Here is a 72089-nt window from a genome sequence, read left to right as displayed (position 1 = left end):
TACTTTTGTTAAACTTCTAGGTTCATGCTTGTAACTCTAGGTCATATGCTATCATAGGATTCTGAGAAGGGATCTGAGGGCACATACGACTTTTGCTTAGTGCACGTTTTTCATAAACACAAATAAAATCTTTAAAACATTAGAACATAAAGGCATTGATGGGATACTTTTGAGCCTATATACAATCCCATAACTATCTATGGAGATTGTCTAGGAAAATTGTATCAGTAGAAATTTAAGCTTGACTATTTCTATTACCTCAAAAATAAGGTAGAGATGGCATAAATATAGTAACGCAAGAATTTGTATAAGTTTCTTAAAGAACGTCTATATAGCACAATCTGAGATATTAAAAAAGGGAAATATTTCTTAAATGTCTTGTAGCCTATCAAAAAAAGTACAGACATTTTCGTACCATTCCGTAAGACTCTACTAGACACGGCTTCATAGACACCCTAGGACACTTGAAATCTGGGCTCTGATACCAAGTTTGTCATGACCCGAGGCTATACCCTAGTCGTAACACGGTTCTTAGAAGCACAAGTGATCCCAATCTAACCTATGTACTGGCATGACACTTGAGAAACTAATTTAAAATATATATACAAGCTAAATTTGCTGAGCAAAAGCATAATCATGAGAAAATCTAAATGAATGTAATACTGATAAAGTTTACAACTTGATAAAACTGAAGAAAGAACTTGAATTAGATATCATGACTCTGACTGACTATGAATGAAACCTCTACTGTATTGATTGTATGTGGCTGGGACATGCCTCAAACTACCAAAAACCAATACATAAGAAAAATAACAATACAGTACATGAACTATAACTAACTGAAGTTCTCAAAATAAGAGAACTCATCATATGCTAGCTGAATGTTGAGAACTTTCTGACCTTGGTGTAGGGACTATATTTGGTACCTACATCATGAAGGAATATAGCCACAAATTCATATATATGGTCGGTACTTTGGAATGTACTGAGTATATGGGGACATACACTAAAATCATGAAAATATTTAAAACATGCTTTAAAACTGAGGATATAAGTTATTTGTTGAAACATACTTTAAAACATAGCTATAAGTGAAAACTGTAAATCATGGTGAGATTTATAAATCATGAGCCAAAAATAATTTAATAAGCTGGAGAGCGGTAGAAACAAAAATATTATATGTAAATCTCATGTAAAGCTGGACATGTTTTACGACTGAACTGGGGATTATGTATGAATACTGAGCATGAAAACATGAACACGTAAAATAAATGTAAGACCGAGCAAAAACATGAACTAAAATGATCTAAATATCTCAATAACTGATATCTGAATAACTGAATAACTAATGTTTGTATACTTGGTCATGCACGCTTTAACTAATATAGACTGAGTATTGAATAAAACTATGGGAGATATCATGGAGTCCAATGTCTTACCCATGTTGAGGAGGGTTGTTCTATCCTTGCCATCAGAGTAGAACCTGAATTGAACTGAAGTGATCACTAAATTGAGCCTATATTAGGCAAGGGAGAACACTCTCTGGCAAGGCACCTAAACCTACAGTGGCATTTAGTTTCTAAGAAGTAGGATACGTTGAACCTGCACTTCCCTCTCGGTGTTAAATTCTACTCCCATCTTAAAGAAACTAAAATCCTAAGTGATGCATGACTGAAAACGTATTTGCTCACATAAGGTATTTTAAAACTGATAGTGCATGCCTAATCTGAAGAAATAATGAACATATAAAAGTGATAATTTAACATAAAAGAATACTAGGTATAATAATAAAATCATGAGTTGACTGACTTATTACTTTAAAAGTCTGAAACACAAGTAGACATGTAGGTATCGGGTGTTTCAAAACCCACCACCACTGAATGATTACAAAATTCAATAATAATACTTCAAACAGTGACATAAAGTCATAATTCAAAGACACAAAGCATGAAACATTTTAATAGCCTGATAAACTACATGAATTTGAACATGGGAATGAGTTAACTTGGGAAAATCTCACGTTTGTATAGTTTAAAGCATAATTTAAGAATTTTACATGATATTGACTAAACATTACATGGGGTTTTGAAACATCAAGCATAAAGGATCATGATTCACATGGGATAAAACTATTAGCATGGCTTGAAAGTAAAACTAATAGGAAAACGTGGATGAATTTCATGATTTACATTGAACTGGATCATAAATTAAAGTATAATTCATAATTTAACCAAAAAGAGGGTTTTTTGGTCTCAATGGGTAAAAGGAACCCATTGATTAATACTCCACGTACCTGAATGTGGAAGCCTCGAATAAATTTTTTGGGATTGAACTTAAACTTGAAAAACCCTAATTTGTTTTTGGGAAGAAAAGAATCGAATCTTTTAGTTTTGTGATGAGTGATTTCTAAGTTATGATAGGTTAGGTAATATTTACACTTGATAACCTTTGTTTGGAGGATGAAACGATGTAGTTCTTGGGTTAAAAGAATGGCAAAAAAACAAAATACCCCTTAGGAATCATCTAGAAAATGTTTAGAAGTCTTCCCGATGAGTTTGGCCACACTTGTAAGGTCTGGCTATGATTCATGGCTTAAGTCATCATCCTTTCTCGTAAGTGGTATACCTACACCCCCGCACGCACACTTACTCTATATATATACATCAAACTTTCTAGAACCCATATTTTGACCACTACTACCATGATGATGACTCTTCCTTGTTACTCCTAGGGTCTGATTATGAGTCGTCATCAGGAGTCGTAATCACTGGCAAGTTTGATAGTGCTTTAGTAATTTGTCAATAACTTTTCACCCAATATTAGATTAATGAGAAATTAGTATAGTTGAAAAAAATATTCAATTATCTATCCGTTGGTAGGTCTTGAGCTTAGAAATTCTTAGTATACCAAAATTTATGCTCATTTGAATATGAACATAGTTATATTCTTTATAAGAATTTAATCGCAAATGGATGTTTCGACTTGTCTAAAAGCTAGGATCTATTTGGGGTCTTAATTTATGTCTAAGTCATTTGTAAAACCACAAAAGAGGCTTGATTCTTGTTTCCTTTAGTGGTCAACTACGGGTCTTCATAACGACTCGTAATGTCTGGATACGAGTCGTTTGCTGGACTCATAACCACTTGGTTAAATTTTTGAATTACATACTATTATAACTAAGAATCCTTCTATATGACTCATAGACACAGATTATGGGTTTTAATGAGGAGTCGTATTTACTTGGATATAGTTGAGGGATCATCTGGAGTGACTACGACTCACTCGTGATGACTCGTCATGAGTGGTTACAACTCATTACCTTGAGTCGAAGTCATGACAGTGAATCGGGCCATTAAGAGAAATATTACGTAATTTATTTCCACATCATTTAATTAAGACTAGACTTGAAGCATTACGCTGTAACATCCTGAGAGTATACCCCTCGGTCCTTATGGTCCCGAGAGACCATAAGCTAACCCATGAGCTGGTACCTGCTGTAAGATCTAAACAAAACTAATAAACAACATGTGCAGAATTTCAGTTGAAATACCATAAGGTTTTAACAACTAAATCATTATAGAATCATGGTTTAAAATTTCTAGAAACATACTGACAATACTGATAAAACAATTGATAATCATAACTGAAAACTGACCAACTGTCTATACTAGTCTGAAAGCCTCTAAACTGTCTGACTGTGGAGTTGATAGGACATGCCCCCAACTAACTCCAACTGACTAAATAATAGAACTATTGACATAACTAAATATAAGATAACTCATCCTAGAAGGATAAGGACTTACCATGGATGCTGATGCTGATGCTGATGCGCTGAAATATCTAAGTGTGGTCAAAAACCTGAGCGTCCGAACTAATGATATGATACATCATAGCACAAGAAACAAGTATGTGGTCAGTATTTTGAATGTATTGGTATGCTAGATGAGATTAGGCTAATATACATGGGCTCATGAGTATGAATAATATCTAACTAAATGAATAGCATAGGATAACTGGATATGCATGATATGTAAGCATTTATTCAAATCTCATTCTTGTAGGCATTTCATCAAACACTTGCAATTCATGATTTAATCATATCATGGGAATAGTTTTAAAACTTGTAGTAATAACATGATTTCAATACTAACATCAGTAACTAAGGCTTAAATCAGCGAATAATTCCATTCAAATGTGTGGGATTCAATAACAATAACAATTATGTGTAAAACATAGTATAAATCAAAATTCATAGGAATTCAGGGTTAAATAATAAAAACATGTAAAAATCGTCGCTTTGAATTTGAAATTGGGTTCTTGGACTCCAAGGGTGGAAAGGGCCCATGATGAACATTTAACCTACCTTAACGGTGGAGAAATTACAGAAAGATTAAACGTTTAAGCTTGATTGTACAACCCTAATTATTTTTCTCCTCTTGTGTTTTAGATTATAAAATGGTGATGTTATTAGGGTTAAAATGTGTTTAGGGTCTATAAATCTCGTGTAGTTATGTTTTAGGATGTTTAAGAGGTGTCAAATGACTTAGTTGCCCTTGCAATAACTCAAAAATAAAATGTCTACGTCGTTGTGCAATGGGGTTTTCGTCGCACAAGCTATGGCAAACCTTAAGGTTTGTTTTGCACACCCTATGGCAAATACTTTCCAGTGAACGTTTGTGATTGTTAGGCAATGCACACCCCTTTGCAAAGCCATAACATTTTGGTCGGGTGTCAGATTAAGGGAAAATTAGTATCTTTGGAAAGCTAATTAAATTATCTACAATTTGGTGGGTTATAATCTTCTAAATTTCACATATACATAAAGTTATACTCATTCAAAGATGACCCTTGTGAAATCAAACACTAAAAATTGGACGAATCAAGGGCTCTTAGCTCATTTTGCTCTAAGTGACACTTATGAATATCTTTCCCACCTCATAATCTTACTTCACACTAGGTTAATGATTATGAAATATGGATCCAAGTATGAATCACGGGACTAAAGTTTACACTCGTAGGAATAAAGGTCTGATTTCTAGCTTAGCAGTGTATGGGGTATTACAATATCTCCCCCTTTGGATTATTCATCCTCGAATAAGGTTGGTTATGCTGAGAATACTGAAGAATCTGAGATCATATACTGAACATGCATGAATGGGAATATGAGAACATACTGGGTCTAAAACATGATACATGAACTGAATATCATGAACTAAACTGATTTTTCTTGGATACATGCCATGACATGAGAATAGTTATAAGGCTGAGATTTGAACAAGAGTGCCAACTTATGAGTACCCATTAATTCAAGATGGATCTTGTTACATGAATAAAAGATGGAAGGTTTAGGACATGAAAGCTCAAGGGATTATAGTGCATCTATCCCTTGAGATATTGTATCACCCAAAAGATACTAACGTGACTAAAATTCTAAAAAAAGACTGAGATAATGCACGAGACACTTATGAACTGTATCATGACCGAATATCTAAAATCAAAAACTGATACCTGATGTATGAACTGAGTTGAATTCGTACTTTACATGGATGGGAACAGATTACCACTTGAAATAGCTACGATCAACTGGAGCATTTTTTCAATGCTCTTTCCAAGAAGTTCTAATAATGTTAGAGAGCAGGAAATCTTGGACATGGTCTAAATAGGACATATGCATAAGGATTCCCAGCATGGCTATAGTTCGGTGACATGGAATATACACCTACGAAACATAAGCTAGGCTAGAATTGCTAAGCCTCAGATAATGCAGATGCTACCTTCAAGATTAGACATACTCCTCGAATACTCCCTCAACTATATATTTCTCTTTACTACCACACTTCACTTGAGGCTACTGAAAATATTCTTATGAGCAGTAATAGCTCTACCGACTAAAATCTGAGCTGAACTGAATTTTCTGACTATGTTCAAGCCTACCCAAATCTACAAAATATACAACTGACACTGTAATACTTGTCTAAGTCATGAATTTAATGCACCCTGCCTTTTCACAACTTCTAACTTCATGAATAATTCTTGTTACCACTTCAAAACTACATTCAATCTCTTACTAGGAATTCACTAACGGCCAATGCATTTATCAACATACATACAAACATGACCTTCAAGTTTATTTTCTTAACATATATGCCTTTCTAAACAAACACTCACAAAGGTATCTTCTTCATATTCTCTAATGCCTCTACCAATAAATTTTAGGTGCTATCCCCAAGAAAACACACATGAAACACACTTGCATTGCCTTAATAATTCTTCAAATCTTTCCTTAATATGAACATTTACTCTCTCACATCTAAACAAATTACTCATCATCATTATTATTCTATAAGGGGGTCACTGACAGGTTAGAACATGGGGACCTGAGACATGAGGGGAGACTATGCATAACCTTGACAATTAATTGGGGCCTGATGAATAGAGTACGAATGACATGAATTCCTCAAAGAGGTCTAAACTAAGGACATACATGAAACAAATCTGAATTTTGTTGATCATTAAGAGTATAGCATGAGTAATGGGAACTGAGCATACTATAAAACATGAGTACATGAGGCATAAGTTGCATGACCTGAGTTTGGAGATTCTAAATTCATGGAACAAGGTTCTCACTACTGAGAAAACTAGAACTCCTTATACTAGGGACTAGAAGCGTACATAATTCTTTATGATGTGCATGAACATGAACTATGATTATGGAACTGACATGTAAGGCATGAGTAAATATCGTGATGACTGAGAAACCTTGCATTGAGATAAGAATGGGTTGGGCGTCATCCTCTCCTACTACTTTTCTACACATACTGACATCACTACTAAGATCTGAGAGCCTGACTTAGTTACTTGTTATATCATCTCCCCCTTAGCTTAAAGCCATTATTCTAGGTCTGGAAACTACTCAATTAACATCTCTAAACTGAACTACCACCACTTTACTCTAGAATCTGGGATATAATAATATGCATAAATGATAAGCTCACCTTGAAAGACTACACCTAATAATGTAAAACCCACTGCTAGTACTTCCTTCTGAGATATAACTCTTGGCTTTTTATAGCCCCCAGCAATCATCATATAATAACTTACTAACTTAGAATTCTTAACTCTCCATTCTATTAGCTCAATCCTCAAAAATTTTAACTTAGATTCTAACACTTAACATGGATATCCCAAAACCTTCAATGAACCATACTTTCTTCATCATAGCCTACAATTATCACTTCTCTAGACTTATATTTTCCCTACACCATGGGAATTACCATTACACCAACAACATATGCTTTAAAATCAACAAACTTAAATTCTTGCATACACTGTTTCAAGCCTACTGATTCGCCTTACATACAACTAGTCCCATGAAATATATGTTCTACTTAAATTTAGATAACACTATCCTAACTCTACTACTATTGCTAAACTCCTGGTTTGATTCTTTTAATTCTAAATTATATGGCATCATAGGATTTTGAGGAGGAATTTGAAAACACATATGACTCTTAAGCACTGAGTTACTACCCCTTTATTCACTGACTGGTTCATTGAGAAACTGAAACTGAAATTGAATGACACTATTTTTTAAATCAACTGAAGTGGTTCTCTGGAATATTGAAATCGGTTAGTTTCTATATACTTATCTGGATAGGATGGATTTTACTCACTGAGGTAGGTACTAAAAAGGATCTTCTAAGGTTTCGGGACTGATACTGAACTTATCAGCTAAATAAGGGTTATGAAGAGGAAGTGATGTTTCAAGGTCTATTAAAACACACCTAAGAATATGAAAGGCATGTGATGTACCCATAACCGCATCAGGGGAACTTTTTTTTTCATGTCAGGACTAGAGTGCATAAAGTCTGCTCTGATGTTGACCACTGGTGGCACTGGAAGTAGTGCCCTACCGATTCGGGAGATCGGTTGGAACTTGGGAACGACTGTGCTGACTGTGCTGACCCACCTGGGGGCATTCCCTAACTCTGTGGCCTTGCTCACCACATCCCAAACAAAACCCACTACCATCCCTACATACACCCTGATGATTCCTACCACACCTCTCAAAACGAGGGTTAGTACGACCACTCTTTAACCTTGACTTAAAACTACCTATTCTGGCCCTCTTATTCTTTGTTCTTTTTTCCTTACGCTTCTCATCCTCACTTTTAGTAGCATGAACCATAAACCTAGATACGATAATAGCCAGCTGATTATTTTGAGCAAATACTGAATAAGCTAAGGTGGTGAAAACAATTGCATGTTCAGCATGAGAAACATGCTCGTCCAGGGATTCTTCCTGAATAGCTGGAGGTGCAAGCTAATTCCCATTTCTTCTTCCATTAGTCTTTTTGGGATGCATGTTCTATAAATGGGAAGAAGATTAAATTAGAAAGAGAGTTTAAATCAACCTCAGGCTCTTTCGCATGACATGAACACTGAAAGAAGGGATACTTTTCCTACAACATTTTGTAGCCTCTTGTCCATAAGTGTGGCGCGCTTCACACCTATACACAAAACTCTACTCAACATGACTTTCAGACTTACTAGGACACTTTAAAACCTTAGACTCTAATACCAAGTTTGTAATACCCCTATAGTACATCCTAGGCGACACACGGTGCTTACGATCCCAAGATACCACAAGCTAACCCATGAGCTAGTACCTACTGTGAGATCTAAATAAAACTGATAAACAACATGTGCAGAATTTCAATTGAAATGCCAAAAGGTTTTGACAACTAAATTAATATAGAATCATGGTTTAAAATATCTAGAAACATACTGGTAATACTGATAAAATAACTGATAATCACAACTAAAAACTGACCAACTATTTGTACTAGTCTGAAAGCCTCTAAACTGTCTGACAGTGGAGTTGATGGGAAACGCCCCCAACTAACTCCGACTGACTAAATAAAAAAACTACTGACATAATTGAATATAAGATAACTCATCCTCGAAGGATGAGTACTCACCACAAATATTGATGCTGATACACTAGAATGTCTAACTGCGATCAGGAACCTGAGCATCCAAACCTATGATATGATACATCATAGTGCAAGAAATAAGTATATGATTAGTACATTGAATTTACTAGTATGCTAGATGAGGTTAGGGTAATATACATGGGCTCATGTGTATGAATAACAACTGACTCAATGAATAGCATGAGATAACTAGATATGCATACGTGAATGCTGTAAAATCTGAGAATGCATGACCAAGCATATAACATGATTATGAAATAGTCTGTAAACTAAAATACTAAAATCTGATAACTTCATAACTAACAAATATACGCTACGATCAATGCAAACATAAACTAAATGATACTGGATACTGAACTGAGACTGTGGGAGGTATCATCTAACCGACATGCCCTGCTCTGAACTAATTGGGTTTCAACCTATAACCCTAGTTGAAAGAGTGTTAGTACTATGTCATGGGTAATAACAATGGCTATATGGATCTAATAAAGTATTGTCCCAAAGGACTAAGGGTGTCAAGACTAAACTGACGGGTGACCCCTGAGAGATAGTCAAGCCTAACTGACGGGTAACTCCTCATATCCTAAGCTGGATACATAGTTCTAGAATACCAGGATTGCTACTAACAACTCTACCCAACAGATGAAAGATCCACCATCCCTGCATTTACTCTATGCTAAATCCTACTCCCAACTGAAAGACATTAAACACTGGACTAAACTATGTTTAACTATTTAAAATACTAACTGAAATAATAGGACTTGTAACTATTCTGTTATTATCCTATAGATACTAAAAAATAGGTAAGCTGACAGATTTTGGGTATTCAAACCCTTAGGACTCGATAGAAATAATAGTAAAATAGTGTTAAAACTTTGAGGGCATGATATGTAAGCATTTATTCAAGTCTCATTCTTGTAGGCATTTCATCAAACACCTGTAATTCATGGTTTAAGCTAAGAATGGGAATAGTTTTAAAACTTGTAGTAATAGCATGATTTCAATACTAGCATCACCAACTAAGTCTTAAATCAGCAAACAACACCATTCAAACGTGTGGGATTCAATAACAATAATAATTATGTGTAAAACATTATATAAATCAAAATTCATAGGAATACATGGTTAAATAATAATAACATGTAAAAATAATTTCTTTGAATTTGAAATTGGGTTCTTGGACTCCATGGATAGAAAGGACCCATGGATGAACATTTAGCATACCTTAATGATGGAGAAATTGCGGAAAGATTAAACCTTTGAGCTTGATTGTGCAAACCCTAGTTGTTTTTATCCTTTTGTATTTTAGATGATAAACTGATGATGTTATTAGAGTTAAAAAGTGTTTAGGATTTATAAATCTTGTATAGTCATGTTTAGGGACATTTAAAAGGTTTTAAATGACTTAGTTGCCCTCACAATAACTCAAAAACAAAATATCTAGGTCGTTGTACCATGGGGTTTGCGTCACACAAGCTATGGAAAACCTTATGGTTTGCATCGCACACCCTATGGTAAATCCTTTCCAGTGAATATTTGTGATTGTTAGGCGACGTACACCCCTTTGCAAAGCCATAACTTTTTGCTCGGGTGTCGGATTAAGGAAAAATTGGTATCATTGGAAATTAATTTAATTATATACAATTTGGTGGGTTTTAATCTGCCAGATTCCATATATACATAAAGTTATACTCATTTAAAGATGACCCTTGTGAAATCGAACACCAAAAATTAGTTGAATCAAGGGCTCTTAGCTCAATTTGCTCTAAGTGACACTTATGAATATCTTTACCACCTCATAATCTTTATTCACACTAGGTTAATGATCATGAAACATGGATCCAAGTATGAATCATGAGACTAGAGTTTACACTCATAGGAACAAAGGTCTGATTTCTAGCTTAGCAGCTTACAGGGTATTACATAAGCTAACTTCGTGGCCTATCTTTTAAGTATTTAGAGCTTGAAAAATTGGGATATTACAGTTTCATTGGAGTAATAGTCTCTTTTGTCCTAAGTATTGTAGTGATGACAAAAGTGTTGTTAGAGCGGTGAAAATGCTGAATTCTAATTTCAAAATTAGAAATTCCATTTTTCATTCCCACTTTTCAAAAAGACATTCAAGGGATTAACAAGGGTGGTTCTTCATCACTTTTGGGATTTTTTATTTTTGAGGTAAGAACCTTTTGCACTTTAAACTTGAAATCACTCTGCTATATTTTTAGTATTATAAGAATCATTGATTTGGTTGAATTGGAAATTAGCCCTAAGTTATGAACTGGTGAGAAATCAATTTTTATAGATCCTAGAACGTTAGAAAGCACTTTTTATGTTAACATTCATTATTGTAATCATAATATATGAGGAATTCAAATAGTTTAAGGGGTAGAAAACCCAAAGACGATAAACTAAGTTAATTTCATGAATTTGAGTTCCTAACTCTTAGAAAAGGTGAATTGTGGTGTTAAAGCTTGCATAATTTTTGTGCATAGATCAAGAGAAGGTAGTTGTTGAAAGAAAGGAAAATTCTGTGGGTATATTGTGTTTTTGAGCAAGTAATTAAGATAATTTATGGTTTAATAGTAGTAAATACTTACTTTATTTTGTGCTTATATATGAGTTGGATGTTTGTGATTAACTTTCAGGCATTACTTATGATTCTTGGCAGTATCATGTATTGAAGAGTGGATTTTGAGATGATATTAAGATGTTATATGGATCGAGTGTCACGCCAGTACTAATAAATGGACTGAGTTTGTCCCCTACCGGTCATATCTAAGAGTCCCTGCCGACTCCAGTATGTGTGTACATCTTGTATGCATGGAATCATCATTTCATTTGTACTTATATTTGTGATGGTTATTGTTTAAGAAAACTGCCTAAGTTTAATTGATGTACTTGCATACCTATCTGTTGTAATGAAATGTTATGGCTCTACTTACTTGTCAACTAATTGTAAGTTGTATTTTGATTATTGTTACTCGCATTTCACTTTCTTACTTATATGTTGTTGAGTTGAGCCAATCGATGATGCCTACTAATATTTAGTTTTTGTATTGATAATATTGTACTCTTCTTTTTGTTGAGTGTGAAGTGTGTTCCAGTGTTTACGTTTCAACCTCGACTTTAGTCAGTGACTTTAGCATTTATTCAAGAGTGATCATCATGTCCGAGCAGCCATTGGATCATCTCTACTTTTTTAATGTTTGTTGTTTCAGGATAGTGTTACTTCTTTATTTAGTATTCTGGATAATATTTTAAACTTTTCTCTGGACACTATTTAAATGCTCTTGTACGGTGACTTTTGAATCATATGGTTCTAATAGTAGAGATACTTTTGCACTCTCTTTTATTTTATAGATATCAAATAAGTTAGAAATTACGTGGTATTGATTTATATTATGTTTCGTGAGTTAAATAGTAAGTTATTTGAGAAATATGACTTGTGAAAGTCTGAGATAGTTTGTTACATGTTGGGTTAGATTTTCTCCCACTATAGAGTTATGGTAGGTGTCAATCATAATCGATTGAGCCCTAACATAAGGTGACTGAATTGTTTAGACTTATTTATAAGTTTTTATAATATATTCCCTCTATAATAATCAAAAAACTCTATGTAGTAAAGATTCAAATTAAAAAGGAAATTAAAAGAAAGTTAGGTAGTAAGAAGAAGAATTTTTGTATCAGAATAATATGGGAGTTGGAGAAGTTAAATGTGCTCATCCTTATCAAGTAGTGATGGCAGTAGAATACGTATGAAGATTTAAGGATTGTAGTATTTGGTCAGTGTTGAATGCTTATTTAAAATAAGAAGATTGTAAAAAATTATATGCATCCTTGTGTGTTTTGAAAAATAAAAAGTCAACATAAATTGATTGTATGTGTCTGCTCATTTATCATATGTTTCTTGGTCCTCGAGAACTAATGTCCATTGAGTATGTTACATTGGAAATGGATTTAAGGCTCCAGTAGATTTTATACGTGCAAGTTCAAAGAATTATCTATTTATTTAGTTGCAATACATGCTAATAAATGATATACTTATTGAATGTTGAATGCAAATGCATAAATTGATAACTTCTAACATGATTGATAAAGGGACCTTGTTGATATACAAGTGGGTTTAATTGAACTCATTATGTTTATATGATTCAATCATGGTCGGACGATGATGCCTACTATTACGTGCGTTTGTATTGATACTACTCTTGTTATACCTTTTTGGGAGTATATCTTGATTACAGGATCAATTGATGTTTCTTGCATGATGCGATTAGAAATCTCTAATAGCTTCTGTCCTTTTATTTTTATTGTGAAATTTATGTCTTGTGTTATTATTTCTTTATTCTAGAAGGTCATTTACCTATCTAGACTATATACACAAGAAAATATTTTTATTCATTGCATTCTTGAAATAGATTGTAGTATTTATCATATTTCAAAAATCTTTAATGATATTGCTAATGACTTCTGCATGTTTTTATAAAATGGTAGTAAGGGTTCTTTGATTAGTTAGATTAGAGTAGGTGCCCGCATGGTCTGGATAGTTGGTTCATGACAGTATGACCATCTAAAGACCACGATATTACCAAGGGTTTTTTGTGAGTAGATACATTTATGGTTTTAAGATTTTATAACTGTATGAATATAATTTTGTTGTATTCAAGATAACTTTCAATTAAAACTATGTGAGAAAATTACAAATAATGAGGATATGATGGAAAAGAAAATGATTATCTTTCACGCCTCAAATGTTATATTGTAGCATCAATACTATGAAAAGGGCTTTGAAAAATATTATGAATTAATCTTATGTCTACTGGTGGCTGAGAAACATAATTCCCTTTCTATGAAAAATCATTAATTTCGTCCATCTAGAACTACTCCATTATCGAAAGTAAATAAGGAAGAAGCATATGGTCAGTCTGAAAGACAACAAAATTAGGGTCATAAGTATGGGTGGGCATAACAATGGCAGGAAATGACATAATAGTTGTCATTATATGGTAACAATAAAAGGGGGAACCAAATGGGTTATCAAAGCAATTATTCATGAGCCAATTGTCATTGTCATAGCATGAAAGACCATTGAAATAATGAATGTCAGACGCTTAAGTATTCTAAGCTTTATCAAAATTCTTTCAAAAGCAAGAAAAATGAAGGTGTTGTCTCTTCTAATGCCCAAATTGATGCAAATTTTAAAAATGATGATGAAAAAAGTTCTTCAAAAAAATATGATGATAACATCGAAAAAATTTTGGATTTGAAGGATGATGATTTGAATGGCCTTGATAATATTAGTTATTTAGAAGGAGACTTCTTTGGATATCAAAATTGAATCTTGATCAATTTATTCGAGAAATCAATTATGTTGTTTTATTTATGTGTTTTATAGTTATCAGGTTTTTCCTTATGTTATTTTTACTTTTCAATATTAAAGTATTTAATTTTATTGTAAGGTTGTTAGATTTTCATTTCTGGTGATGCATTTTTCTTTTATCAATATAAAAGTTCACTTTATATAACTAGTGTTTCCAAGATATTAAAGGCAAAGATCTTACTGTTGCTTGGTTATACAAAAGTCACACTCCCATTCAGATATTTGGGGGTTCCCCTCTCTACTAGGCAGCTAAACATTAGACAGTGTTTGCTCCTGATAGAAAAATAACTACAAAAATTACTTATTGGTATGCAAGAATGTTATCATATACTAGAAGAATACAACCCATTTAGGATGTACTCTTTAGGATGGATGCATATTAGGCACAAATCTTTGTGCTTCCTAAGAAGATTATGAAGATGATTGAAGTTGTATGCAGGTCTTTTCTATGGACAGGTCTCTAAAAAGCCTTAATATCTTGGGAGAGTGTATGTTACCCAAGAGCTATTGGTGGATTCAATGTTATTAACTTAAATTTGTGGAACAAGGTAGCAATCATGAAATAACTATGGGCTATCTCTCTTAAGAGGGATACGTTATGAATTAAGTGGGTATATTACAACTACATCAAACAACAAGACTATTAGATATGGAACTACCTAAAACTATAGCTTAGGTAGTTAGAAAAATCTTGGGATGTAGGGACAATGTATTGCAAGTAAGTTCACTCCAAGGCTCAACAACTCACAAGTTGGCTATATATCAGAAAGGAGAGATATACCATATCAAAAAGATGTATTGGTTACTTTTACCTCAACTACCTAGAGCCTCATGGAAATGTATTGTATTGCAGTCATCAATGTATCTAAACATTATTTCAACTAGCCGTCCAATAGAGACTGGCAACTGTGGAGAGACTACAAAAAATTGGCATTCAAGTGCCTATAAAATGTGTCTTCTGTAAGGATGAATTGGAAAGCTTCTCACATTTTTATTTTGACTGTACCAACACCAAGAGGCTATGGAGTAGATTATTAAGTTGGTTAGGATATATCAGACCTGTAGGACATTAGACTATAGAAGTGTAATGGGTGAACCAACTAGCAAAACAAAAACTGATGAAGCATCAATCACATATTGTATCTTTTCTATGACAGTCCATTGCATTTGGAGTGAAAGGAATTCTATAATATTTTAAGAAAGTAGATGCATACTATAGAGAAATTGCCATATGTATGCACATATGTGAAAGAGGGTTGATCAAGTGAAAACCAAGACTACAAAGGCTAAATTGTTTTCCTTAGTAAAGTCTTAGTAGTAGGATTGTGATTAGAGCTAAAATTGTTTGATCTATGTTAGTGAATAGCTCTTTTGTTTACAGTAAGAGAGGCAAGGGTCAACCTATGCCTGATTTTGTAAAGACTTACTTTTTTAATTAATAAATCAGATTTAATTGAAAAAATATACATATTAATAAAAAAATTCAATCTTCAATTGAATTCAAGAAAAATAATGGAGATATGTGTCTTCTTGATAGTGCTACAATTCACAATATATTAAGATAAAGGAAATATATCTTTAATTTGATTATAAAAATGACATATGTTAATCCAATATCTGATAGTACAAAATTAATTAAAGGCTCTGAAAGAGTGACCTTATACTATCTAGGGGAATAATATTAGTCATTGATAATTCATTGTATTGTAGCAAGTCTCAAAGAAACTTATTAAACTTCAAGGAAACAAGCTTTAAGATTGTTTGCCATAATATATATTGAAACTGTTAATGAGGAAAAGGTTAAATGCCTTATGTTATTACAACAAAAATGGGAAAAAGTTTCTACATGAAAAAGTATTCATACTTTCTTCTAGATTGTACCATACAAGTATTAGTATGATTGAATCATATGCCATATTAAACAAAATATTTATACATTCTAATAATTTTATTATTTATCAGTTAGGTCATTCCAATTTTAATATGATGCACAGAATTATTAAAAATTTATATGTGCATATTTTGAAGAATCAAAATATTCTTCAATCAAAGAAATTCTTTTGTGTTGCTTGTTCTCAAGGAAAGTTGGTTGTTAAACTATCACCAACTAAAATTGGGTTGAATCCCTGCTTTTCTGAAATATATATATAAAGGTGATAGATATAGGTGAACCCACCCTCCATTTGGACCTTTCAAATATTATATGATCTTGATAGATGTATCTACAAGATAGTCATATGTGTGCTTACTATCAACTCACAATATGACTTTTGAGAGATTGTTGGCTTCAATAATAAGGTTAAAAGTGTAATTTTTGAAATTTATAATAAAGTCAATTCATCTTGATAATGCTAGTGCATTTACCTCTCAGGCTTTTAATGACTATTATATGTTCACTAGGATAACATTTGAGCATCTGATTTCTCTTGTTCATACTCAAAATGATCCAGGAGAAACATTGATTAAACGTCTCTAAGTGATAGCTAGACAATTGTTAATGAAGATAAAATTTCATATTTCAATATAGGGGCATGTTAGTTTGCATGCAGCAGTACTTGTGCGCACAAGACCTACCATTTATTATGAATTCTATCTATTGTAATTGACTTTTGATTGGAGTTAAACACTTATCATTTAGAATTTTTTGGTGTACGATATATATACTTTAATTGCTCCACTACAACGCACAAATATTAATCCCTCAAAAAAAATTAAAAATATATATCGGGTATTAGTCTTCATTTATTATAAAATATTTAAAATCTATGACTGAAGACATGATTATTACAAGTTTTTTTATTGTCATTTTGATGAATCATTATATTCAATATTAGGGGAAGAACATAAGCAGTTAAAAATGAGATACATTGAAATACATTATCACTATTTTATTTAGATCCTCGAACAAATCAATGTGAGCTAGAGGTTCAAAAGATGATTTATTTGTAAGATATTGCAAATCAACTACCAAATGTATTTACTAATATTTCAGGGGTTTGTAAATCTTCTGTTCCAGATGCAAAAGCTTTAGTTTGCATTGATATCCCAATAGAATAAATTGTTAATGCAAATTACTCTAGGCCATATTTGAAACATGGTAGGCCAATTGATTTCAAGGATAAAAATCCTTAAAAAGAAATAAATGATCATGATATGGTGCCAATTGTTCAAAAAGAATCCCGAGATATAACAAATGATAAAACCACTGAGGAGGTTCAAACACCTAAAAATAATAAGAATGAAGAAATCTCAAGAAGTTACATCTCGATGAGAAAGAGATGGAACCAAAATAATAATATGGTTGACAATACTTTTGCTTACAATATTAATTGAAAGAACAAAATACGAAGAGGACTTTGAACCAAACTATATCAATGAATGTAGACAAAGAAGTTATTAATTGAAATGGAAGGATGCAATTCAAGAGGTTGACTTTACTTGAAAAACGTAATGGTTTCGTACCAATGGTTCGAATACCTATCAATTCAATGGGATACAAATAGATTTTTATGCAAAAAAAGATGAAAAAATGAAGTTGTAAGATGTAAAGCATGACTTGTGGAACAAATACTTTTGCAAAGGTCTGACATTGATTATATGGAGATATATTTTCATATTGTATATGCATCACCTTTAGGTATATAAAAAATATGGTATTTCATGAAAAGCTTAAAATGTGCCTAATGAATGTTGTCATAGCCTATTTGTATGACTTGTTGGACAATGATATTTTTATAAAAATTTCATAAGCATATAATAGTTCGCAAGAAACTTATTTAGTAAAGCTTCAAAATTCCTTATACAGATTGAAACAATCTCGACAGATGTGGTACAATCGTCTTAGTGAATATTTGCTACAGAAAGGGTACAAAAATGATACTATTTATTTTTATTTTCTTATAAGAAGGCGAAATTTGAATTTTCTAAAATAGTTATGTAGGTTGATGATTTGAACATCATTGATACTCATAAAATCTTTCAAAAGTTGTTGAGTATTTGAAGAAAGAATTTGAAATCAAAGATCTTGAAAAATTAAATTTTATCCTAGCCTATAGATTGAGCGTTTGGCGAATATAATATTTATACATCAATCAACATACACAGATTTTAAATCAATTTTAAATGGATAAATCACATTTATTGAGTATCCTAATTGTTGTAAAAATTATTTGATATAAATAAAGATTCATTTCGACCACAATAAAATGATGAAGAGATTCTTGGTATTGAAATTGCATATCTTAGTATAATTGATGCCCTAATGAATATTGTAAATAATACTCGACCAAATATTTATTTTGCAGTAAGTTTATTGGCAAGATTCAGCTATTCCCCAACAAGAAGACATTGAAATGGTGTCAAACATATATTTAGATATCTTGAGGAATCATTGACTTAAAATTATCTATCGAAAATGAGTGGTTAAGTAAATGTAAGATATTTGTCTGATCCACATAATGTTTGATCTAAGACGGGCTATTTTGTTTACTTATGAAGGTACAACTATATCTTGGCATTCGGTGAAGCAAACATTAGCTTCAACTTCTTCAAATTTTGCAAAAATAAATTTTAGAGTAAATCATCTAGTACCCCCCCAAACTATGACCAAATTTACGTCGACACACTCAAACTTCACAGGGGTCCTATTACCATCCTTAACTTAAGCTTAGTGTATTTTTGTCACCTTTTTTAGATGTTGCGGCACCTTTTTAGCTGACTGGCACCTTTGATATAGGCTTCATTTTTATGTAATAAAGGTATCATGTTAGCACAAAAAGGGTGATAAAAATATGTTAAAATTGAGTTCAGGGGGTAATAGGTTCCATGTAAAGTTGGTGTGTGTCGTAGAAACTTTGGTCATAGTTTGAGGGTATACTGGATGCTTATCTCTAAATTTTATTCATAAAGCAAGTCGGAGTGGGTTTATTTAAGAGCAATAACTCAAAATATTCAAGAAATCTGTTGTTTTTTCTGAAGAAGAGGAAGGATATTTCAACTACACTTTAAAAAGAAAATGTTGCATGTATAGCTTAGTTGAAGAGAGAGTACATTAAAGGAGACAAAATCAAACACATTTCACTAAAAAAAAGTTCCACTCATGATCTTGAAAAAAAAAGGTAAAATAAATGTTCAACAAATTTATTTGGTCGATAATTTAATTGATTTGTTCACTAAAACATTATCAACCTCAACCTTTGAGAAGCTGATATTCAAAATTGGAATGTGTTGTCTCTACTATGTGAAATAATATTTGCATAAGGGAGGAGGTTGGATAAAATATATGTTGCACTGCTTTTTCCTTAGCCTAGGTTTTATCCCAATGAGTTTTTTCGGCAAAGCTTTTAACGAGGCAGCAAATAATGCATAGTACAAGATATGTGTTCTCTTTTTTCTTCATTGAAATTTTTTTTCATGAAATTTTTTTAGTAAATTTTTAACGAGGCACATTATCTATGAATATAAATTCAAGAGGAGTGTTGTAATTAATTTCTTAATTGTTGATGTCCATAACTTCAAGTGAGACCCCTCCATTAAGTGTAGTAATTCTCACACCTCCACTATGTCCTCATTGATCTTCCACTCGTCCATATTCTTTCTCATCTTCTCATATATAAATGTCATGTTTATAATACTTGTTGAAGTTCCTCAATTTAATAATATAAATAGAGGTCTTGAGAGTTAAGTTGAATATACTTGAAAGAAAGAAGAAAACTATCTTATATTGCTCTCTTATTCTCTATTGGTCCTTTTGTCTCATTCTTTATATTGTTATTCTTGTTATTAGTTTTCAAATAGCTACAATTGTTTCATGCAGGGTTTCACATTGATTCTTTTAAGCCACCTGGTACTTTTTTCTAAAAATAAAAATAATCTGTTAAACTAATTTCTTTCGTATCATTTTATGCGAAGTGTTATTAGAAGTCGTCTAATTTTTTCTTTGGACTATAATTTTTTTATATTATTTTTGAAATATTTTGAATCATTATTAAGTTGACTTTGACTGTAGTACTTTCTTGTTATTTTTAAGTATGTAAGTTTTATTTAAGAATTATTTAAAAAATTCTAATCAAATTTAAGTGTTTTTACCTTCATACTACAATTTCTTTCACATAAATTGAGATATAATGGAGCTTACTGTTACTCCTGTGAAAGGAGACAGTTATTTCTGGAAATGTATCGATTTCATGATATGAATTAAGAACCTTTCAAATTCAAAATGGGAAAAAACATAAATATGTCATTAAACTATTAGAAATGTCTCATTTATATTATTCATTAAAAGTTTGGCTTGTTTATGCTGTTGTTTTAATAGTTTGGCTTATTTGTGCTACTGTCATTATAAAAAAGGTTCATTCGTGACATTATTTTTTAACAATGACTTTGCAAAACCATTTTTGTCACGCAATCTCTTAATTAGAGGTCCACACTATTGATCCAAATAAATTAATATATTTAAAATCAAAATTAAAAATTGAACCTGTTAAAATAAAATCTGATGACATTGTTAAAGTAAATATTGGACTTATTAAAATTAAAATATCAGACCCATTAATTAAATTTAGTGATATGGACCTCTAATAAGAGGTCACATAGTAGAATGGTTTTGCGAAACCATCATTAAAAAATAATAGAACGCATTAACCTTTTCTTCTATAGCAATGACATAAATGTTTCAAATTTTTAGCGGATGATATTGATAAGTCATTTCGAATAATTTGATTGTATATTTGAGTCTTTTCCCATTCAAAAATATTAGTAACTACTCAATTCATTCCAATCACGTGGAAAATTTGAAATTTTTAAAGTCAACATTTTTAAAAATGAAATATCTTTATTTATTTTTTAAATTACTAATTATTATAATTTATAATATTTTTTACATAGTCTTTAAATATTTAAATTATATCTCAAAGGCTTAAAAGTTTTAATCTTTGATTCACCTCAAAATAAGTTTGTGAAATTAACTGTAGCACATAAATTGAATATAGAGTAGAATTCATAAAGCTTCCAAGTGGAAAATAAAGCGAACAATTTATTTGTCAGAATAACACGTGAAAGCAACATGACTTCCATGAAAATGAAACAAAGCAAATACAACAAAAATAGAATAAATGCGCAAACAGTTACACAACGAGATGCTTTGATAAAGAAATAGACATTGGACCTAACTCAACCTCGGGGAGGATTGCCCAAAATCATATGAGGAGATCAAGGACCCACCAATGTGGGACTCCAAATTATCCAAGACTATATAAGGAGACCAAATGACCCACACCAATGTGGGACTCCAACACCCCCACATGCCCAGGGCTGGACATCTGGAGCATGGACAATATAAGAAGGGGGTCCAACATCAGAAACAATGAACTGGGTTGGCCTGGCCCTGGTAACATGATAAAGAAATGGATCTTGGACCTAACTCAACCTCAAAAGCTAACTCATAAAGGGAGGATTTCCCAAAGCCATATAAGGAGATCAAGGACCCTTTAACCTACCGATGTGGGACTCTAACATGCTTCTCTCTTATTTAAAGATTTTGATTTCAAGTTTTAAATTTCAAAAAATTCTTGGTAAGAAGCACTTCTCCTGAATGGATACTATGGGATGTGAATCCAAATTTTTGGGTTCCAAAACGAGCACCAAACACTAGATTAAAATCAAAAAAACACTCCACAATAAGGTCAATGTCCTGATTCTCTCCTCTAGAAAGAAGTAAAATCAGTACCATAAATCATTCAATGTAATCTGAATCATTTGCATAATCAAGAACAGAATACAATTCAGAAATTCAAGATTGCTATACTAGAAGATCAAATCAGATAATTTAATTAGACAAAAACTTAATTGAGATTTAATCATGTCAATTAAAAGAAATGAATTCGACTGAACTTTCAACCTTCACTGTGTGTCCTTGGAATCAGTTTCAGGATGGAATATGGTGAGTATGAATTTCTGCTTCTTGCTTTTGATTTCTTTTGCAGATTGGACTGCTGCTTTGCTTGTATTATCCAGTCTCATTTCTTGGAAAGTTATGTATATCAGCCAACTCAAGTGGCACAGCCTTGCGTTTATCACACGAGATAAGAACTAGGTGGCTAAGTATTGGGAAGTTAAGGCTTGATGCCTCCCAAGATTTTAATTCTGACCTTTCAATCCACAACACCTAAAGCATGCTAAAACCTCCTATATCGGCTCCCAAGACTCACCTATGAATGTATTTTATTTCAACTTTAGGACTTTTAGGGATTCTAACTGTGCCAATCTATTCGCATCGCTCCAAGAAAACCTTATGTTTGCCAGAGTTAACTTCTTCACTGTGCGTACGAGTTTGAAAAATATTGTAGGAAGGTGAACCGTTTTGTTCATATAAAGAACATCGCTTAATAGTTTCAAATGTTCCAGGCACTACTGCTCTTCAAGATTGCTGATTCCACCCCTGGATTCAAGAAAAGCCATCATTTGCCCTTAAATGCTCAATTTTCTTAGATTACACGTCTTGGCAAGCACATCTTCCTTGTAACTTTCTGGTGAAACCATAGAAATAGTTTGTAGACAAGAAGTTCTTCCTGTTGTGGTTGTAGGTGATGGAAATTTTGTAGGTATATTAGTGTGCAGATGCCTCAGCTGTAACATGTTCCATATATCTGCTTTTACGTCAATTGTGGGCTCTGAGGTACTTGTATTAAGTATTAGAGTTTGTAAATTTCAAAATTTACCAAAGGTCGGAGGAACGGTCTTGAAGTCACCTGATATGGCGATATATCTCTAATGATATAACTGGTGAAAATCCCTGGAGAAAAGGAATTTAATGGGTTCAACGTCCAAAACCCTTATAAGTGGAAATACTTTATGGATGAGTTTAATGTCATTAGGAGATAATTCAATTTGTTTTTGTTCTGAGGAAAAACAATAAAATGACCTAACATGTTCTACAAAAGGTTTATCGAGAAGAAACTTATTCATGATAGAGTTTTTAATACACAATCGATGATAAGTATCCTTGTCTTGAATGGAAAGAACAGCTTGATCAAATGTTAGATGCATTTTCTAAAAAAGCCATTTGTTATTAGCCTCTGTTCTACAGAACTCATGCAGCATGTCATGAAGCTGGCATTTTTTATTTGACCATCAGACTTATTTCGCATCAATATCACTAAATTTTTGTTGACAAGATCATTCAAATAAAACTTAGCGATCTCTTCAAGAGTGTATGTCTGTTAAGGCTTTATTAACCCTTCCGCTATCCATAAATGAATTAATTTCCAAGAAAGGATATCAAAGCCTCAGGGAAAGACACCAGAATATAAAAAGCATATCTGCACTTCTTGAGGCAAACAATCATAACTCATCTCTACAAATTTCGAGCTGCTCTCTTGGTTTTTCTTAATAAGATGTTGTGCCATATCTTTCTGAACTCTTTGCCAATCATTTTTATAGGGATAACCTCTTAATGCTCCTGCAATTACCAATATTACAAGTGGTACTCCATCACAGCTTCCTGTAATTTTTTCTCCAAGTCCTACCAATTCATCAGGACAACTTTCCTTGCCAAAAACTCTTTTTACTAACAATTTAAAAATTTCATTTGGAGTTAAAAATTTTAGATCATGAGGATCTGGATTGGCATAAGTAGCTAGATTTCTTTCTCGTGTGGTCATCATGATTCGATGCACCTTTTGGTTTTATGGGAAAACTTTCTTAACATGATCAATGATTGTTGCTTCCCACACATCATCCAAAACAATGAGACACCTGCCACCTTTACTTATATAGCCATTTATAACCTTAGCTAATGCGTCCACATCTTCATTGAGATAATCTTCTATGCGCTTTGTGAAGAATTTGATAATCCTAAGAATAATATCCTTTCTTTTGTATTCCTGACCAATGTAAATCCAAAGGATGCTGAAAAATTCATATGTAAGATTAGGATCATTGTAGATTTTCCTTGCCAATGTAGTTTTTCCAAGTCCGGGCATACCCACTATTGGGACAGTGTCCAGTGATTCTGACGGTCCTTCAACAAGTTGCTTGATCAGTGTAATAGCTTCCTCATAAAACCCGACAAATTAATCATCCTCCAAAGAAGGTTCCTTTTAACATAATAATCAAATGAATCACATTAGAAAATAGATGAATAATAACCAAAACTCTAAGACATTTTCTCATATCTTAGTTCTATTTTGCTGCTAATACTTTTTTTAATTTGAGCTCTAAGTACAAATGGCAATTTAGGTATTAAATAAAATTGTAACACCCCAAGACTACCCCTAGACGTCACACAGTGCTTAGGACCATAAGTGATCCCAAGCTTACTCTTATACTGGTATAACTCGTAAGCAACTAAATAAGATACATTAATCTAAAAGAAATAAGCGAAAAAGATGTTTTTGCTGAATATGTTCAAAACCAAAACTATCAAAAAGGATTACAACTCCGGTCATACAAAACAAAAACTGAAATTTAATACATCAACTATACTGACTATCTGTGAAGCCTCTACTAATACTAACTATAGGTAGCCGGGACATGACCCCCAACTATCCTTAATCAATAAGACTGGATAAATGAAATTTTACTAGAAATAGAGTTGACTCGAGTCCTTGAATCAAAAGAACTCATCACCTACTAACTGAAAACTGCAAACTGTCTGATTATGATATGCTTGCTACAACTTGTACTTACATTATGAGACAATGTAGCACATAGACATATATGTGGATCAGTACTTCTGGAATAACCTGAGTATGTGGTTGTGAATGCATAATAATAACAATAACTGAATGTACACATAGACTTTAAAATAATGCATGCTAAGTGTAGATGACTCACCTTGAGCTTGAATAAAAAAAAGCTGTAAAATCATAAACATGAGTAATGAAGCATAAGGATAACCTTTGTGAGCCATAACACTTATTTCTAAAAGTTTTACTTTTTACTTTTTCTTTTGGGAGGTTCTTCTAACCGACATAAACTATGTAAGCTATCATGGAGTTCTAAAAAACATAACACTTATTTTTTAAGTAGATAAATAAAATAAAAAATAAAAAAAAATAGAAAAATGAAATGTAATCGCAAAGATGAGCTGTTCAAAATGAAAACAAAAGGGTAGGGTTGACAGAGTAGGGAGTTTTTCACATGTATTTTATATTTTCTTATTTGTAATTTTGTTCCCTACTATTATAAGATGTATTTCTACTATATTAGAAGTTTGGTACAAAAATAGTTTCAACATGTCTGCTATTAGTCAAAAAAAGTTAAATTTGGACATTATAGTCATTTTACATTCTGGTAAAATTATAAAAATATATGAGTCCTTTAGCTTTACGCCTCTCAATTCTCATGTTTTCCTCCAGGTATTTTAGTGTCATTAAGTTATATTATGATTGAGTTGGTGACTGTTAGAGTATGAGCCCTACTACTTTTAATATTAAACTCTACTGATTACCTATCTGTGGAACAAGTAAGTAAACGTGGTTCACAAAAGTAAAAACTGAACACGGTGTTTTTACATGGAAAACACCCAGCTCAAGAAAGGTATAAAAAAACACGACCTGTACCTCTACAGGATTTAACCCCAACTTCACTATAACTCTTGAGCCTCAACAATCCATAAAAATACAAGACTTCTTATAAATTAGGAATTAAAACTTCTAACTCCTATAACTAAAAAAACACAAATCTTCCCAAGATAAGTGTTCCCAAGTCTTCGAGTTCCCTAACTTAAAGACACAAATCCTAACTTAGTTTATAGATCACTGTGACTAGAACAATGACTCAATACAACTCAAAGAACCTTTCTACTACAAACAGTCTAAGACTTGCTAAGTAAGGAACCAGGTTCTTCTTCAAGTAAGTGAACTGCTTTGCTGATTGTTCATTATCTTATCAGTGCATGAGTGACTGCTTTGAACGACATCACTGCTATTTAAGAAAACACTTCCTGGAGTCCTTTAGTTGATGTATACTTTTATCTTCACTAGGAGTCTTAGGTAGTTTCTCTCCTCCTTTGCTACCGTCTTTTTTTCTCCTTTGACTAGGACTCTTCTTTTTATCTCTGCAAGACTTCTTGTTCAACTCAAATTATGAAAAATTTGTTGTTTCACTCCACTTCTGATGTGATAGACTTCTTGTCCAACTCAACTTCTGATGTGATAAGTGTTATCCACTTCTATTTGTATGTAGAGTCATCTTATCAATAACTTGTCTGCAGCTTAGCTTAGTTCACTTGGATGGACCAGCTTTCACGACATGTTTCATTCACATATCTATCATCAAAACTCCATATGCCCTAAAAACTTCCCCCTTTTTGATGATGACAAATATAGCAACACAACACCACAAAAACTTGACATACTCACTAAGGAAGTTAAGTAAAAGAATTAGAATGAAATGCAGGTTAGTCAATTGGGTTATAAGCACTGTATAATCTGTTCTTCCCCCTTTTGACATCATCGAAAAGCTGGACCAATAAGTGAAAAAAGTTAAATAATTCATGGCCACTGGGGCTATCACTAAAACAATGTAGACTTTAGAGCAAAGAAAAAACAAGCAATGCATTAATAATACAGAAGTGAACCACATAAAGCAAAAAAAAACCATTTCATTGATATCTCAGAATACAATGATCACAGCCCATTAAAAGCAACAAAAGAGAAATAGCTTGGACCAAAAGCAAGAAGGAAAAATGCCTAAGACACTAAGAGGCGCTTAAGTAGATGAGGAAGAAGGAATAAGGGAGGTCAGCTTCCTAATGATATCAGCATTGTTAGCTCTTTTCTTTTCCAAGATGGCTGTGAGGGAGGCAAGTTGAGCTTGAAGGGCTTGTTTTTCCTCCTCATGAGCAGCCTGGGTAGCTTCCAATGTAATTTATGCCACTTTCACCTCACTCTGCTTGGCAGCAAGAGCATTCCATATCCTTTTCATAGGGTTATCAGGACTCCTAATAGCAGCAAGTAATATAGCATGGTTCACAAAGCCAATAACATCCTTTGTGGTCTGCAGTAACCATACTTTGACAGGAGCATGAAAGTCCTCAAAAACATGGGCAAGCTAGAATTCATAGGGCAAATCAAGGCCATTTACATCTTAGATTAAGACCCTTTACATGTGCTTGATGATGAGTATAGAAAGATCAATTGGAGTTTGAGGGTCTAGCAATTCCATCAGGGTAAGATCAAGAAAATTGGCTACTATTCTCCTTTTTTGTCTAGGAAGGATCATCTTGTGAACTACATCAAAATAGAACTGGTGGAGAGGAGATATCTCATTCTTAAGGATCCTTCAATAAGTTAAAAGAAGAGGATTTCTAGAGAATTTTTTAGAAATATCAAGAGCTGAAGGGAGGTTATCAAGAGGAGGCCAAGCACCTTTCACATAATGACCCCAACCCCTAGTAGGAACATGTAAAATTTGACTCAGATCAATAGGGCAAAGATTAATGGTTTTACCATGAATAGTGATGGAGAACAACTCTCTGATAGCAACTCCATGTGTATAAAGTTCATACACTTCATCTTTCCCAAACTTCCTTTGATGGTTACCTTGAAGAAACAGGTGTAACCACCCTTGAGATCTCAGTTTGGTGAGCAACACATCTATATCAGGCCAAAATCAATGACAACTCTACCCCTAGCCAACGTATATTCTTAAAAGTGGAAAACATGAGCTGACTGAGAAACCTTGGCAGCAGGAGTATCAAAAGCAATATCATAGTCAAGATCTGGATTAGGGTGAGTAGAGGGAGTAGAAGGAGTATTAGGAAGAAAATGAAAATCTGAGTCAGATGAATCAAAAGGAACAGGTTTGGATACTTGTTTCTTCAGACAGAAAGAGGATTTTGAAGAACCTCTGGTGGAAGAGAAGGGTTTAACAGTGGAGGATTTCTCAGTAGAGGCTCTCTCAGTAGATTTTGAGGATGAGAAAGCTTTGAAAGTAGGTTGGAATGTAGAGGTAGGGATTGAAAAAGGATTTTAAGGTTTTGGCAATGATGTGCTTTAATTTTTTTTTGGAACGAAGGAGAATATCAGGAGAGGGAGCTTTGGGAGGTGGAGAAGCAGAAGGAGCAACCTATTTCTTTTTATTCACATAAAGTGCTTCTTCCAAAGAAGTATTTTGCCATTGTTTATTTCCTCGAGTAAGTGGAATTCAAGGAGAAGTGACTACAAAGGAAGGCTTAACTAAAGAAGCTTCATCTACATCAATGACAATAGAAGAGGGTTTTCATTTTAGAGAAGATCTTGACCTTCGAGGGATGATATTTACAATGAGTTCATTATCAGGGTCAACAATATGAAGTGGGGTTGGTGGAGGAAGTGAATGGTTGGGTTGGGATGAGGCAGTAGAAGAAAATTAGGTAAAAGGGTTTGTGGTAGAGTCAGGTGAGGAGGATAAAAAAATGATAAGGAATCCATGGCTAGGGAAACAGAAAGTTATTGATTTGTCCTAGAGAAGGTTCAGAAGGAATAAGAAAGAAGAAAAAAGATGCATATTTAAAAGGGATTTAGGGAAGATGAACTATATGAGGAATGGATTTGATAGAAACGTAATGATTAAAGATAAACTATGTGAGGAATGGATTTGATAGAAACATAATGATGAAGGGGTCTACACTGATGGGAAAGGGCTGGCAGATTTTTAAAGGAGATGGCTTTTGGATTTTTGGCGGTTTAAGTGTGACGGAAGGGACCAAGTAAACAAATTGATTCTCTCTTATGCTATCATGAACAAGTGAAAATCATACCTAAATTGTGGAAAAACAATGGACAAAATTTGCCTTAATGGTTCAGCCTATCTACAAAATCAACACATAGCTGAGTTAATTTACTCTAAAATTTTGGAATTAGGATACACAACTAAATGTGTAAGACTAAATTAATCAATAATTAATTAAGTATAATCTTTTCTAATCAGTCATTGAGGGAGATTTATACAATTTTAATCATCCCCAAGGCTAGCATATTCCTTTTAAAAGTGTTATCTACTCAAGGCCTTAGTGAATATGTCAGCAATTTATTCCTCAGTTGAACAAAACATATTTGATATATGACATTTTTCAACATTATTTCTAAAAAAGTGATGTCTAATATCAATGCTTGGTTCTTTTATGCTGAACAGGATTTTTAGCCATGTTAATAGCACTTGTATTATCTCAAAAGATGGGAACACAACTAACATCTATACTAAAATCCATAAGTTGTTGCTTAATCCATAGCAATTGAGCACAATAAGAACCTACAGCAACATATTCAGCTTCAGCAGTAGATAAGGCTACTAAATTTTGCTTCTTAGTAGACCAGGTAATCAAACATGATCCAAGGAAGTGAGCCATACCTTTAGTGCTTTTCCTATATACCAAATATCCCACATAATCAGCATCAGAGTAATCTACCTGATTAAAGTTACTACCTTTGGATACCATAAGCCAAAATCACCGGTTTCCTTCAAGTATCTGAAGATCTTTTTCACTAATTTTAGATATGATTCTTTAGGTTTTCTTGAAACCTAGCACATAGCCCTAGATTAAATACAATGTCAGGCCTGCTTGCTGTGAGGTATAATAATAATCCTATCATACCTCTATACATCTTTTCCTCTATATCAGGACCTATTTCATCTAAATCAAGCTATGTGACAGTGGCAATGAGAGTACTGGTCTCTTTTTAATCTTTCATGAAGAATCTCTTGAGAAGTTCTTTGACATACTTCTATTGATGGATCATTGTCCTAGATGCTATTTTTTTTATTTGCAACCCCAAGAAGTAATTCAGCTCTTCCATCATGTTCATCTCAAACTCACAGCTCAAGAGTTTGCAAACTCATGAGTCATATTTATGTTAGTTGAACCAAAAATAATGTCATCCACATATACCTGCCCAACCAATAAATCCTTTCCATTAGTTTTTAAGAAAAGGGTATTATAAATTTTAGCTCTGGTATGCCCATGCTCCAGTAGAAACTTTGATAATCTCTCATACCAAGTCCGTGGTGCTTGTTTCAACCCATATAAGGCTTTATCCAGCTTGTACGCATGATCAGGAAATTCCTTGCTCCCAAATCTTAGAGGTTGCTTAACATACACCTCCTTCTTGAGGATTCCATTCAGGAATACACTCTTCACATCCATCTGATAGAGAATAAACTCCATATAAGCTACAAAGGCAACAAGTAATCTTATAGCTTTAAGTATTGCCACAGGAGCAAAAGTCTCATCAAAGTCAATTCCTTCTTCTTGGTTATATCCTTGAACCACCAATCTTGCCTTATTTCTTGTAACTGTTCCATGCTTTTCCACTTTATTCTTGTAAACCCACTTAGTCCCAATTATTGATTTATCTTTTGGGAGAGGAACTAAGTGCCATATTTTGCTTCTCTCAAATTGATTCAACTCTTCCTGTATGGCTATGATCCAATTAGCATCAAGAAATACTTCAGTTACCTTTTTTTGCTCAATCTCTGACAGGAATACCTTGAAGGCACACATACTCCTCAATCCAGACCTTATGGTGAACCCAGATGTGAGATCAGTAAGAATATTCTTAATATGGTATGATCCTTGATCTTGTATAATTTTGGTATCAAGCCTAGAGAGCTACTAGGAACACTGCTAATGTTCTGAGCTGGGGTAGTTAGTAGATCAGTTCCCCCTGTCATTGTGCCTTTACCTTTAGTTCCCCCTGTTAAAGTGCCTCCATGTTTGGTAGCTCCAGTAGATGAATCAGGTTGTGTAACCTATTCCTCAGAGTCACTTTCTTTCTGCAGGTTAGTCTTAATGCAGAATTCATAAAAGATCATATGCATGCTTTCTTCCACACAATTAGTTTTTTTGTTTAAAACCCTATAAGCCTTACTATGAAGTGAATAACCTAAGAAGATTCCCTCATCACTTTAAGCATCAAATTTTCACAAATTATCCTTTCCATTATTGTGTATGAAATATTTACAACCAAAGGTTCTAAAGTGAGAAATGTTAGGCTTTCTTCCTTTTAGTAATTCATTGGGAGTCTTCTCTAACATAGGTCTAATCATGCATCTATTTATGATATATGCTGCAATACTTATTGCCTCAGCCCACAAGTTTTTTTCAACATTTACTACAAGTATCATTATTTTAGCCATATCTTTTAAGGTTTTATTTTTCCTCCCCACCACTCCATTTTTTTGTGCTATTCTAGGAGCTGAGAAGTTATGATATATACCATTTGATGAACAAAATTCCAAGAACTTTACATTTTTAAATTCTATAGCATGGTCAGACCTCATGGAAACTAATAAAGTTTCCAGTTTTTTTTCAATTTTCTTAATGAAAATTTCAAAGACATCAAAGGCACTTCTTTAGAGGCTAGAAACAAAGTCCATGTGAACCTAGAATAATCATCAACAATCACAAAAACATACCTTTTTCCACCTCTGCTTTGGAGTCTCATGGGTTCACACAAGTCCATATGAACCAGGTCAAGGTACTTGGTGGTGCTAACAAGGTTCTTTGACTTAAAAAAAGATCTTACCTGCTTCCCCCTTACACATGCACTACATAACTTTTCTTCCTTGAACTTGGTTTTGGGTAATCCCAATACCATGTTTTTAGAGGAAAGTATGTTTAGTTGTTTTAGACTTGCATGACCAAGTCTCCTATGCCAATGAAGGGGATCATTTTCTATGGCACTTAGACAAGTCAACTCAGGTCCTGGTAGTGCCATGATTTCAACTTTGTATACATTTCTATATCTTCTTGCAGTGAGCACAATCTCTTTGGTGTCCATCCTTTTGGATTTGACTCCTACAGCTGTAAAAACAATTTTATTACCTTTGTTACAAAATTGGGAGATGCTCAGCAGGTTATGCTTTAATCCTTCTACAAGCTAGACATCCTCTAATTCTTTTGACTCAGATGAGCCAATTTTTCCAACTCTAGTAATGATTCTATTTTTTCCATCACCAAAATAAACTTCTCCTCCATCTATTTTAGAGAGTGAAAGAAACTTTTTCTTATCACCAGTCATATGCCTTGAGCAAGCACTGTCTAAGTACCAGTGCTTTTTGTTTCCTTTCATCTTCTCCTACAAAAGAAATCAATGGTTAGACTTAGGAACCCAGACAAGCTTGGGTCATATTTTATGAGTGAAAATATGAATCAAGTTTTTTCTAGTCCATGTAGGAAACATGTAGTGCAACCTGTTTCTCTGACCAGAACTAGTCTTTTTCTTTTTGGTCTGAGAAAATTTGTTAGCCAGATTTTGACTATTTGATCTGCTTCTAGCAGCCACAAGACATTCAGTAGTGGGATGTCCAAGGTTTCCATAGATGTAGCATAAATCTTTTGGATCATCAACACCTTTGTGGAATCCCAAACCTGCCTTTTCATTATAATTTCTTTTACTCAAATTGTGAACAATTCTTGGGGAGTTTGTCCACCTATTTTCCCTTTTAATATCAAGTTTTTGTTTAGAAACCTTTTGACTCACCTTATTTATTTTTTTAGTTAAATCATTGTATTCTTGTTTATATTTAACTAGCTCAAGTTTAGAATTTTCTTGTTTTTTACTCATGACTTTTTCCCATTTTCAGTGAGAGTTAATTTGAGAATTTCAGACTTAAGATCATTATTTGAAATCTCAAGTTCTGCAACCTACTTTTTGAGAGTGCAATTTTCCTTGTCAACTGTACCTATGCAAGCCTTTAAATCAATGAGATCAAATTTAAGGCTTGCAAGACTGTTGAACAATTCATCCCTCTCAAAGGTTAACTCTTGAAAATCATCGATCAATGCACTCATCAAGAAAATAAGTTTTGATTTTGAAAACAATTGTAGTTTTTCTTTGAGTTCAAGTATACTTACCTCAGAACCATCATCTTCTTCCTCTAAGTTTGAATCTCCAAGAGTCATGAATGCAGTTTCATCAACTTCATCTTCATCTGAATCAATCCGTAAGCTGCTATCATTGCATGTTCCTCCTTCTTTTTTGCCTTCAGTTTCTTTTCAACCCTTTTTTTCTTCTATTCTATTTCCCAGACTAGATAGTCTTTGATCTGATGATCAGTTTCGCCACACTTATAGTAGCCATTTTGTAATACCCCATAAAATTTTAAGTCTAACTCATCTCCTTAAGGCTTGATAAGAAAATCCAACACTTGGAAGAATTTTTGCTAAGTGTTCAACACTTAGTCATATTTCAAGCCTCCGAACTTCGGGGATTTATTTAACGACCTTTCCGACCTCCGTTTTTGGATTTTCAAGTTGCGTTGCAATGACGAAAGTCACTATTATGTTGTGGGCACATTCGAGGTGCATTTTGGGCACAAATCAGTGGCTTAACTCACTGGTTTGAAATGTGGCCGCATTCCTGGCGAATTTTAGACCAAAATTTCAGGGTCAACTTCAAAGGATCATAACTACCTGTATATAATGAACTGTGAGGGATGCTATATATCAATGGAAATATCTTTGATTCTTCTTTCCAATGAAATTATTTTCATCCAAATCCAATATCGGAGTAAAAATTTATGATCAATTTACTTCAGCATATCAAAACTATCAATAGAGGGACAGCTGCATCTTTCTCCCTTTCCTTAAGGGTATTTTAGTCTTTTGACCCACCCTATATATATACACAAATATGGGATTAAGGCTCATTTAAACCAAAATATATCCCTTTCCATTATTTTCTCTCAATAACAAGAGAAAGGGTTTAAATTTGAAGACCCAAGTTTAAAGGATGTCATCGTTAATCATCAAGAATCTTCCATCTAAGGTATACATAGTGTTCATTCATGGATTCCTTTCATTCATGGAGCTCAAGAATCAAGTTTTAAATCATGTATTGTGAATACTTTATTGTGGTATGATTATGTTTATGTTGATGGTTGTTGTATGGTTTCAAGTTGGGATCTTTATGTATTTTCATGAAGCTATGTTAGTATGTAAGTTGAAATCTATGAAATTAGTTGTTTATGTATCTATATTGTTGGATGTTGATAATCAAGTTATTGATATTGAATGATTCCAAATTTTGAATTTATGTGTTATTATGAATCTATGACACCATGTGAGTTGAAAATATGTAAAACTTGGTTGTTCATGATGTAAAATCTTATGGTTTCACCTATGCCTAAATTGTGCATGCAAGATGTTCGATGAAATGCGTAGAATAATAATAATCATGTTTTCATGACTTTAGAGTACCAAGTAACAAGTCCATTCTCTATGATTTATGATTCTACATGAATTCCATGTTATTGATATGTATTGTGATTGTGATATGTAGTGAACATGATGTTGGAGTTAAGAAAGTACTTCCATGTTGAATGTATCACCTCCCACATATGAAATATTAAGAACCATGTGTAGTATTGAATCCCCTACTTATGATATTGCAAATTGTGGACTCTATTCCTATGAACAAGTCAGTCATGTGTATCAGTTTCCTTCCATCAAGTCTAGGAAAAATATAGCTGTTTGCCTAGAGCCATGTCATGTTTTAATGATATCCATAGTCAAGCCATGTTTCATAGAACTCAGTTAGTCATGTGTCCTAAGAAAAATGCAGTAACTTAGTATTCTCAGAAATCTCATGAACTCAGTCAATCGTAAGTAGTATTCCATCAGTCAACAGAACTCAGTAACTCAGCTCAATATTCATGTTCAGTGTCTATTCAGATGGGAGTAGGATTCAGCACCGAGCGAACCCAAGGATGGGAATCCACACTGCCAAATTGAGGGTGAGATTCCTAAAAGCAATCTTTGCATTCCATAACTATGTAGCCAGCATAGGGTGAGACATCAACACTACTAACTTTAGAGTTAATGAGTCAGATACCCGCCGTCCTCTTATGGGGACACTGCCAGATTTGGGGGCCACTCACAGCTTGTCTTTACCCGTGGTACAGTATTGGCACCCTTCCAATAAGGGTACAGATTAGACCCCGATTTAGCTATTGAAGCACATTTCAGGCATGTCAGTTAGATGAATTCCCCCACAGTTACAATTTCAGTATCAGTCTCAGTAAAAGAACTTAGATAGTTCATCAGAATATCAGGACTGTCAGATACAGTCAACTCAATTACAGTACGAAACTCAGCTAGTTCCACCAGCATCAGACACTCAGTTACAGTCACTTATGTTGTTAGTTATTAGTATCATGTTATGACAATTTCAATATCGTAATCATGTATGTATTCTTACATTCATATTAGTCAGTTAGTATAGTTCATGCATATAAACCCTTTTCATATAGCCTACCTCACTCGTATACTTAGTACATTCAGTCGTACTGATGCATTTGTGTTATGGTGCTTTTTCTTATGTTACACCATAGGTTTAAAAGTACGAGCTTCGGAGTAGCATTAGTTGACCAGTTCCAACTTTCTGTGTCAGTGGTGAGTCCTCATCATGCAAGGACATATTTTGGCTTGTCATTTCAGTACTCATCTTTATTTTGTTATTGGAGTTAGTTGGGGACATGTCTCATTCAACTCCTTATTCAGATAGTAGAGGCTTTCTAGACTACTATGTTTTCAAATAGTTATTTCAGTATGTTTAAGGTATTTCATATCCCTCTAGATGTTACATTTTTATGAGATTTGAACCTTATGAACTTACAGCCTTTATTTCCGCATCTATGTTATATATTATGCAGTGTACAGGTACAGATATCAGTCATGGATTAGCTTGTGGTCCCTCGAGATTACGAGCACTGTGTAGTGTTCTGATTTAGAAAATCGGGGCGTTACATATTTGGATTGTCTTTGGAACATTTATTAGTACCTGTTCCCTTCTTCTTCTTAAAGAATTTGCTGAAATTTTTAGTTATAAAGGCAACTTGCTCCTTATCAAGTTCAAATTCCTCATCACTATCAGAGGTTTTCAATGCCAAGATTTTCTCAGGAGCTGCTTGTTCTTTGATTCCATCTACTTCCATTTCATAAGTCCTTAAGTTCCCTACTAGTTCATTCAGGTTCATACCTGTAAGATCCTTATTTGTCTTCTGACTGCAGTTACCTTAACATTTTATTTTGATTAGGTAACACCCTCAGTACTTTTTCAACTTGTTCCTCGTCAGAGATGACTTTTCCTGAGGAAGTCAGCTCATTTGTTGAGGTAGTAAGCCTTGTCATTATCTCTTGTAGGGTTTCATTTTCCTTTATTTTGAATGCCTTATACTCAGTAAAAATGAGAGAGATTCTAAATTTTCTTACTTGAGAGGTACCTTCATGAGAATTTACCAGTACATCCCAAATTTGCTTAGCAGTAGTGCAGGTTGATACCCTGTTGTATTCAACTGGTTCTAATCCACAAACCAAGATGTTCTTAGCCTTTGCATTTTTCTTCAAAGCCAACAAGTCATCAGGAGTAAATTCACTCCTTACTTTCTTGACTTGTTCACCATCAACCAACTTTATTGGAATAGTGGGACCATCAGTAATTCTATCTCATAATTCTTAGTCTTCACCTTGGATAAACATCTCTATCCTTGTTTTTCACCAGATAAAGTGAGAGCCATCAAAAAATGAAGGTCTAGTAGTTGACTGGCCTTCACTGTGACTAGTAGGAGGTGCGGAATTCATCATGTTGATCTTTTCTTAGGTGCTAGCATTATTTAAGACAACCCCACTCTGATACCACTGGTTAGAGTATGAGCCCTACTATTTTTAATATTAAACTCTACTAATTGCCTATTTGTGGAACAAGTAAACATGGTTCACAGAAGTAAAAACTGAACATAGTGTTTTAACGTAGAAAACACCCAGCTCAAAAAAGGTTTAAAAAAACACAACTTGTACCTCTACAGGATTTAACCCCAACTTCACTATAACTCTTGAGCCTCAACAATCAACAAAATTACAAGACTTCTTGTAAATTAGGAATTAAAACTTCTAACTCCCATAACTACAAAAACATAAATCTTCCCAAGATAAGTGTTCCCAACTCTTTGAGTTCCCTAAATTGAAGACACAACTCTTAACTCATTTTATAGATCACTGAGACTAGAACAATGACTCAATACAACTCAAAGAACCTTCCTACTACAAACAGTCTAAGACTTGATAAGTAAGGAACAAGGTTCTTCTTCGAGTAAGTGAACTGCTTTGCTGATTATTAATTATCTTATCAGTGCATGAGTGACTGCTTTGAACGACATCACTATTATTTAAGCCAAAACTTCCTGGAGTTCTTTAGTTAATGTATACTTTTATCTTTACAAAAACTCTTAGGTAGTTTCCCTCCTCCTTTGCTACCATCTCTTTTTCTTCTTCTTTGAATAGGACTCTTCTTTTTATCTTTGCAAGACTTCTTGTTCAACTCAACTTCTACAAGACTTGTTGTTTCACTGCACTTCTGATGTGATAGACTTCTTGTTCAACTCAACTTCTGATGTGATAAGTGTTATCCACTTCTATTTGTACGCAGAGTCATCTTATCAATAACTTGTCTATAGCTTAGCTTAGTTCACTTAAATGGACCAGCTTTCACGACATATTTCATTCATATATCTATCATCAAAACTCCACATGCCCTAACAATGACCTTAAGGTGCTTGATAACTGATATCTATAGTTGTGTGTATACAGTTAATTTAAAATTGCCATAATTATCGAATTAGAAATTTCAGACTTTTTTATCAAAAAAATTTGTTTTCTTTGTCATGTTCACTATATGTTTGATAATTTATTCAAGAAGGAATCATCGGATCGATTTCAAGTATTGGGTTTGGATTAGTTGAATAAAGTTTTACTTCGAAGTGATGATTAAGTTATAATTGATATCATTTTCTTTTTATCAGTGTTTTTGAATAAGGAGAGCATGGAGTAACGATAAAATTATCTCCATATGACCTACGGATCATGAAACTCTTTTCTTTTGAATATTATGCAATTGCATAATAACATTTTGGTCTTCTTATAAATTTATTTTTTTGCAAAGATTTATAATAACATTTTTGATTCATGTGAGTTTATCTTTTAACTATGTTGGTTTGTTGGTTATTTTCAGGTTTGTGACTAATTATGATGGCAACATCTTTCGTTATCTCTCAAACTTCAGTTACTACTTCTAAAATTGATATGATTGTAAATTGATGTAAAGCTCAGAATTTGAAGGAGCAGTTTTCCCTACAAAGAAGCATAATAATAATTTGATAGTGATTGATGGTTTTTGTAAGAGAAAAAGATGTGATTGAATTGAGAGAAGGAAGTTGTTATCCTAAGACTTTAATGGGAGTGACTATGGCTCTTAATTCTATCGATGTCGTTATTGCATATCTTGATTTTGCTTATTATGGATTTTCTGATAATGCTTTTGTCTTGATTTTTGAAATTACTCTGTTGGGTGTTAGTTTTTTGTTATGTAAAGGGGGACTAACAAATTTGGTTTGTGGTTTCTGGGAAGGGTTTTAATGGATTCTGAATGTTAAATCTTATTTCTGAGGGTTGATGGACGTTGGAAGGATGTTTTTTTGGCTAGGTTTATGCTATTGAATGGAAAAGTTGAGTTATTTTTTTAAATATACTTTGTGTGTGTCTGTCATGACCCAAGCTGGAGCCATGGCTGTGACGGGCATCCCAAATCATCAAGGCCCGAGAGACCCATGTAATGGTTCAATCTACTAGTGATATTATCTGTTATGAGTCTAGACCCGCATAACTTTAAAATGTGTCTCTAGGGAGTAAGGCTTAATTACTTATATACCCAGCATCCCTCCTGTGTTTTGCCGATGTGGGACTCTTTATCCTATGTTGGGGTGTTACATACACCCTCCTTATGGACTCAGCATCTTTGTTGAGGTTTGCCCCACCAAATGGGATTTGCAGTATGAACCTGACCCTTTGGCCCACATTGATAGGGCTGACATAGGAACGGCTCTAATACTATTCTTGTTAGGACCCAAGCTGAAGCCCTGACTGCGACGGACATCCCAAACTATCAAGGCCCAAGATACCCCTATAACAGCCCACCCCACTAGTGATATTGTCTACTCTCAGTCTATACCAACCTACTAGTGGTATTGTCCGCTCTGGGTCTAGACCCGCACGGCTTTAAAATAGTCTCTAGGGAGTATGGTTTGCTTACTTATTTTCTTGTCACAACTCGAGCCGAGGCCCTGTCCACGACGGACATCCCCAACCATCAAGGCCCGAGAGACCCTTGTAACGGCCTAACCCACTAATGTTATTGTCCTCTCTAGGTCTAAACTCGCACGACTTTAAAATACGTCCCTAGGGAATAAGGTTTGCTTACTTATATACCCATATCCCTCCTGTATTTTGCCGATGTGAAAATTATTATCCTAAGTTGGGGTATTACATGCATCTCCCTTATGGACTCTCCACCTTACCGAAATTTTCCTAAACTCAGTTTGAACTCCAGTCCACATCGACAGGGCTGACACAGGAGCGACTCTAATACCATTATTGTCACGACCCAAGCAGGGGCCCTGGCCGCGATGGGCATCCTGAACCATCAAGGCCCAAGAGACCCCTGTAATGGCCCAACCCACTAGTGATATTGTTCGCTCTAGGCCCAGCCCCGCATAGCTTTAAAATGTGTCTCTAAGAAGTAAGGTTTTCTTGCTTACATGCCCAGCATCCCTCCTGTATTTTACTGATATGAGACTCCTTATCCTAAGTTGGGGTGTTACAGGGTCGTTAGCTTCTAACTTCTATATTATCAATTTAGTTAATATGCTTGAATTTGAAACGTAAGCTCAATTGTTATAGTGTCACTATTGTATAATTGGAACTTCTTCCACTCCATCCTTTTTTGGGAGGAAAACTCAATTCAGCCTCTTTTTTGGGAAGGAAATTCAAATAAGCAGAGGGGCTATAATAGTAGGGCAGCAACTACAAATGGATTATGTGTAAAATTGGTTAATTTAAGCTATTACATTTTTTCAGAGTTTGTATCTTATTTACATGTTTAATCATTTTTAGTTGAAGTATGTAGACCTTTATATTTGAGATTTCATTCTTTATGAATGACTGGTCCCATTAGGTAAAGAAAAAGTTTTTTAATTGTGTGCTAAGTTGATTAGCTCGGAGGATGTTGGTGTAATCCTCTATTACTTCTTGAAATGTGAAAATTTGGTATGTTAATGTTTTGTTACACATCTTGTATAAAATCAATTTTTTGCTTCTTAAACCAACCTTATCACGTGAAAAGAGAAATTGTAGTCCCTACTTAGTTTAGTGACTTCAATTTTTGAAAAATCATTTGAAAACATGATGTAACATAGAAATATTGGGCTCATGCTTGCACAGGCCAATACCATCTAGTAATTTAACAAAGTTAAAGTCATATGAATCAAACGTATACAGAAATTTTTAAAAAGGTTAAATCTAAATGAAATAGAATAAATTATTAAATTAGCACATAAAAGGGAAACATGTTTCTTTATTTCTTTTCTATCAAATAGAAAGGGTGATTTCGACATGTTGGCTACATTTCAAAAATTTTAACACTATGTGTCTTCATCTTATTATCATGCTAACTACTTGTCATAAATATATACACCTCTATTGAGCCGCATATCTCTCTCCCTCTTTTCCTTTATCCCCTATGTCAAAAATCAAACAAAAAAAAGCAAGAAAAAGTTATTTATTTTTACCTTTTTTTGGGTTTATTGCTGTTGAATTGGGTACAGTTTTTTCATTTTTAATGGAAGAAGAAGAGCTAATTTGATATGTGAATTAAATTGCTTATTTGAAATTTTCTAAAAGAAGAAGAGCCATATTTTTTGAGAATTGTCAAAGTGGATTCTGGCCGGCTATTTTCAAGTAAGTAGGTAGCCACATAGTTCAAAATTATTTTTATAATCTATTTAAGTTCTATAGATTGAACATGTGTTTGAGCTTTTTGGGTTTTTAGATTTTGACCTACAATTTTAAATTGGGTATTTTCAGATAGAATAAATAAATAACGTAAAAAACCTCGAGATAGTCATTTTATTTGGTTTAATTTCTTCCTAGATAGCATTGTGGGAGACACATATTGATAAAAAAAAGAACTTTAGACTTCCTGAAAAAATAAAAGAATTGTATGTATTTTTAGGATTACATTTGCATTTCATGGATGGTTATTCGAAAGAAGTTAATCTGCGAGAGTATTATTTTTTGTTATACTTATTTGTGATTTTTAAAGTTGTTTAATTGATGATGTATCTCTCTTAGAAAATGGCATACCACTTGAGAGAATTTTTGATTGGCTTAGTCCTAGAATGACATATTCTTCCTACACAAATGACACTTGTTACAGCGTTTTGATGTTTTGCTGTTGAAGTTTGGCTATGTCTAACAAAAGGAAAAGGTAAAGAGTTTAAAGAATTTGTTGTTTTGTTGCTGAAGTTTTACTTTGTTCTTGTCATATCCAATTTGTATTGGATGCTTGCATATAACAAATTGAATTTTCCCTTGACAAAATTATCAGCTTGCTAAAGACCTGGGGAGAGGCTATTCAAATCGAGCAGCTCTTAATGTTTTCCTCGTGTCACAGGCATCCATCACATCTAGCCCTCCTAGGGTACTGACGAATGCCTTTCAGTTCATTTTTATAGGGGCGTCAACTGGTGTGGAAAATGAAGATAGTAATTAGACACAATATGAAAATCTTTGCTTTGCGCGCATAATGAGAACATGAAATTGAGTTTTCTAAAGTTGTATGCATACCAAAATTATGTGTGTTCAAACCATGAATTCTCTTGCGGAACTTTAATCTATCTTTTCTATTTCTTGAGAACAGCAAACTCTGTTTCAAAGGGTAATGATCACTATTTATGGACTCAAACCTAAGTGATTTATTCATGATCAATATGTGGCTTAGGTGAAACTCTTTATGTCTTTCTTGGTTTATCTAGAATAGGTAGGAGTATAAATTGAAATATTATGATTCTAATGTCATGAATAGGGGACATGTATTGACTAGACCTGAACAACTAGACTTAATAAAGCCTATCACTAGAGAAGAGATTGCAGATGCTTTGAAGGGAATTGAAGAAAATAAGGCACCAAGTTGTGATGTTCTATGAGTTATATTTCTCTTTTAGTTTTTTGTTCTTGGAGTTTGGTTATTAATTTTGGTTTTTATAGTTCAATTGTTGTTGTATCTTGTTATGACTACTCTTTAGCTAATTTACTCGATTGTCTATAATATTTTACCATCGTGATTATCTTTACTTTGGAAACCATTTCCTAAGCTAGACATTTTGTGGTGTCTAAACATGTTCTCTACTAAATTCTTATTGGATAAATAACTTTGGTTCACTTCTTGTAAGAGAGCTTTATCGAGAATGAGTCAGGTCTTGTTGTTCTCTTCCCAGTGCATATTCATTCAGTCTGTTCCTTTTTATTTTTGTTGAAGATTTATAACTTTGTCGTTTGACAGCTACACCATGTTTCATTCTCTTTTTCTGTTCTAAGGTCGGTAAATATAATGAGTTGACTGGGCTATAATGCAGTTGAGGTCAGTAGCCAAGGTAGATGCATTATCTCCTTTGCCCCTGATTATACTGATCTGAGCCTTAAGGGTCTGTTATGCATTATCTCTTTTGCCCCAGATTATACTGATCTGACACTTAAGGGTCTGTTTAGTTAAGTTTTTGCATTGAAACTCTAGATGAAGATTGAAAAGTTTCTGCAACCACTTATTCTTAAACTTTTAAAAGAGGACACAGAAGAGAGTCTTATAAGTTCCAATCAAATGGTGAAGGGTTTTTTTAGGATGGCCAAGAGTATCGATGATCTTTCTCTGGATATTCTTTCTACAAAAATGCCATTCAAGTTAATTGTTCCTCGGGCGATCACTGAGGGATGACTTGATGCATCTTTCCTAAAAACTTCAGGTGAAGATTTGTTTATCTTGTTATTTTGGTGTTGTTATTTTTCTTCAAATTCTGCTTTGACTGCATTCCTTTTGAGCTGAGGATTTATAGAAAACAACCTCCCTATCCTACAAAGATAGTGTAACTTGTGCATATATTCTGTCCTCCTCGTACTTCATTGTGGTATTACACTAGACATGTCGGTGTTATTGTGCAAAAAAATAGGTAAAACATGTAACATAGCACACCCTGTGGAAAAAGTATGAAAATAATAGGTTACTTTTTTTGTATAGTGATTGGATGGTTATTGTTGTAATTGATGATCATTTATTATTATGCAGTTGTTACTTTAGAAGCCAAGGTTATGTGACCAGCTTGCAGTATGTGGAAAACAATTGAATCTTTTTACTAAGAAAACAAAATTATAGATGGCATGACAGGTGGCTTTCACTTCAAGTTTTAAGCTGCTTAACAACGGACAGTTCTTGAAACAACTTTGTATGCCAAAAAGCCAAGCTGAAAGCCTGATCGATTTTATACTCTAGCAGAATACCTGCCTTGTATGTCGAAACTTGATTAGCAGAATACCTGAAAGTCGTTGCATTGAGTTTTATCAATTTATATATGCTCACTTTATCTCAGTGATAGTGAGTGTAAATGAAAACTAATAAGTTGTGTATAGTCCATCACGTCCTATCTTGCATATTTCACTAAGATTGGAGTTAAATATCAGCACTACATGTTAGTAAAATGTTTTCTGTAAAGATATTGAATATTGATTTTAAATTCTTTGTAAATTGTCCTTCGACTAATGGTGTCGACAAATTGTTTTCATATTTTTCTTATGCATTGATTAAAGAGAAATATGGAAATAAATAGAAGCAGACCCTTGGAGTAACTGGTAAAGTTGTGATCATGTGATCAGGAGGTCACGGGTTCAAGCCTTAGACATAGCCTCTGACATAAATGCAAGGTAAGACTGCGTACAATATAATACATCCTTGTGGTGGGTCCTTTTTTCAACCCTGTACTTAGCGGGAGCTTTAGTGGACCGGGTTGCCCTTTTAGGAAAATAATTTATTTAAGGATGAATTTAAAAAAAAATTGAAATGTGTTAAATGGCCAAATAATAGGTTTTTTTGAGTGTATCTATATCTATATATTATATTAAAAGTGTGAAGGGCCTTAGAAAAGTGAATCGAATTTTTTGCCCTTCATTGAAAAACCCCGCTTTAGACACAATCATTTTTTCACCATTTTTCTCTAATTATTATATTATTATTTTTATAATATTGATAAAAATTTTAGAAGTCCTAAAAATATATGATAAGAAGTATTAGGAGAATTAAATAATTAAGGAGTCCTAAAATATATGATAAGAAAACATATAATTTAAAAATTAAGAAATCCTAAAACAAATGGTAAGAGTTCCTAAAATATATGACAAGAGAAAAATATAATTTAAAAATTAATAAATCCTAAGTATTATGGTAAGACTTCTAAATTTTCTCTCTACACGTATGGATTTTTTTTAATTACCTTTTTTGCATTGTATACCATAATTAGAGTATGTCTCAACTGTTTTTTTTTAAAAAAAAAAAAAGGTTTTCTAAAGAAAGAAAAAATTGGTAACTATTTCTCGGCTAAACTAAATGGGAAGAAAAAAATATTTTTCCCCACACACACAAAAGAAAAAAGAGTCGGCTCCTTAATTTGCACTATAGTTTTACGGGAAAACAGTATAAAAAAATATGGATATATAAAAAATTCTATTAAAATATTAATTAATAGTTTTTTTCTATTTATAAATCCTCTATTTCTATATAAAAAACAAAAGTATTAAAATTTCAGATTCCTCGGTATGATGTTACTCAGCTTTGCTAAATTATATTGTTTTGTGGTAGTTAACGGGTCGTTGATGAATGTCTATCAACTTTGAGATTTTTTTTTATATAAAAGTTAGGTTTTAATTGTATTTTTTTTATCTCTATATTGTATATTTGTTATAGTTTATAGACGGTCGATGAATATCGGTCAACTTTGAGAAATTTTTTGTGTAAATGTTAGATTTAATTGTATTATTTTGATATCTCTATTTGCAGCTTTGTTGTAGTTTACAAGTTGTAGATAAATGACAGTCGGCTTTGAGGAATTTATTTAGGTACAGATTAGGTTTAATTATATTGTTTTGATATTTTTATTATCGTATTAGTTTGTGGTGGTTTGCAGGTTGTAGACGAATGTCGATCGACTTTATAGATTTTTTTATGTAAAAGTATAAGGTTTAATTATATTATTTTAGTATGTATATTATCTTTTATAGCCTCCCATAGACAGATTTTTGGAGAAATTCTAAAGTAGAATGTGATAGATGCTTAGAAAGTAACGGCGTAGTCCGAATTTGATGATTTCGGGTGTGGAATTTTATTATTTTAAATTATTGAGTTTAAAAATGATAATTTCTACGTAATCAGTGAAATTTTAATATAATTATAAATTTAGATTAATATTATTGTATTTGATGAATTCATAACCAGAATGCTAGCTCTCATGTCAAATTTAGAAGTTTGCAATTATGAAGTTTACTTACCGCTAGTCGGTCTGGCAAAACTGGTTTTCACATTGCGAGTCGTACGATATCAATAAAGATAACCTACCGCTGGCACTATTTTGATTTAGAGAAAATGATCAATTTTACCCCTTTATTTTATAAAATTAGCTATATATATTCTTTATCATATTTTGAAATCAAATTTAACTTCACTGTCATACTTTGGGGTTAAATTTATCTCTATACTTTAAAAAATAGGCTAAATATACTATTTATCATAATTTGAAGTCAAATTTACCTTTATTGTTAAAAAAATTTCCACATGTACCCTTCTTTTAATTGAATAACTCAAACCAATGCTAAATGACTCATTTTTAAAAAATAAAACACACTCTAATCTGACCCGTCAAATCCGACATACAAATAAATATAACTCTCTCTCAGTTCTGTTGGTTAAATTTTATTCAATGAATAAATATACTTCTCTTTCAACGTGCAACACTGGTAGGTTATTTATAAACAAAAGAAAAAGTCAAAAATACCCTTTAAATATTAGAATCGGCTCAAAAATTCCCTTCGTTTATCTATTGGGTTGAAAGTACCCCTCCATCCACTTTTATGGCTCAAATATACCCTTACAATTAACAGACTTTTCTTTAAATCATGATTAAAAATTTTATTAAATACGTGACAACTTTCTATTGATTGTAAATTAAATTAGTTAAAATTTTAAACCAAATTAGGATCCAACTAAACCTATCCTAGTCAAATCCAACCCAAACCATTAAAACCACCCCAGTCTATTAAACAAAAAAGGGATTTTGAAGCCTAAACCTAATTCCATCGACCAAACTACTGGAAAGCAATTTTGAAGCCATGATTTTAGACGAAAGTGACGGTGATAAAACCGATGCTCAACTCCGATTTAGAATAATACTCCATTCCCCGTGGATATGCCTCAATTTGGTGGAAAATTAATTAAATTGCTTTAATTATTAACATCGAATTTAGTGAAAAACTAATTAAATTGCTTCAACCCAACAATATCAGTTGACATGGACTATGGGTTTTTGTAATTTGGATGAAGCTATTTCTCAAAGACTTGACACATTTTTTGCCATCGCTATGTTACTTAAGGTGTGTTTGGTATAAAGGAAAATATTTTTCATGGAAAATATTTATTCTAGAAAATATTTTTCTGGAAAACAAGTTGGTTTCTTACTTGTTTTTTATGTTTGGTTGGTGAGTGAAAAATATTTTTTGAAAAATATTCTCTAGTGTTTGGTTGATGAATGAAAAAATATTTTTCAGAAAATACATTTTAGTGTTTAGCTAAAGAGTTAAAATACATTTTAGAAAACTAATTTATGACCCCAAAAAATACTTTTTTTAGGGTGTGTTCGATATGGGGACAAAAAATATTTTCTAGAAAAATAAGTTGTTTCTTACTTATATTCTTGTGTTCGTTATGCAAATTGGATAAGTATATGTTTTCTATAAGTATTATTATATATTTAACAAAAATAATGAGAACGAATAGGATAAGAAGGATGAAATAAGAAAAAAAATTGATTTATTTTAAAAGCAAATTAAAAAAAAATATTTTTTTTTGATGGTGGGGGGAAGGGGCTAGTAGGTGGGGATTGGGGTTGTCAAAATAGATGGATGGTAGGGGTAGGGTAAGAAATTTTTTTATTTTTTTTCAAAATACAATTTATTTTTTTCAGGGAGGGGGGAAGCTAGTAGGGGTCAGGGTAGGGGTAGGGGAGTGAGGGTGGGGTAAGCAAAAAATTAAAACTTTTTAAAAAATTAATTATTTTTGAAGGGAGAGGGGTGGAGGGTCGGGTAGGAGCTAAGAAAAAAGTTTGATTTTTAAAAAAATATTAAATATTTCTTTGGAAGGAATAGGGATTTGAGTTTTGTGGTACGTGATGAGGTAAGAAAAAAATTTAAAGTATTTTTTGGGATGAGGGTGGTAGGGTGTGGGGGTCGGGGTAGGGGAAGGGGAGTGAGAGTGTGGTAAGAAAAAATTGAAAATTTTTAAATAATAAATTTAAAAATTTTTATTTTATTTTTTTATTTTTGTTGGAGAGGGGAGGGGAGGGGGTTGGTAGGGGTTGGGGGGAGGGGAGTGGGGACAAGAAAAAAGGTTTGAATTCTTTTAAAATAAATTAAACAATTTTTTAAAGGGAGTAGGAATTTGAGTTTTGTAGTAGGGGATGAGGTAAGAAAAAAGTGAAATGGATGGGGGTGGTAAGGCGTGGGGATCACGATAGGAGAGTGAAGGTGAGGTAACGAAAAATTTGAAATTTTTCAAAAAATAAATTTTAAAATTTAATAATTTTCTTTTGGGAAGGGGGTTTGTAGAGGGGAGGGTCGGATGAGGAGGGGAAATAAGAAAAAATTTTAAATTTTTTTTTTTAGAAAAATAATATTTTTTCTTGGAGGGGGAGGGGGTGTAGGGTTTTGGATTTTGGATAGGGGATAAGGTAAGAAAATATTTTGACATATTCTTTTTGAATGGGGATGGTAGGGGATGAGTGAATTTGAGAGTTGTATGAATATATCAACTTAAGAGTGAGGTTGAAAGAAAATTTTGAAAAATATTTTCCTTACTTTTTGAAGGAAAGTTATTTTTCTTAGATTTAGGGAAAATAAATTGATTTGAAAAATATTTTTCAAAACATTTAAGTCAACCAAACATGAGAAAATCGAAAAACATTTTCTAGAAAATATTTTCCTTCATGCCAAACACACTCTTAATGTTACTTTTTTTTTCTTTTTTTTTCAGGCTTTTTTAAAATGAATCCACAAAGCAGGTCTATTATGGAAATGTTGTGAAATCAGATACATCCTGGCATTCTCATATATTTGCATCGTGGCTTCTTCAACTTCTTCACTGGAGTCGAGCATCGACTTCTTCATTGTCACTTTCGTCTAAAATCGTGGCTTCAAAATCACTTTGCAGCAGTTTGATTGTTGGAATTAGGTTTAGGCTTCAAAATTTCCTTTTTGTTTAATAGGTTGGGGCAGTTTTAATGATTTGGGTCGGGTGGGTTTTTTCTTATTCCTAATTTGATTTAACATTTTAATTAATTTAATTTACAGTCAATAGAAAGTTGTCACGTATTTAATGACATTTTTAATTACGGTTTAAAAAAAAGTATGTTAGTTGTAAGGGTATATTTGAGCCATAAAGGTGGATGGGGGTGTATTTTTGGCCTAATAGATAAACTAAGGGTATTTTTAAATCAATTTCAATACATGAAGGATATTTTTTATCCTTTTCCGTATTATAAATGAACAAAACGTAAAATGAAATGGGATAACGCAGAAGCATAGAACTAAAAAAATGTTTATTACAAACTCTACTCCTGTTCTATTTATATTCGAATTTTAAAATTTGATATGCAATTCGATGTGCATCTAAATTCTAGAATTAGTAGTAAGTTTTCTGAGCAAATGACATAATGAAAAATTTGTGTAGATTCAAATTGTACATAAAGACATAAGAATGAAGAGATGTCATGATTGACACATAGAGAGACATTTAACTCAATCATTCAGAGAAATATTCAGTGTGCCTAGTCTGTTATATTTGACCGCTAAGTCTCATTTTTCACGAATTCTACACTGAGGCAGATCCAAGAACCGGGGGTGGGATATATTTGTATATGGTTGCACTGATGCATTTTATTTTTCATGAGCTATGCACTTAAAAATATTTAGTGGCTTAATCTCATTGAAAAAATTTGATCAATAGAACTAAAGAGGGTATATTTGCTTATGTCTTTTTTGTGGCTCGAGTTGGGTTGGACGAATTAGATTAGAGTATGTTTTATTTTTTAAAAAATGAGACATTTAATATTTATTTGAACTTTTCTATTAAAGAAAAAGGTACTTGTGAAAAAAAAATTAACAAAAAGGGAATATTTGACCACAAATTATGACATCGAGGGTAAATTTGACCCCAAAGTATGACAAAAGAGTATATTTAGCCAATTTTTCAAAATAGATGACTAAATTTTGCCCCAAAGTATGACAATTAGGATAAATTTAATCCCACAAGATATGATAAAAGATAGAGAAAATACCTAATTACCCCCCTGAACTATACCCAAAAAGGCTATGACACACCTCAACTTAAAAGGAGTCCTATTACCCCCTTGAATTAATTAAAAGTGTAATTTTGACACCCTTAATACCTACGTGGCACACATTTATGCCTACTGGACACGTCAGTGTGTTGTGCCACGTATGTGCCACGCATGTGCCACGTCGACACTAAGGGTGTCAAAAATACACTTTTAATTAGTTCAGGTGGTAATAGGATCCCCTTTAAGTTGAGGTGTGTCATAGCATTTTTGAATATAGTTCAGGGGGGTAATTGGGTATTATTTAGTCAATTTTCTAATGTAAAAAATAAATTTACCCATTTTCTCTTTAATTTATAGCAAGGGCAAAGACTTTGAGAACATGGTGGACTAGATTAACTGATGAATGTGAATGTGTGATCATGCAAAATTTCTAAATGATTAAACCAAAGTATTTTTAAATTTAGATGCAAATTTAGGACCTTTTATAATATCAACACACCACTAAAATAAAGATGGAAAAAATACATTAAATGAGTTTTGATCCCCCAATCTTTTTAGAGCTGTAAATACTGGCCGCCCTAGCCCACACGGGCTTTGGAGTTTGACGAGCTAGGCTGGGCTGACCCATCAATTGACAGGTCAGAAAATAGCAAGTCCAACCCATCACTTTGTGGGCTGGACCCCCACAGACTAATCCACCTTTTAAAATATATTATTTATATAATTTAAATTTAAATTTTTAATTTTTAATTACATAAATATGTACAATTAATATTACATGAAGTTACTACTTGTTAATCAAGTCTCAAATTTATTTAAAAAAATTAAATAACCTGTGAAATTAAATCACTTTTGACACCAAATTCAAACCAAATAGAGATGTTGAAAAACAAACGAAACTGTTAATGAGTAATAATATAACTAGCTAAATAATAATATTAACTTGTTTTTGTTTTAATTGATCACAATAAAACATAGAGAAATGTCAATATTTAGTCCATTAAAAGTGAAAATAAACTCCTCAAAAAAGAAATTCTCATGGCACTTATGAGTTATAGCGTGTTCAACATCGCCACATTATCTTCATTAAACATATTTGATTTTTTAAAAAATTTAGTATTTTAAATATTTATATATTTCATAAATATATTTAATATTTAAATAGCTATGATGGGCCAAATAGATTTTGAGTTTGGACTTCTTTTTAAATTTTTAGTACTTTATTCTATATTTTAATCCTTTTTTGTTTGACCACGGGCTAGCCCAACCCATATTGCTCAAGCGCCACGGGCCAATGGGCTTATATGGGGCGGGCTAAAAATCTTCGTTCTTAAACGGGCTATAAAAATTGTAGCTCAGCCTTATCAAATTACAGGCTGGGCCGAACCGACCCAACAGACCTGGCCCATATTGACCGCTCTAAGTCTTTTTAAGTAGTTCAGCATTTTATGAAGTGCAAAATTTACGCTTGTTGTATTGGTGTCAGCATGTTAATGGACCCGTTTGGCCTATAAATATTGCAAATAGTTTTGAGAAAAGTTTTAGCAAAATTTATTTGACCATAAAGTTTCTCAAGTTTTGACAAAAATTTTGAGGTCCCAAAATCTACAATAGGTGGATTTTGGGTTCTTTTATTTTAGGTTCTTTTAAAACCTTAAAACTTACCCCAAAATTTTATATTTTATATATATATATATATATATATATATATATATATTATTTATGACTCGAACTATTGTTTTATCTACCTAACTCTAATTAAATGCATTATACACTAGTAGTACCATTATTACTCACAGTATTATTCTTGTAGTTGCGTGTCCTTTGAGTTTGATTATTATCTGTGATTTCATTTACATTTCAGTTATGACTAATGTTTAGGGTGATTTAGGGTTTTTTATAATAGTTTTCCTTGACTTTCTTCATTTCTTCTATTCATTTCTCTATATATTGCTTTGGACTATTTATTCTTGAGCCGAGAGTTTATCGAAGCAGCCTCTCTACCTTTAAGGCAGAGGCGGACAGTGGCGGAGCCAGGATTTTGGTTAAGGGTGTTCATACTTTTAGAAAAAAAAGTGGGTCACAAAAGAATATTGTAAACCGTATATTGAAGAAGAAGAAGAAGAATCTTTGAATCAAACTAATCATAAAAAAAACATATAGGATAACAAGTTGAAGCATATAATATAAAAAAGTCAACAAAGCAAATTCTATTAATAAAAGCTTAGTTAGAAAACATAATTACAAGTGCACTCGGCGACACTTCATCCCTTGAAATATTTTTATAATACACTCATTAGAAATATTCTTAAATACTTTTTTTCTACATAAAGAAATTTAAAAAAAAAATCTACATAAGGCACTATGTAACCATCTAAGAATTCATCATCCATTCGATTCCGCAAATCATTCTTGATATACTTCATTGCCGAAAAAGCTCTTTCAACTGATGCAGTGACAACGGGTAGAAGCAAAGCAAACTTCACTAACAGAAATACAAGAAGATAACTTAAATGCTTCTTTGTCTCAATTAACTTTCTTAAAAGTTTCCTAAGTCTGCCTAAATTGGAGAATCTTTTATCAATATCACGAACATCAACAATATAATTAACAAGTTGATTCTCAAGAGCCCTTATCTTGAACTTATCAAAGTCATCAGGATATAATTTAGCCATAACCAATATCCTTTTGATGTCAAAACTAGAAAATGAATCAATTGTATTCAAGCAACCTACACCATTAAGCAAATCACTTGTCACCTCATTAAAACGGTCATTAAATTCTTGTAGCTGCCAATTAATAATTTTATAAAACACATCCACACCATAATAGTGCAAAGTAGTATAATCAACAATTTTACGTCATGACCTCCCATAGTTAGCATATAGCTCATCATAATTGCGCAATGGACTACTATGCTTGATACAAAATGCCTCAACTTTTTCTCTGAGCGAATCCCAACCAACATTCTTTTTTAAAAAAGGATCCCATTCATTATCTCGTAATGCTTGCAATCTTCTCTTTGCTACTTTTACAAGAATCATGGCATTATCAATATCCTGTTTCTTTTTATATAATGACACATTAAGATTATTTGTGATTCCTAAAACATCAGTCATCAAATGCAACAAGAAAACAGTCTCAAAAGTTTGACAACTTCTGAGAAATTTCGATGCGCTAGCTTTTTCTTCTAAAGTACTTGTATTTTTAATAATAGAATCAAGTACATCAATAATGAAGGAAAAGTTACTAATAAAGTTTTCAAACAATTTGTAGCGAGATCCTCAACGAGTGTCACCAGTTTTAATAAGACCAAGTTCTTGATCCAAACCTCTACCCATTTCTAGCTCACCCATATCTAATGCCTCTTGGAGTTTTTCTTTTTGAGATTCTCGAAATTCATCCACACTTTTAAAGGAAGCCCCCAATACATTCAAAATATTTAAAATCAATAATACAAGTTCTCCTACTTGAACACACCTTTTAAAAACCGCAACAAGAGTCAATTGAAGTTGATGAGCAAAAAATTAAATTGAGTGAGCAAGTCTACTTTCTTGTCTAATTAATGTTTAAAGATCACCTAACTCACCTTACATATTGCTTGCCCCATCATAATATTTCCCCCGTACATAAGCTAAAGTTAAAGAATGGTAAGCAAGTACATCCACAATTGATTTCTTTAGAGATAAAGCACTAGTATCTTTAACATAACAAGTCCAATAAGCTAAAGTTAAAGAATGGTAAGCAAGTACATCCACAATTGATTTATTTAGAGATAAAGCACTAGTATCTTTAACATAACAAGTCCAATGAATGCTTTCATCACAAATTCCTTTTTATCAACATATCGTAAGTAAATAGCCATTTGCTCTTTGTGTCTCTTGATTCATCAACCAACAAAGCAAAGTAGTCACCATCTAAATCCTTTGTTATAGCTTTGATTGTTTCAATCTTACACGCAGTCACAATATCTATCTGCAAGCCAAGAAAGTGCTTCAAGAAAATTACCTTTATTCAAGGATGATTCACTTTCATCATGACAATGGAGTGCTAAACCTTGATTTAGAAGAAATCGAACCACATTGATTGAAGCATTTAACTGAACCCGATATTCATTCTTACCTTTCTCTTCCAACATGTAAAATGCAGCCTCAATAGATTGTTCTTCCCTCATAAGATCTTCACAGTTCCTTTTTGATTGATTATGAATGATATTCGGAGGATCAATGTGTGTTACAAAGCTATCTTTTATGTGCCAATTTCTAAATTCCTTCTTCGAAAATGTATTACCACCACCTTGATGAATGCTTTCGCCTTGAAATAAATAACAAGGCAAATAATAAGCTGTATCTGCACTTACACTATATTCCAGCCAATCAAAATATTTTTCAAACCATTTAGAAAGAAAATGGCATCGAGTTCCAAAAAAGTCTATTTGAGGAAACTCATGATCTCGAGATTGGCAAGGATAACTCACAAATCGGAGGTCTTTCAGCGGGGTCAGCCTTTAAATCATTTACATCAATTTTTTTCTCTGCAAAACGTGAGATGGTATTTCTATTTGATCAACATCTTCATCTCGATATGATTGATTTTGAGACGTTGAACTTATTTTTGGAACATTACGAAAATACTTCTCCAAGCTCATTGAAACCTCAAACTAAAATAAAAATCAAGCGCATCACACTTATTATTCAATTTTAAAAAATAAAAAAATCATGAATACTTGAAATATTGTCCGATTCCCTTAATTAATATTAACTAGCAAATTATCTACTAGATAAAACTAGAATATTAAATTTAGTTAGTCCAAAATAAAAAAATGCACAAAAGCAAGTTTAAGGGGGGGGGGGGGGGGGGCGGAACTAAACTAAGAGATAAGAAGAATTAAAGAATACCTTTTTACAATTCCCACTCCAATAGTCAGTGAAGAAAAATGATAACGATAGATCGTTGAAGCTTGAAGAATTTAACACCAAATTATTGATTAATTATTATCAAATATAGTAAAAGGAGTAAAGCATTTTAATTTTTTTTCAAGAATAAGGTAGAGAAGATTGTGGTGAAGGGTTAGAGAAGTGTAAGAGTTAAAAACTAGGTTTTACCGATTATTTTTTAATTTTTTTAAAAAGTATTCATTAATTTAAAAATTAAAAAAAATCAATTTTCTTGGGCACAAAACTGGGCAAAACAACAAATTTTTCCGTCTATTCCCTTTTTTTATATATAATTTTAAGTTGGGTTTCATGCCCTTTTATTAAAAGGAAATTGGGTTAATTTTAAGTTGGGCTTCATGCCCTTTTATTAAACAAAAAATTACATAAATACACAACTTACGTTTCCAATATTACAAAAAATCTCAACTCCCTAAACATATTATAAAAATCCCAACATATACACAGAATGCTATGTATATGTCGGCTATGTTATGTATATTAATAGGGAGAGAGAGTAAAGTAATAAAAAAGTGGGAGAGAGTGTAATTACTTCCAAAAGGGTTAGTATTTATGTTATTTATACTTTATTAAAATAAAATTGGGTCAATGACCCGATCCAAATACTTAAGGACCTGTTCCCAGTTCCCTTCTTTAAAAGGGGGAATAAAAGAAACTGCAGCTAGTAGGAATCAAACCCGCGTCGCTGACACGAATTCGCACACCATTGATCGCTAGGCTGTGCATCTCTAGCTTGTCGAGGGTATTCAACAATATGAATATAACCAGATATATCAATATGTACAAAGTTCAAATCACATTTCAAAGATCCTTCACACTTTAATATAATAATATAAACATAAACATATATTTTGGTGTAAGCACATATATATTTTACCACCAAAAGTTTCAAGTGGTTAATGGATCATCACTTTTGCTTTTGCCATGTAGTACCTCTTTCCTTTGTTTTCAGAAGCTAAGAGAGACACATCAATTTAAACCATATTTGTGGTACGATTATTTTTTTCTATATTTAAAGTCTTTTCTTATTTTCAAAGTCTAATCTTTACAAAATCATTTATTACATTTTTATTACATAAAACTTTTAAGAATTTTGTACTTCTTAAATTTTTCTTACTCTAATGTGTATATATTTATATCTATATTTTTCAAATCTTCTTAAAATCAAATTTAATTGACTTAGAATTTTTAAACAAATGTAAAAGGTATTAGTTTTTATTGATTCTGATAACTTCTAATAAGGAAAGATTTTACCATAAATATATTTAATTAATTTTCAACTCTTAAATATTAGGAAAAAATAGTGAAAAAATGATTTTATCTAAAACAAAGACGTTTTTTGAAAGGTAAAAAGTTCAAACAATATTTCTAAGACCCTTGACACTTTTAATATATTATAGATATTTTAAATTTAAGTATCTTAAAAACTATAAAACATAAAAATTATCACTTCACCTTTATGCAAGTGTGCTTAAGCATAAACTAAAGTGGGTCAAATACATCACCAGACCCCTAAACTTGGCACAAACTTTTACTTTGACACCTAAAGTCGGCTTAGTTCATTTTAAACACCTAAGCCAGTCTCCAACTGTGTTATTTTGACACGTTTTGCTCAATTGACACATCACATGAATCTCAACTTTCAAAGGCGCATTGAAGTCCCTTTTTTGCAGATTTGGCGTCCTGGTTGGCCCACCAATGTTAATATTGAATTCATACCACTACAAAAAAACAGTGCTTAGCGCTAGGCATATTTCATCTCTAAAAAACCTATTTTCGTAGCTAAGTTGTTATAGCGACGGATTATGATCTGTCACAAAAAAGTGCAGCACTTAGCGACAAAAAAGGCAAATTCGTTGCAGATTTGGCAACGGATTACGATAGAAAATATCCTGTTTCCATGAATAGCGACAGAACAAAGCCATCGTTGGTATACTATATTGGTTGCTATAAATTCAATGCAAAATTGTCACTTGTCTTATTAGTGACGATATCATCTGTCGCTAGTCCGTCGCTTGTCATTTTGTAGCTTAATTTTGCCGACTAAATATTTTATAGTGACTTCGTCACCATTTTCTTTTTTGAAAATATCCATAGCTAATTTCTTTAGCTACAGGAATTACCCGTCGCCAATTTCTTTATAATATCTTTTTTTAAAAAAAAGTATTAAAATACTATTGTAATAGACACACTGCTATAAAAGAGATAATATACAGTACAAATTTATAAAACACTATCTTCTTTATAAATAACTAATAATTCATAAATTTTAAAAATCAACAACGTCTAGTATCAAATTATGAAGTACAAAATATCCCAAAACTTGATAATGATGTCCGAACAAAATAGGATAACTAATGTGAGATTGAAGAGTTGCAGTCATCACAACATCCAAAAATACGACAGTAAAGTCCGAACAAAAAAGGGTAACTAATGTGAGGCTGGAGAGTTACAGTCATCATTAGAACTTGATGCATGAATCTCATCCGCGTGGGCAGTAATATGAGCAGCAGAAACTGAAGAAACTAATTCACACACACGTTCAATCAATGTTGGAAGCATATGTTCTGTGAATGCATGCATGAACCAATCTCGTCCTAAACTCATTCAAATTACCTATCAATGTTGATTGAGCAGTCGAAGGTATTGCTGATGGCGATGCATCAGATGCAGAAAATTTTAAAAAATTCGATCTATATTAATTTTTGGCTTGAGAGCCAAGACCATATACTCTATTTTTCTTCTCTCCTCTAGTAGCTTCATAATATGCTTGTAACTGATTTTTATCAGACTGAGTTTGTGTCTGTTGCTGTAATATTTCTTGAAATCTTTCATGTAAAGAGTTTAACAGTTAATATATGTTAACTATCAATAGCTAAAGGTGCTCATGTGTAAGGAAGTGAACTATCCTAAACTTTGACCGTTATTTCAGTTTATTAAGAGTATAATTAGTTTTAACCTTTATATCAAGCTATCAGTTATCATTTTAACTATCTGTTTATGGGAAATCTGTTCTGATGTTGCTGCTAATATGAATTTTTTTGCTAACCAATAATCAATAACTCTGTATTGTCAGACTGTCTAAGAAGTCGCACTACTAAAAAAAGAGAAAAACCGACCACAAAACCCGACCACATGTGGTCAGTTTTTCTCAATTTTCGACCACAAAACCGACTAAAGTGTGTGGTCGGTTTTTTTAAAAATATAAATATTTTTAAAAGTCATTATTATTTTATTAAAATAGGATTTTAAAAATAAAAAAATTTAAAATATACCGACCACAAGTGGTCGATTTTTTTAAAAAATTAATTAATTAATTTTAAATTAAAACCGACCACTTGTGGTCAATTTTTCTGGAAATTTTTTTTTAAAAAAAGTAGCAAATGAAATAATACAATACAACAACAACAATAAAGCAAATGTATTCCCACTCAACATACAAAATGCCACTACAACACATACAAAATGTCCAACAAAAGTGTAAAAGTGTAACAACTACAACAATACATACAAAAGTGTAAAAACTAGAACAAAATGTCCAAATTGAAAGTAAAACACATACAAAAGTCAAAAAACGAAAACTCATCTTCATCTTCATCTTCATCTTCATCATCCTCGTCTTCTGCATACTCATCTGAGCTGATATTATTCAGTGGGACTAGACCTTTTGCAGCTCGAACTGCATCACCAGGACATGGAGGAATAACCCCTATAGACTGAATAAAAGAGCTAAACTGCTACTGCAGCATTCTGACTTGTGCTAGTGTTTTATCCTCCCTCTTCTGCGCCCTCTCTCTCTCTGTAGCAAGCTCTTCAGTAAGTTTAGAAATCATATTTTGTAGTGTTTCAACGGTTTGTCTATCAACTGAAGAGTTATAGTATGTAGGGCCGGATGAAGACCTAATATTCTCGCCAATTTTTTTTTGTGGTATCTGTAGTAATAGCCTCTAACTACAGGACCCACAGCTTTTCCCCATAACTCCTCCTCTACATGTTGGGGTAGTGGGTTACCCTGACTTTCAAGAGGCTGAGTACTCGATACTCACTAACGAGTTGCGTATATTTGTCCTATATTCAAAGTAAAGTTAAAATTAAAAGTCAAAAAATATTAAAGTACTTATACTTGAATAATATGAACTTTGAGAAAAAGATTCGTAAATTAAAAATTTGATCCTTACATGGGTAGCTTTTGCACGAGGTCCAACCCAGACATCTTCATCAGTCAGGTTCTTTTTTTTCAGATGCGTCTCCTCGAATAGCTCATCGTGTGGTATCTTCCTACCCTTTTCTTTTTCCTGCATATGAAAAGATTATCAATCTTCAAATAACTAAAAATTTAAATAGAAACAAACAATTAAAACTGTAAAAGTTACATACCATTTTTTTCTCCACAACAATTACACTTTTGGCACCCGCAGTATGTAGGGACCTACCTTTGGATGATGCTTGGGCTTTCTTGCCTTTGTCCCTCAACAATTGGTATTCTTCGATATTCCAATAGCGAATATATTGTTTCCATAAGGATTCACTTATCCAGTCAAGTCGTACCAAGTTGGTTCGGGCATAATCCAACAGACCATTAAATTTGGATCCACATCTTCTGAAAAAGTTCCTCTTTATAAGATATGCATTCATATAATCCCACCAGTAAAATTTCTACAACAAAAATAAAAATATAATATTCAATATTTTTTTCTAACAATGTGTTAAGTAGTCGATAAGTTAAATCCTTGTTGACACCTAATTTTTGCCCTCCAAAAATTTAATTTCGAGTTTCTTCAATTTTAAAATAAAATCATAACAATTATTTTTTTCAAATAAGTGCAATTTAAAATATTTATTGAGTTAATTTTATCATTTAATTAACGATTATACGTTTTTGTATTTTTATGTATGAGAGTGTATAAATTTTGTTATTCAAATGAACATTTTTTTATTAAAATTAGATTTTTATTGATTAAACTTGAAAATTAATCCAAATGGATATATTCTTGATTTTAAATATGATTTGTTCTCAAAATATTTTATTTGGAGGAATATTTGTTTGATTTTTATCAAATCAAGAAGCTCGAGGTTAATTTGTTACTTAATTCATGTTGGATTGCGATTTAATTTAGCGAACTAATTAAAAATGACCTCAATTGAAATCAAATTGACCCCAATTGTAATGCAATTGACCAATCGATATTCAATTTGGTTAGAGTTTAAATAATTCGCCAAAATTGTAATTCAATCTTAATCACCCAAAAATACCATTTCCTAATTGAGATTATTTAATCCAATTAAATTTAATTAGAGTTATTTTTATTCCAATTAAATTTAATTATGGTTATTCTAATTCAATTAAATTTAATTAGGGTTATTTAACAACCTCAATTAGATTTAATTGGGGTTATTAAATAACCCCCAACATAACCCAATTTGAGACCCAACCCGCCAGATCCAAATTCCAATAACCCAACAAAAATTCAACTCGGCCTATTTTCTTTATTTCAAAAAACAGCGTCAACAACCTTCAATATCGTCTCTCACCAGCATACAACGACAGCGTACAATTCAAAAACCATCGGCAACACCAACATCTCAACCCAGCTCCGACCTGAATTCGCCAGAACAGATTAACCACATCGACCTGCATCCAACGGCGAAACCCGACCCCAACCTATTTCTTTTTCATTTTTGTCACGCGTTTTATGCATTCGTAGGATGAGAAAATGATTCAAAAATTTTCTAGAACAAGCTAGGTGTCACCCCCAACGGCTAATTGGGTGAATCTCGACCACGATGGTACTATTTCATACGTATTTGGTGGATTTTTATTGGTTCTTGAGGGTATTTGTTTTGCAAAAATTCTATTGGCCAACCCCCATTGAATTTCCTCAAGAAACAACAAAATTGGTACAATTTTGTTATGGGTAATCTGATCTGGAGTTTAAATTTTGAATTCATTTTTGAGGAATTCCCCAATTTACCCCCAATTTCGTCTTCTATATAAGAACCCATTGGGTCACTTTTTTGGGGGAGGAGTGGGGTAGAAATTTTGGAAAAAAAGAAGAATAAAAAATTTAGAGCACATCAGCTTCTTAGTAAAATTATCTCTTTCCTTCTTCTTTGAAAGATGATCGTTTAATCGGAAGCCTTGAAGGTTCGTCGATTAATTGTGGTTTTTGAGTTGACGATGACGTCATTTTCTAGTGATTGCGAATACGACGCTAGTTTGTTGTCTTATTTTGCTGCTCCGAAGAGGTAAACATCTTCTTCTATTTTGTATTTTTGTTATTATTTCCTTTTTTTCTCCTTCATCTCTTTCTTTATAATAGTGTAATTACAGTGTTATTTGTTTGCTGGGAGTAGCTGTAGAATGACTATGAAGGTCGTAGGATTAGCTTGTTATAGGTTTTTATCCTGTTGAATCGATAACTGTGTTGAGATTTTTAATTCGGCTTCTTTTAAATGATTTCACTATTTTCCTGTTAATAGTGTCAAAATTGCTTATTCATAATTGTATGAGGATTGCTTGCTGTAGAAGCCTTGGAAGGCAGTAGGATTTTTTCTTGAGATGGTTGTTATGTTGAATCAATGTTTATGTTATAATTTGTGTTTCACTACTGATTTCACAATTTTGGGTTTGTTGCACTGAATTGGCTGTCCCGGAGGTTGAATGACTATTCCATTTGTTTCAATATTAATCGATACATGCCAGGGGTGGTTTATTGTTTGCTTTAGCCTACGTGCTCTTCCTGATGTTGAATGTTTCCTTTTTAGTTCCTTGTCTAATTTTTCACTACAAGATCTTAAATTTCTATCCTTTTTAGTCATCGCTTATCTTAATAAAATTCAGTACATAGTTTATTTCAATTTATTATTGTCATCCCAATCTTTAAGCTCAATGCTTTAATATCATAATTTTTGTTGTGTCTTCAAAGTTCACTATAGCATTTGCTTCCTGTTATTCCTAATGTATTGTTTCTATATTTGAACATTTAGGTTTAACTTGCTTTTTGGCTAGCTATTGTTTATTTTAGTTTTGATTTATTAGTTCAATATTCTTGATAGTTTTCTTTAGTCTCTCTTCGCCTTGTGTTTACTCCAAGTTTTATTTTGTAAAAGCATTCCTAAAAATCATAATTCACTCGTTGGTTTGCTTACTGCTATTTATGCGTAATCATATACCACCCCTGTTCTGATCGTGAACCTGTAGTATGCATATTAGCAATTTTAATGGCTTTGATAGAATTTGAATATTGGTTTAAAATTGAAGGATAACCCCTAAGTTCAACACTTTGGCATAATTTGCATAATAGAATAGACTAAATTGGATGATATATATTTATATATATCCTTCTATTCTTTCGATTTCTCGGCATGTAGTTATAATCTTGTCCACTCTTTTAATCATATACCTTTCTTGGAATAATCGTGAATGAAATTATATATTGTTTTGATTAATTAACAATGAGGTTAATAACACTGTGATCATGAAATAGTTCAAATGAGTTTGCAAAAAATGTATCATCTATGTCTTCATTAATTGGATGACATAGGCATCAAGATGTCACTTGCTTAATGTGTTGATTAACTGCCTAAATGTATCCCACTCTTTTTTTTTTATAAATTTTCTCCATCTATCTTTGATTGGTCATGTGTCGATTAATTTTAGTTCCCTTGGTTGGCTAATTTTGTTTTTTCTTTTCCTTTGTTAATCATGTATTAATGGTCTTTATTTTTCTTGTTTTGCATGGAAATTTATTGGAGTCCAAACGGACTCTTTCCCTTTGCATTTTAAAATGGGCCTACGAGGCCCATCTTATTAAGTCAATCCTGAAGGTCTAAGTCCAAAAGTGATCCCGTGGCGTACCAATATGAGGAGTTGGAAGAAGAAGGAAGAGGCTTATTTCCTTTATTAGTCTTGTTTTTATTTCTTTTATTTATTTACTTATTCATCTATTCATTCATTTGGGCCTCGAAGCCAAAGTTGTATTTAATACAGGTGAAGCAAAATTCGAGTCAAAGGCCCGAAAACATAGATTAGGATAGGTGAAAATGGGTCTAAAGCCCAATTAGATTAGGACAGATTTCGTCGATTTGGGCCCAATGGCTCCCTTTCCCCTTTTATGTGTTTACTTGCTTATTAATTTGCTTAAACTTAGTTAAAATCCCTACTAAGTCGCCCAAAACTATTTTTATACAAGTCTTTTCCAAAATATCAATCACTTTTTTTTCAACAAATCAATCTTTTTTGAAGTTAGTCAAAAGATGTTTTCAAACAGTACGGACAACCGTAAGTTAGCGGATGTTTTAGGTGCCTAAAACGTTTCTAAAAACATTAATAAGAACCACTTACCTAGAATCTCTAACTTAAATAATTTTTCTATTTTAGATCATTTAAAGTATCTTATAAAGGTTTCTTAATTACGTTTCAAAATTAAGTGGCGACCTTGAAAGTCAAAATTTCTGCAAAACAATCCTTACATGAAATTCTTGAAACCTTCTTTCCCTGTCAATTTCTGGAACCTTTTGTCAACTGGTCCAGTAGCCATTGAAGTTCCAAAAAATATATTTTCTCACAGTTTTTCCAACTCCAGCATCCGGCCTAAACCTGCAACACAAGATCAAACAGTAATTTTATAGAGCATAATAATATAGTAATAAAAAAATAAATAATGCTATTATATTTAGAAATCTTACCCTGTCTCATATGGAATAAGAAAATGCCTCCCATAATCATCACTGTCTCTAGGCCGTGGAGAAAGGGATAGTTGATGAACTGGCGTGCGTGGATCTGAAGTACCGGATGGAGTGTCACTAAGATGAAGATCCGACAACCCAATAGAGCCAACAGAATCACTATGCGAATCTAGTTGAATGCTACAGGAGGGTACTAACGATGGAAGATATCTGGATGTGCCAGCGGTCATCTGATAGCACTGTGGTGGCAGTGGCATGGTAATAGGAGAAAAATGAGTCTGTGTAGACTCATGTAGTGGCCCCACATGCGTAAGAGCATGAACCGAATGCTGAGATGACCTAAAATATGAGGGCCATGCTTTCGTGTCAGCAAACTGACCCTCAGTTATACGAATACCTGTCGGTCGTCTATATGTTGGAGATTGATTTTTCTTTTTTGTTTTCGTAGGATCAAATTTTCTCTTACCTTGGTCACCTCTACCTCACATCTAAATTATGTAAAGTTAACAAGTAGTTAGTTCCTACAAAATGAATATATAAGAAAACATTCCAAGTAACTAATTTCAAGTTACTAATTCACATTTCAAATCTCTCCAGCAACATGAGATAGACAAGAATATTTTTATTACTATATAAATTATGGGAAAGTGAAAATGAAAATCTTAAACAGTACATTACATGTCAATCTTAAACAAGAAACATAAAGGTAAATATATAGTACAAAGCATAAAGACATTAATACATAATAAATACAACCTACCCAACTAATCCTCATCTTTTAAAGACTCTCCACTAAACTATTCGCCCTCTTCAGAAGTTTCCTCATCTCCTACCCACTCATCCTCTTCTTCCACAATATTAACTTCTCTAAATATATTTTTTGGGTGATTCAAACTATCCACCAAGTCAACGTCCACTAGCTGGTGATCAATCTGCATTTTATTTTGATACGCAGTCTCCAACACATTCTCAACTTCCACCCGTCCTATAGGTTTTATTTTGATTACAACCCACCAATCAGACTTATCACTGCGCAATGGATAAAGAGCATAATACACTTGTTTAGTATTTTGTGCTAGAACAAATTGAGCGTAAACAAGATACGACCTATTGTGCTTCACTTTAATGATGTTATGCTCCTTATGTACTCTTGTGCCTCTTGTGCTTCTTGTGCTTGGATCAAACCACTTACATCGAAAGAGGACAATTTTTTTTATTGGGAAACCAGCATACTCCAATTTTAAGATCTCGTGTATGATGCCAAAGTAATCAACATCATCATCACCTTTAACCCAAACACCACTATTATTTGTTTTTCTTGTTCTGGAGTGTTGTTCGGTGGAAAATTTAAACCCATTTACTGTGTAATGGGACATTTCATGAGCTTCAACTGGACCCAAAGAAATATCTCTCAAGAGCTGATCGTATGCAGCTTTATTTGGTGACTGGTATACCTAAAAATATTATACACACACATATATATATATTATATATATGTTAGTTGAGGAATGTGTAAATGTTTAAAATTTATAGAAATATTAATACACTTACGAACCTCATGTGTAAACCATGTGGCAAAGGATGCATATACTTGATTTTCATAGAATTAAGTCTTAAATGATGTAACACCACGAATCTGTTTCTCAGAATGTTACACAGTGCTCATGACCCTAAAGGACCACAAGCTAACCCATGTCTGATATCTGTAACTGAGCATTACATAATATGATGTAAAAATGCAGAATTAAAGGCTAAAAGGCCATAAGTTCAAATATATGATAAAACATAACATCTGGAAATACGGTACATCATTACCAAAACAACTGAAGTAACTGTGAACATGCTATAGTCTGAAAGCCACTAGACTGTCTGAATAAGGAGCTGATGAGACATGTCCCCAACTAACTCTAACTGCTAAAGTAACTAAGTACTAGAGATATGAAATAATCAAATCATAACATCCTCGAATGATGAGGACTCATTGCTGACTCTGACTACTGAAACTGCAATACTACTGATGTTCTGGAGATTGTACTTCTGAACCTATGGTATAAAAACACCATAGCGTAAATGTATTAATATAATTAAATATACTGGTATGCAAGTGAGGTAGTCTAAATGCAAAGGGTTCATATGCATGAACAATGCTAACTGACTGTATAACATGATCGTGAGAATACATACATAAATGTGTAACTGTAATTGGATTCATGAGTAATACTGACTACTAAGTCTGAATACTGATAATATGAGTTACTGATAACTGATATAACTGATACTGGGCGACTATGTCTGACAGTCTAGGTTCTGATGGAACTAGTTGAGTTTCGTACTGAACTGAGTGACTGTATCTGATATTCTTGGGTTCTGTAGAACTATCTGAGTTCTATTACTGACACTGGGTGACTATATCTGACAGTCTTGATTCTGTAATTAAAACTGTAGGAGAATCATCTAACCGATATGCCTTTTTTTCTAAATAGATTTGGGTTCAACCTGTAACTCTAGTTGGAAGGGTGTCAATACCACGGCACTGGTAAGGACAAGCTATGAGAAATCCCTCATCTAATAGGTACTCTAAGGAGAATGGTGGGACCCTCATATAACAGGTTAAGCCACCTCATCTACCCTCAACTAGCATGTTTGATGTCTCAACCTACGCTAGCTACATAGTTCTGGAGCGCAAGGATTACTTCTAAGAATCACACCCTCTACTAACAGGTGAGTTCCTATCCTTGGGCTCACTCGATGTTGAATCCTACTCCCATCTGAATAGACACTGAACATGATTAACTAAACTGAACTGGATTGAGTTCATTGAGTTTTGTTAACTAATGGAATACTATTGAGATCTAATAACTACTGAGATTACTGAGTTTTCTTGAGTCATGTAATTGATAGAATTCTACTAGTTCTGAAACTGACTGAGCCTACTACTAATCATGGTGTGACTGAGATTTATCATAACACTGATGCTGGCCATAGGCACACAACTAAGTTATCGGGTACAAGTACCCCCAGGATTCAGTACCATGAAACTGGCAAGACATGACACTTCTTGAACACATAACCATGGTCAACAATTCATAGTACTATCATTGGGGATTTTCATGAAGTATATGCATACCACAAGCTTACACATGAATAAGAATGCCTATAAACATGTCATAATTCCCTAAGCCTAATCTCATGAGCATTACCTCAATCTATTACATGGAATAACAATAGTATAGGAGTCATTTTGAATATAATGGTAACATGAATTCATTATTTAGGTTCTATTGAGTCATAATGCACAAGTATTATTCTCTTAGGCATTTTATCAAACACCTTGTATGCATAACTTAGGGCTTAGGCATGACATCAAATTAATACTATATGATTCCCTAATTTAACTCAATTTCATAAACTTCAACCCACATACTAGCGTAGTTTCATGAACAACACATAAAGATTCCAACTTGGGAATCCTACAACAATAACTACATGAACATAATTAATCCACAACATAAACATCACAATTCATTATTTAAAATTAGATTCTTGGGCTTCATGGATGAAAGGAATCCATGAATGAATACTTGACATACATTGGATGAAAAATTCTTGAAAACTAACGGTAGAATCTCTTGAATTTGAAGATCCAATGAAAACTCTAGACTTTTTCTTGAGAGTGTTTGAGAGTAACAATAATATTTTGGTGAAATAAGGGTTGAATCTCGTATTATAGGCTTATATAGGGGTGGGAAATTGACCTTTTGCCCTTAAAAACATGGACATTTAATGACTGAAAATTGGACATCGACATGATACCTGACGCATCGCGCCATGATTGTGCAAAGCCTAAGTAGATTTTCTAGCATTCCCTGCAACAATATTAACCAATGCGATAGGCGATAAGGCGCGCCAAGATCACATTGGTCCACTGTTTTGGGACACCAAATGTGGTTTAAACGAGGTTCGAAAAATCTAAAACTTGTTCGGAAACACCTATTAATCTCTCAGATCATGATTAACAAAAGTATGGACCATTAAAGGACATTAAGGTGGCAAAATGAGATTACCAACTTTTGAAGGCAAAAAATAAACTAAGTCTGGGAACTTAGCTAGAATTTTCTAAGTATGGGACCCTCTTGACAAACTTAAAGGACTAATTTTTTGTGGGGTCTTACAATATATCCCCAGTGAGAACATTCATCCTCGAATAAGACTAACTGAGATGGGGAAAATACAAACTGAAGTATATATAGGATATGAATAACTGAAACATGATTTCATGACTGACATGATTGATAAACTGAATATATCATACTGAACATGCATAACTGATTTATGAATGCATGATTGAGATTTCTGATAAGCTGAGTTTCTCATGATGAGGATGCATATCTGATGCATGAATAGATGACTGACATGATGCATGGACATATGACTTAATATGAAATGGTATTTAATACCAAGTTTATAATAGAATTTTGAGCATGAAACTGATACCAAGTTGGTAATGAAACTGAACATGATAACTGAGCAAGCTCAAGGAAACTATTACCTTGGGCTGAGTCTAAGTTAGCAAATAAGAGGTGAGGATACTTGGTCTGCATATCTGCTTCTGCTTCCCAAGTATCTTCCTCAACGGATTGATTTCACCAAAGAACTTTGACTAGAGGGACGTCTTTATTCCTCATTCTACAAGTCTGGTAATCAAGAATTTTGACTGGAATCTCTTTATAAAAGAGGCTGTTCTGAATATCAATGCCCTCTATAGGGACTACAACTGATGGATCACCTATGCACTTCTTGAGCAAAGAGACATGGAACACTGGATGAACTGAGGTAGATCTAAAGGTAATTTGAGCTCATAAGCTACTTTGCTGAAAGGACTGAGAATTTTGAAGGGACCGACATATCGGAGACTGAGCTTTCCCTTCTTGCCAAATCTCCTCACTCCCTTAATGGGAGATATTTTTAGGTAAATATTATCACCAATATCAAACTCAAGATCTTTTCTGTGCACATCTGCATAAGACTTCTGTCGGTTCTGAGCAACTCGAAGTCTTTCTCTTATCAACTGGACTTTTTCTAAGGCATTGAATACTAAGTCAAGCCCTATAATTGAGGCCTCACTAACTTCAAACCAACCGATTGGAGATCTGTATCTCCTACCATAGAGAGCTTTGAATGGACCCATCCAGATGCTGGAATGATAGTTGTTGTTATATGCAAACTCAATCAAAGGTAAGTGATCATCCCAACTATCCTTGAAATCAATTGCACATATTCGCAACATATCTTCTAAAGTCTGAATGGTGCTTTCAGCTTGACCATATGTCTAGGGATGAAAGGCTATACTAAGATAAATTTGGGTACAAAGACCTTTTTGGAATGATTTCCAGAAGTTAGAGGTGAACTTGGTACCTCTGTCTGAAATAATGGTCAATAAAACATCGTGTAATCTGTCCAATTCCCTGATATAGAGTTTGGCATAATCCTCGAATGAATAAGAGGTATGGACTGGAATAAAATAAGATGATTTGGTCATCCTGCCTATAATGACCCAAACTGAATCATGCTGGCGAAGAGTACGAGGCAAACCCATCATGAAGTCCGTGTTTACTTCTTCCCACTTCTAAGTAGGAATACTAAACTCCTGTATAAACCCACTACACTTCTGTTGCTTTATTTTAAACTGCTAATATGTAGAGCACTTAGCCATAAACTCTATAATATCTCTCTTTATCCCACCCCACCAATAGATCTCCCACAAATCGTGGTAATTGTAGTGGCCCTTGGATGAATAGAGTAGCGCGCACCATGTGCTTTTGTGAGAATTCGCTGCCTTAAGTCATCTACACCTAGCACACAAAGACGACCCTAACAACATAAAACACTATCTCACCCTTGGGATAAAGCCTATACTTTCTAATCTTTGACTAATTCTTTCAAATTGATTAGACTGGGGCCTCTATCCTATTTTTCTTTCACCTCAGAAACTAGAGATGATTTTGAACTATTCTAAACCCATATACTACCTTCTGCTGAATCGACTAGGCGAATACCTAGTCTGGCAAGCTAATGGACTTCCTGAGCTAACTTCTTCTTATTGTCCTCAACATGAGCAACACTACCCATATACAGTCTACTGAGGGCATTGGCCACTATATTGGCCTTGCTCGGATGATAAAGGACACTCATGTCATAATCTTTCAAGAGCTCTAACCACCTTCTATGATGGAGGTTAAGATATTTCTGAGAAAAGACATACTTAAGGCTCTTATGATCTATGAACAGATATACATAAACACCGTATAAGTAATGCCTCCAAATATTTAAGGCAAAAACTACGACTGCTAACTCAAGATCATGAGTAGGATAATTCTTCTCATGGGGTTTAAGATGTCTGGAGACATAGGCTATGACCTTACCATGTTGCATGAGGACACAACCCAAACCTACTCTGGATGTATCACAATACACTATGAACCCATCTGTACCATTTGGAAGAGCCAAAATTAGAACTGAGGTGAGTCGAGTCTTTTACTCCTGAAAACTCTTCTCGCAAGGATCTGACCACTGAAACTTAACTTTCTTCTGAGTCAATCTGAACATAGGGGATGCAATATAAGAAAATCCCATAACAAACAGTCTATAATATCCAGTCAAACCCAAGAAACTCCTGATATCTAATGGAGATACAAGATAAGGCCAGTTTCTTACTACTTCGATCTTTTGAGGATCAACTCTAATGCCATCACTAGAAATGACATGACCAAGGAATTCTACCGACCTTAGCCAAAATTTTCACTTATTGAATTTGGCAAATAACTGATGATTTCTGAGAGTCTGTAATACTATTCTGAGATGATCTACTTGATCACACTCACTACGAGAGTAAACAAGGATGTCATCTATGAAGACTATAATGAATATGTCCAAGTACTGCTTGAACACACGATTTATCAAATCCATAAAAGATGTTGGGGCATTGGTAAGACCGAAGTATATAACTAAGAATTTGAAGTGACCATACCGAGTACGGAAGACTATTTTCAGGATGTCATATTCTCTGACTCTAAGCTGATGATAGCCTGATCTGAGGTCTATCTTAGAGAAGTAACTGTCCCTAAAGTTGTTTAAAAAAGTCATCGATTCTGGGAAGTGGATACTTGTTCTTGACTATGACTTTATTGAGTTGACGGTAATCAATGCACATTTTGAGAGAACTATCTTTCTTTCGTACGAATAAGACTGGTGCGCCCCACGGGGACATACTAGGTCTGATGAATCCCTTATCTAGGAGATCCTTCAATTGTTCTTTCATTTCTTTGAGTATCTATAAGAAGATCAATATCAAAGTCTATTTCCCTTTTGGGAGAAATTTTTGGAAGATCTTTGGGAAAGATATCTAAATATTCATTCACTAATGGGACCAATTCAAGACTAGGAGTTTTGGTACTAGAGTCCTTAACTCAAACAAGATGATAGACACATCCCTTAGATACCATTTTTCATGCCCGAAGGTAGGAAATAAGCTGACCTCTGAAACCTAAAGTACTATCTCTCCACTCTAGGACGAGTTCATTTGGAAACTGAAACTGGACAATTTTATTTCTACAGTCGACTGTGGCATAGCAGGAATAAAGCTAATCCATGCCGAGAATGGCATCAAAATTAGTCATCTCTAATTTGTCTAAGTCTGCTGAAGTAACTTTCTGAGATACCATAACCGGACAGTACCTGTATACCCATCGGGCTATGATGGTTTTATCCACTTGGGTAGAGACTGAGAAGGGATTTACTAAAATTTTAGGACTGACTCCAAAATCAACTGCTATATAAGGAATAAGAAAAGACAAAGAAGCTCTTAGATCTAGCAAAGCGTAAACATGAAAAATGAAAGATCTATAACGCACCAGTAATCACAACAGGAGAATTTTCCTGATCCTGTCAGGACTGAAGAGCGTAGAGTCTATTTGGGCGTTTCTCACTAGTAGCACTGAAAGTGGCACCCTGCTGATTCAGGCAATCGGACTGGGCTGAGTAACGGTTACACTGGCCCTGAGGACCTGGCTGAGGAAAATCTCTAACTTTGTGGCCAGACTTGCCACATCTGAAGCAAACATCACTGCCAACTCTGCAAGTACCCTGATAGTGCTTGCCATATGTCTGACAAAGAGGATAGGTTTGGGCACTACTAACACTGCCTAGAAGCTAAGGAAGAAGATGGAATGGATAACTTTGGGTAGAACTGAGAATGACTTCGACCCTCTGACTTAGGCTGAGCAAAGTTGAAACTACCTGTCCTTGCTCTCTTATTCTGCTTCTCTCTCATCTTAATCTTCTGCTCTTTTATCTGTTGAGCATGGATCATAAGCTTGGCTATGTCTATATCACTAATCAATATTGTAGATCTGCACTCATTAACCATACTAGCATTCACCCTAAAAACTAACTTACTCATCTTAGCCCTGATATCTGCCACTACATGAGGAGTGTATCTAGATAGTTGAGTAAACTTAAGAGAATACTCTTTCACTGTCATGTTTCCCTACCTGAGGTTGATAAATTCTAACACCTTAGCTTCCCTTAGCTCTAGGGGAAAGAATCTATCAAGAA

General features: G+C 33.3%; 1 protein-coding gene and 1 long non-coding RNA gene across 2 annotated transcripts; one reads left to right on the top strand and one right to left on the bottom strand.

Moving 5' to 3' along the window:
• Positions 1-22218: 22218 nt before the first annotated feature.
• LOC107871870 (putative late blight resistance protein homolog R1B-23) lies at positions 22219-30859 on the bottom strand. Its single transcript, XM_047412171.1, is given in 8 exon segments — positions 22219-22404; positions 22406-22566; positions 22569-23492; positions 23495-24470; positions 27262-27375; positions 28059-28196; positions 29552-29723; positions 30354-30859. Coding segments are annotated over 8 exon segments (3120 nt in total). The 3' UTR covers positions 22219-22275.
• A 9913-nt stretch (positions 30860-40772) lies between these two features.
• LOC107870800 lies at positions 40773-43993 on the top strand. The gene is made up of 2 exons (XR_001674441.2): positions 40773-43206; positions 43527-43993. It is a non-coding gene; the product is annotated as an uncharacterized LOC107870800 (long non-coding RNA).
• Positions 43994-72089: the final 28096 nt, after the last annotated feature.

The sequence above is a fragment of the Capsicum annuum genome, chromosome 5 (genome assembly GCF_002878395.1).
Source record: "Capsicum annuum cultivar UCD-10X-F1 chromosome 5, UCD10Xv1.1, whole genome shotgun sequence".
NCBI classification, from domain to species: Eukaryota; Viridiplantae; Streptophyta; class Magnoliopsida; order Solanales; family Solanaceae; genus Capsicum; species Capsicum annuum.
Note: the sequence above shows the minus strand (reverse complement) of the source record. Positions and strands in the feature narration are given on the sequence as shown.